At 39.0% G+C, this 72089-nt stretch overlaps 2 protein-coding genes across 3 annotated transcripts; one reads left to right on the top strand and one right to left on the bottom strand.

Moving 5' to 3' along the window:
- The first annotated feature begins 2693 nt into the window (after positions 1-2693).
- On the top strand, positions 2694-18502 carry Lrriq4 (leucine rich repeats and IQ motif containing 4). The gene is made up of 5 exons (XM_046422954.2): positions 2694-3930; positions 8767-8940; positions 10385-10523; positions 13022-13218; positions 17932-18502. Exons 1-5 carry the CDS (start codon positions 2908-2910, stop codon positions 18082-18084), a joined length of 1686 nt encoding a protein of 561 aa, XP_046278910.1. The 5' UTR covers positions 2694-2907; the 3' UTR covers positions 18085-18502.
- Positions 18503-19515: 1013 nt separating this feature from the next.
- Positions 19516-41281, bottom strand: Lrrc31 (leucine rich repeat containing 31). Of its 2 annotated transcripts, XM_046422963.2 has the most exons (9): positions 40599-41275; positions 40311-40454; positions 37374-37541; positions 34746-34913; positions 34347-34514; positions 33383-33550; positions 30361-30528; positions 26085-26252; positions 19516-20534 (listed from the first exon to the last, which is right to left on the bottom strand). In XM_046422963.2, the coding sequence occupies exons 2-9, from the start codon at positions 40432-40434 to the stop codon at positions 20200-20202; spliced, it is 1467 nt and encodes a 488-aa protein (XP_046278919.1). In that variant the 5' UTR covers positions 40435-40454; positions 40599-41275; the 3' UTR covers positions 19516-20199. The 2 variants fall into 2 exon arrangements, with proteins under 2 accessions (XP_046278919.1, XP_058428247.1); XM_058572264.1 differs by lacking the exon at positions 30361-30528 and having other exon boundaries at positions 40599-41281.
- Positions 41282-72089: the final 30808 nt, after the last annotated feature.

Raw genomic sequence — 72089 nt, forward strand, 5'->3', positions numbered from 1 at the left:
GATTCAGGGAATTCATACTTAACATATCCATCAGCTATCGTTTTTTTTTTTTTTTTTTCCTACCAGATGGCTCAACTGTGCTGCTATCAAGTGCTGGAACAGGGTAGACTTGTGGTTGAAATTTCTGACATTGAATTTTCTGAGGGGTATTTGGAGTGCTGGCTTCTGGTGTTATTCAGGCATGCATGTTTGGGTATTGAATATGCAGGTGGAAGAATTAGTGTTTTGTTACTTAAAAATTTTTGGCCCATGGATAAGAGTGAGTCATGAAAATTCTACATTTTTATTTTCTGATGAGATGGGAAAGTATGGTAGTGAAATACAGACCAATACCTTCTTGCTCATTATTAAAGGTAAGTTTGAAATAACAAATTCTTTAAAAATAAATAAACAAGATTTTTTTCCTGTGAATTGCCAGAGAGATGGTGTGAGTAGGGGAATGAAGAGTAGAAACACTCCAAAAAATGGGTAAAATGCCATTTTTGAGTCTATCTAAAGGAAATAAGTCCTGAGAAGCTGTTTAGATGAATAGTTTGGTGTTGGGCTGATGGGGGCACACTGCTGTACACAAGTGCTGACAATTCTGGCAAAGGGATATTCTGCTAAGGACTTTTTCATCTTTAGGCAACTGATCAGAGATTTTTTTTTTTAACCAGGGATTGAACCTAGGGGAACTTAACCATTGACACATCTGCAGCCCTTTTTATATTTTATTTTGAGATAGGGTCTCACTAAGCTGCTTAGTCCTTCCTAAGTTGCCGAGGCTGGCTTTTAACTTGCGATCCTCCTGACTCAGCCTCCTGAGCCGCTGGGATTTTAGACATATACCACTGACCCTGTCCTGATCAGAGATTTTCAAAAGGATGAAGTTACTGAATCCCAGCTTATCAGAACTCTGGGGATATTTTAAAGCCCATGATAAGGTTTTTTTTTTCCTCCTACCATTTTTCTCAAGCATAAAACATATCAAGGACCTAAAAATTCCAAACTCAACTCTTTTAAAAAAATTTTTTTAGTTGACGGACACAATACCTTTATTTTATTTATTTATCTTTATGTGGTGCTGAGGACTGAACCCAGGGCTTCACACATGCTAGGCAAGTGCTCTACCACTGAGCTACAACCCCAGCCCCCCAAACTCTACTTTTATGATTGGCTGAAACTTTGAGATTCTCTTCACCCACTGTTAAATATCTAACTCTCTTATAACAAGAAGTTCACTCCAGCTTATATGGAACTTCATTTCAAGGGATTTTATAGTTTCCCAGAAGTTTGTTTTAATCAAAGAAAAGGGTAGTGTTACTATAAGGTAGACAAGACTTTACCCACTAGGATCCCTTTCTGAACCTGAAAATTAATTTGACATAAAATAGGTAAGCAGAAGAAAATCATACAAACAATATAAATTTGACAAGGTATGAGAGCCCTTGTAAGAAAATGTAGACCCAAAGAAGTGGCAAAACCTGCATACTTTTAGATTATGTTGAACAAAGAAAGGCAATTCTGGAAAAGTAACAAAATTATGTGGGGAGGCTTAAGGAAGATTGGATTTTTTTTTTTTTGGTATCAGGGATTGAACCTAGGGGTGCTTAACCACTGATCACATCCCCAGACCATTTATTGATTGATGATTGATTGATTGATTGATTCATTCATTCATTTATTTTGAGATACGGTCTCACTAAGTTGCTAAGACTGGCCGTGAACTCCAGCCCCAGCCTTCCGAGTTGCTGGGATTATAGGCATGTGCCACCAAACCCATGGTGAATGCCTGGCTAGGAATTATTTTTAACAAGGTCTGTTTGTACAGAATTCTCTCAGCTATGACTCCCATTGAAGAGTGTTACCTTGCTCCTGATTTAGGGAGGCCATCTTTCACAGGGAAGTTTTTTATCTCTTGCTTTCTGAGAAAAACAGAAAGATTTTCCCATATAAAATGCTTATCAACTTTTACTAAAAAGGAAAAAAAAATTGCTGAGATTTGTATTGGTATTACATTGAAACTAGAGATTAAATTGGTGGATCTTTGACATTTCAATCTTATTGCATATTCTAATCCATGGGCATCCTTTATATCTTCATTTATTTAGGTTTTTAATTTCTTGTTTACAGCTTTGGTTCAAATCATTGCAATTTTAAAATATTGCTTAGGGTTTTAAGCCCATTCCTCCAGCCAGACTTAGAGATCTAAAACATGAAATCTACAGGTTCTCCACTTTTTAATCCAGCCTGTGACTTTCCCTACAGCCACTTAGTCAGCCAAAGTTTAATAGAGGACACCTATCTAGTGGGGAGAACTGATTCTAAACATGAGAACACTCCAGATTCTAACCTCCTATGCCAACCCACACAGGGCTGGTAAAAAGTTTGGCTAGCTTTCCTCCTCCCAGAAGTTCTTCTCTGCCTACCAGCCCCAAATGTGAAACATGCCAGGCATGAAAGGGCCCCATCACTGGCCTCTACTTACATAACAACAGCTGGTCCATGTCTAGAACTTCATTCTTTTAGCTGTCTTCAGCTTAGTGGCTTTAAGGAAAATAATAACATTTTAAAAATATGATTCCATTTCTATTTTTCCCTCAGTGTTATGGCAAAACAATGATATTTTGCAAACTTCTATAGCCTATCTATAAGCATTTTTAGAAACTGGTATTAGACACCACCACCCCCCCCTTTTTCCATGTGAGTCAGCCTGTTAGGAGAAAGAGGAGCCTATACTTTAATTCTTATCCTAACATGAAATACAAAAGTCTAAATTTTAGGTTGCATAATAATTTCAAGCACCAAATTTAATCAGTGAGATCTTAATTGTTTTCTTTCATAGAGATAGCAAATGACCGGAGATTTCTGATGTTTTTCTTTTCATAGTATTTTGGATTTTGAATATTTGAACTTTTCTCCAAAATAATGTCAAAGGATTTACTAAAATTACAAGAACATTCACCTAAAGTTCTTCTGAGAAATGATCCACCACAGGTCACAAATAGGACATTCTTCATTGACGCTTCAAATCAAAGCCTGACTGCCATTCCACTGGAGATCTTGGCATTAAAGGAATTAGAAGAAGTGCATTTGGAAAATAACCAGATTGAAGCAATACCCGAGGACATTCAGCAATTAAAGAATGTCAGGATCCTCTACCTGAATAAGAACAAACTGCACGACCTGTGCCTGGAGCTGGGGACGCTGAGCAACCTGGAGGGCCTGGACCTCAGTTACAACCCCCTCCTCTCCTCTTCCCTCCCAGTCATCAGCAGCCTCCGTTCCCTGCGGGAGCTCCGGCTCTACCAGACTGACCTGAGGGAGATTCCCATCCTGATCTGCAAAAGCCTTCGCCATCTGGAACTGCTGGGACTGGCTGGAAATCACCTGGAATCGCTACCGAAGGAAATAGTGAACCAGACCAAACTAAGGGAAATCTACCTGAGGAAAAACCAGTTCAAGGAGTTCCCGCAGGAACTCTGTGTCCTCTACGACCTGGAGATCATCGACCTGGATGAGAACAAACTAAATGCCATCCCAGAGGAAATCGGGAATCTGACGAGGTTGCAGAAGTTCTATGTGGCTTATAACAACCTGACCTTTTTGCCCGAGTCTCTGGGCCAGTGTAGGAAAATATCAGTGCTCGATTTATCGCACAACCTCCTCCATTCCCTCCCGCGTACCTTTAGTGAGCTCCTGGAGATGACGGAAATGGGGCTGAGTGGGAACCGCCTCGAGAAGGTGCCGCGCCTTATCTGCAAGTGGACCTCGCTGCACCTGCTCTACCTGCGCGACACGGGCCTGTGCGCGCTGCGGCGCTCCTTTAAGCGGCTGGACAACTTGCGCTTCCTGGATCTCAGCCAGAACCACCTGGACCACTTTCCGAAGCTGATCTGTGGGCTGAAGAATCTGGAAATCCTGGCGATGGATGATAATCAAATAGGGAAGGTACTGACTCCCTTTCCTGCTGTCACTATCTTCTTGGGGCTCTTCCTGCCCTAAGTTAGGGTGTTCTGTGTGTAAACAGAAAATCTGAACTGACTTTATGGGTGAAAATTCAGTGTGACCAAATATATCCTCCAGGGGAGGGGTACTTTGTACTGTTTTCCTCTAAATAGTAGTGGCGATCATAAATAGCAGCTAATATTTAATTAGAACCTGTATGTGCCAGTCACCAAGCTAAGTATTTTACACCTCTTATTTTGTTTAATCCTCACAATGACTTTTTTGTCTTTGGTGGTACATGAGGAAAATGACAGGCAGGGAGCTGAACTTGTCCAAAGCCACACAGCCTGAAAGTGATAGAGCCAAGAGGCCAACCCAGAGCTGCTGGCCTCCAGGGTCTATAATAAAGTACACTTCCTAATAGGGTTTCCATAAACAGCAGGTTTTTCTTATACATACATTTAGACCTAAATGTTCCTATTCATGGGAAACTGCACAGATTTGTTCCTAATCTCCCACATGTGTGCAGGCTTATGGTTCAAATTGGTCTTATAGCATTGTTGATAATCATGAAGTATGGGAGACAATCTGAATGTCCCTTAGTAGAGGACTGGGAAAAATCAACTGTGGTACATTTGTAACATAGAATGCTGTACCATAATCTAAGGACTGGAACTATATATGTGAAGGTGGATGGAACTCAAATTTTATATTAAGAACCACAGTGAATATTTTCTGGTTCTGAGCACTTTAGATCAGCAGTTCTTTTTTCTTTTTTTTTTAAGAGAGAGAGAGAGAGAAAATTTTTTAATATTTATTTTTTAGTTTTCAGCGGACACAACATCTTTGTTTGTATGTGGTGCTGAGGAGGATCGAACCCGGGCCGCACGCATGCCAGGCAAGCGCGCTACCACTTGAGCCACATCCTCAGCCTAGAACTCAAATTTTAGTATTGACTAAAAAGCCACAAAATTGTGGAACTTTATTATACCATTTGTACATTTTTAAATCACAAAAAAATCACACATGTATACATTCATATATATGTATACATATACATACAACACATTTTTATGGATATTTGTGTACATAATAAAAGTATGTAAATATAAATTGAAAGAAAAATGACTAAATTCTTGATGGTAGATGCCTCTTGGAAGAGAGAAGAAAGTCAACAAAATGGGGAAGGGTTAGGGTTAGGGTTAAGGAAGCAACTTTAAAATTAGAATTTCATTGTATTTATTAAAAGATTTGTGCAGTGGGCATGCACGTGTTTTTATCTTTATTATTTCTTAATATTTGAAAATTAAAAAGAATAGAGTTGCTATTTCAAGCAAAGGGCAACTGCAGAGAGAGAAAAGGGAGACTTTGGAAATCAAAATCTGGAACCAAGTAATAGCTCTGATTTTCCTGGCCATGGACACCAATCTCATATATTCACCATAAGTTATAAAAAATACTGGGCCTTATGGATTTATATTTTAAATATTTGTGGGGGGTAATGGGGATTGCACTCAGGGGCACTCAACCACTGAGTCACATCCCCAGCCTATTTTGTATTTTATTTAGAGACAGGGTCTTACTGAGTTGCTTAGTGCCTCCACGTTGCTCAGGCTGGCTTTAAACTCGAAATCCTCCTGTCTCAGCCTCCCAAACTGCTCGGATTACAGGCATACACTACCCTGCCCAGCTATATTTTAAATATTTTTGATTTGCAATTTCTAAAACTTTTTCCTAATTGCTATGGGGTTTTCTTTTCTTTTTAGGCTTCACGATTTTATTTTACAGAAAAGTATTCAACATATACTTATTGAGCACCCTATTCCTATGGGGTTTTAAAACTACATTTTGATGGTAATCTGAAATTTACCAAGAGAATTTAAGACTTACTCTCTACTAAGGTAACACCCCACCTTGGAGAATTTTCAAGGTTCCGTGGTACATGACAGCAAATTTCCCCCCACTATTCAACTGCTTATATAAGAAATCATTTTTAGTGGATAAGCCTTTTATTCTAGAGTTGAAGTGAAAGTACTTAAAACATAAAGTGCTTTGGGGAAAGAAAACACATTGACTTCATTCCTATCAAGTTATGAAGGATACCTAATCCTTTCTCGAGAAATTTTAAGAGTTTAGAGTCATACAGAGACTGCTTGTTGACAAAGATAAGCCTTATTCAATACCAAGAGTTACTGTAAATGAAACTGTACTGCAATGTAGACATGATAAATATTTTTATATTGAACACAAAAATCTCTATGTACCATTGCTTTTATCCTTAATTATTCTGATGGCATGTTTTGTGCTTTTGTCCCTCCTTCTAGTTTTCCTCTTAGGCTAATTCTACCTGTAACCTCCAGGGCCTTTCTCTCCTTAATGACAGGTGGCCTTCAAACCAGCTTCTTATCTCTCCCATCCCAAAATCTCAGCTGATGGGTTTTTGGCTCTTGAAGCCTGACCAATGGCTTCTGTTTGCCTAGGTGGACAAAAAATAGCTGATGTTCGATGCATGGACTTAATTTGTATTGTAGATTTATATTAAGGGAGAAAACCAAAACAATGGATTCAATATCAAATTGGCATAGCTCAATTACAGTGTCAGCAATCGTTCACCTCCATTGATGCGCTGTAGATTCACTCTATATCCAGATTTATTTCCATTATACTTTAATATGACTATGAGGAATCTAAATATTGGATCCTGAAAAAAATCTCTGAACATTCAATATGCTTTAAAAAGAAAAGCTAAACCTATGCATTAAGTAAACAGCAATAAGAGCAAAATCACTAGGTTAAAATAAAGTTATTAGATTGAAAAATCTTTTCCCATTGTTTTGAATTGCACTGAACACAGGTGCTTTCTTCTTCTTCTCCATCTTCTTGGTATTGAGGGTTGAACCCAGAGATGCTTTATCATTTAGCTACATCTGCAGTCCTTTTTATTTATTATTCATTTATTTATTTTGAATTTTATTTCAGTGTCTTGCTAAGTTGCTGAGGCCGGTCTGGAACTTGCTATTCTTCTGCCTTAGCCTCCTGGGTTGCTGGGATTACAGGCATGTGCTACCTTATGCCCAGCCTGCAGGTGCTTTGTATGGAAGGAAATGAAGTGCCTGATGAAGAATTTTTAAAAACCAAGGAGAAGAGCTTAAACATCAATTTCTCTGAAGATTGACTTATCTGATTTTTTAAAGTAAATAAATAGCTGTGTATGATGGCACATGATTGTTAATCCCAGTGGCCTGGGAGGCTGAGGCAAGAGGATGGCAAGTTTAAGGCCAGCCTCAAACTAGTGGTAATAATAATAATAATAATAATAATAACAACAACAACAACAACAACAATGATAAAATAAAAATACATTTTTAAAAAAGTAAATTTTTAAAATTGAAAACATTTTAAAAGTATTGGGAAAGTGAGACCATATTTTATGCACACACAAAAGAAAAATGTCTTCAGGATGATTCCAGGTGTGTGAGACTTTAACAGATAAGTTGTACATCTGGTGGGCTTTTCCCCCGCCAACTGTGAGTGACCGGTTCACCAGTGATCTTCCACCCAGCTGTCGAGGTGTGAGGGAGAGGGGACCTGCGCTGAGCTGAGGTCAAACCAGAAAGGAAAGCAGGGTAGCAGATTAGGGAATGGGTGGGAAGAATGCCCAGGGGCTGAGGCAGGGAACTAGGAGGAAGGATTTCCTGGTCAGGAATAAAACCAAATTCAGAAGTATGTGAGAAGCAGATGAGATGCACAGATGGGCTTTTTTCTTTCTATAAGAAAATCTGTAACACAATTAATAGGGTGATTATGTCATATATATTTTAAGAATGAGAATTTTTCCACGAGGTTCAAGAGAGCCAGAAAGAGACTGATTGGTGAACATGATAGTCATGCAGATTATGATTTGATGAAAGAAGGGAATCTGATGTTTAGAAGTATTGGCTGAAGGTAATGAGCTTGTCTTTCTAGGTGATGGGTAACTAGGAGCTGGGTGGCTAGTTATCACAGTGGTGGCACAGAGAACCTCCCTATAGGCTTCCAACCTCAAAAGTTTGGCCATCTTCGAGATGCCCACCCATTACCCATATGGGGCACAGGAGCTTTGGTATTCACTGGAAGGCAGAACATGACAAGTGAGGGTCATAATAGTCTCCACTAAATGCTCTAATTGGAAATGATATGAACACGTTTGCTTCCAACTGAAATTTCAACGGGGGTTTCAAAATTGCTCAATTAAAGCCTTTAGGGCCCCGATGTGGTGGCACACGCCTGTAAACCCAGTGATTCAAGAGGCTCAGGCAGGAGGATTACAAGTTGGAAGTCAGCAAGACCTTGTCTCAAAATAAAAAATAAATAAATAAAAGATATGGGGAGGTAGCTCAGCGAAAAAGCACCCCTGGGTTCAATCCTCGGTACCACAATAAATAAAGTCTTTACCATAAAGGATGAGAGTCACATTACTAAATTTGTCAGTTGTGGAAACTGAAGTTATTAAGAATTAATTATCACTGCAATATCGTACAACCACAGTACCTTTTCTTTTAAAGGTATCAGGCATTTACCATATGAGAGTTCATAAATTTGCAATAAAGCATGTTATAATCACTCTGATTTAAAGTAGTGCATAAAAGTGGGAACCAGAAAGGTGATAGGAAAAAAGATAGAATTTCAGAGTTATGATCTACAAGTAAATATACTGCATGTGTAAACTTTTCACAGTAAGAGATGCTGACTTGCCCTACTTTTCATTTAGCAATCTGCCTCAATATCAGAAGTGGCATTTATTTTCTGACTGTTAAAGATAATCTTAATTTTAAACTTATCTCTTTGGAATACTTCTAGTTGCCTTCGGAGTTGGGCTTACTTTCGAAACTGAAGATACTTGGACTATCAGGAAATGAGTTCTCTTCCTTCCCAGAGGAAATCTTTTCTTTGGTGTCTCTAGAGAAGTTATACATGGGGCAAGACCAGGGATCCAAGCTTACCCAAGTGCCAGAACACATTGGGAAATTACAGGTAAGTCCCAAATGAAGACAGAAGCAGGCCACTTACCCCTAAATACGGGGCCTAAGAAAACACAAGGTGCCCCAGAAGCTGGGTATGGGATCATCCATGTTAGATTTTCAGTTCTAAACAAGTAGTCATTTTTACACTTTGAGGTTTTGCTGTCACTGAACAACCCATACCACATGATGATCGCTGCTGGATATGTCATGCCATATTTCTTTCCATTGTGGGTTTGGTCATGTTCCAGTTGTAGAAATTAAGTTACACTTCTTTCAAATACATTTGCATGTTGGTAAGTAGCCCCCTTAAGACTGTACTATTTTCAAGCTAGAGTACTGTACTAATGGCACAACCAGGAGTCTGCATTCTGTTGGAAAGGATTCCCTCCAAGAGGTGGTGTGAGCTCCCTCCCTGCTTGGAGATGAGCAAATTATGTTGCACCAGGTTCCTGCTGATGATGGGTCCACAGTACTGTGCTGAATCCTACCAAAGTAACAAGATAGCTTCATTAAGAGGAGGCTTACTGGCATCTTTTTATATATTCATCCTTTAAGGGACTGGTGTTTTCCCCATGTTACTGAATTCTTAATAATGATAAAGTAGATAGCTGGATGCAGTGGTGCATGCCTGTAATCCAGTGATTTGAGAGACTGAGTCAGGAAGATTGCAAGTTTGAGGCCAGTCTCAGCAATTTATTTTGAGACAGTGAGACCCTGCCTCAAAAAAAAAAAAAAAAAGGAAAGGGCTAGGGATGTAGCTCAGTGATAAAGTAACTATGGATTCAATTCCCAGAATAGATAGATGATAGATAGGATAGATAGATGATAGATAGAAGTGTGGGCTACCATAAAACCCCCCAGTTATGGAACTGACCAACATGGCATGTATAACAGGTAATCCTCACTGTGACATAGAAGTCCTGTTCCTAATTCCCCATGCCTCTACCCTATGTTCATAGAACAACTTTTGTCTTCTAGCTCCTTGTACATGTTATACCACAATCATAGGGTGGAATGCAAACACTGAATTTTTAGCCAGGAAAGTTGGTAATACTTATTGAACCCAAACCCATTATCAGTGCATTTTGTCTACTTCTACTTAAGTCAATGTTAGGTTGATAGCTGAAGCAATTATAATTCTCTCATAACTTCTGTGGATAACTAGTTATTCAAAGGAAGGAAGTGATAAATGCAGTTAAATTGTCCACGCTATTTTTCTGTAAAGTTGTCGTAAGATAAATTTTCCATATTTTCTTTTCCCCAAATAAATGGAAACTAAATCTTTATTTAAAAATAATTTTAATAGTTGATGTTGGTCTTTCAAATTTGTGTTTCCTTTTATCCCAATGCATGATTTTCCATTGAGAGCTCATAGGCACTCAGAGGGGATTTTGGTTATTATAATTCATTTTTCAAGATAAGGATTATTGTGGTGTACTATCATGTTATTTCAGAGTCTTAAAGAATTGTATGTAGAGAACAATCATCTGGAGTTCCTGCCCATATCCTTGGGAACAATGCCTAACCTGGAAGTTCTTGATTGTCGGCACAATTTGCTTAAGCAACTCCCAAATGCCATTTGCCAAGCACAAGGTGAGAAACTTAGTAGACTCACACCTAGGAGAGTATGCAGTCAACAGTCCCATGATGAACATCTTCCTTGCCTTACTAAAGATCCATCTCAGTGCTTGGAGAACCGAGCCCTGTCCCACTACCTCCTTTCAGGGCTCACTAGTGAGTGGCGTGGGAGAGGCCAGGTGCCCTGATCATGAGATTAAGAGTTTTATACACACGTAGGTTGTAATTTGAGTTGGAAAGAGAAATTAATAGCAACTGCTGAAAAAATTAGCATAAGTACACCTACTATCAGCAGTAGTTTACTGAATACTTCCTATATGTCAGAATTTTGAGTGGGGGTCCTGCAATAAATTTTCATATAGGACACCAGTCACTTGAATAAAAGGAAAAGTATTGGCACAGAATGGTGAAATCAAGAATGGGACTTTTGCAACTATATGATTGACTTGGAAAATCACGTAACAAGCCAGGCACGGTCACACACAGCTGTAATTCCAGACACTCCTGAAAGCCTGAGGTAGGAGGATCACAAGTTCAAGGCCAGCCTCAGCAACTTAGTGAGATCCTCTCTCAAAAAATAAAATATAGATTCTGACCATTCATTATAGTATGGTTACCATTTTGATGAAGTTTTGTGTGCATGTATATGTAGATCTGCATGTGCCTTGATAGTTTCTGTACCAAAAAAAAAAAAGTACCCAAACATTTCCACTGGGCTAAATTGTTTTTTATCTGCATATGCATCCATCCATAGAACCATTTATCTGTCTACCTAGCCACTCATCCATCCATCTACTTAACAAGCTTTTGTTGAGTACCTACTAGGACCAGATGAAATTTTTTGGCCATATTTTGATGAATCTCCAGGTTTACTGACATGTTTTTAAACTGTGGCTATTCAATGAAAGGAGGTGAAGAAATATGAGAGTTGAATTTGTCACCTGCATACAAGACATTTCAAAAATCAAGGTCAGGTGTGGGATATAGTATGCCTTAGAGATGCTCCTGTTCTTGGTCCCTGGAGGAGTAAAACATTCTCAAAATTTTCAGTGTTAACTCTCTTCCTGTCCCTAGTATTTGTTTACACTAGCCTAAACACTTCTTGTTATGAAGAAGAGAATTTGGTTTGCCCCATTAAATCAGATGCCTCTTATACATGGCAGGAAACAAGTGTTTCAAAATAACTGGACTAACAAATGCATATTTTAATTTTGCCTGATTTTTATTATGCGTATGATTTGTATTATGTTCATGAAACATACAAATCAAAATTTCCCTGTATTTATCTTCTCTTCGATAAATCAAGTAGAGAAAAGTAGCTGAGTTTGTAAGCCATTTATCAAGGAGTATGATTTAAATAAAATTTTTCTCTTCTACCTCCTTTATACTGAGTATTATCAAACTTTTCATCTCTGCCTATAGGATTAATGAAATATTGCATTTTGGTGTTTCATTTGCATTTGTTTCCATTGCGTGATGTTGAGCATCTTTCCCAGGTTTACTAGTCATTTTTATTTCTCTTTCAGTGAAGAGTTTAAGATAATTCCTTGAAAAATATAGATCTGAATCATTATAGTATGTTATCATTTTGTAAAGTTTTATGTGCATGTATCTGTAGACCTGCATGTGCCTAGATACTTTCTGTAAGGACTCACAGAAATCTGATAACAGTGGTTTCTTGTGACAGTTAAGATGTGACAGGGTTGCTATGAAAGGGGGGAATCATTTTTATACTTTGTCTGCTGCTTTGGTATGCATACATTTTTATTTATATGAGGTTACTTTTATACCAGAAAGTATACAATTTTTCAAAAAAATAATTGCTTATTAACTTGAGAGTGGTAGGGAAATGACTATGTGAGTCAGATGCCCCACGTTCCACATCCATGTGTCCAACCCTGGAGTGATAATACGAAGTAGCAAGGCTTGTAGGCTACTGAAGTGTCCTGTCCAAAGGCACAAAGTGAGGTCTTCCAATATTCTGCTGATCTAACGAAACAAGTCTGAGGGCATTTTTTTCCAGTGAGCCGTCAGTTGGCAACTATTGCTATAAAATAAAAGCAAAACCAAACAAAGACGACATCCACTCTTAGAAGGATAAGAATATCCAATTGCTGAATTTCTACTTTCTCTATTATGAGGAAGAAGACACGTAGAGATGGGCTTTTTATTAGATGAAATGAAAATATTTGTCCGTTCTTGTACATCTGTGCTCTGATTTCTCTTACTAATGCAAAGGTGGATCCCTCAGATACTGGGCAGGTTTAGGAGCCAAGTTAATGTTGCTTGTTCTTAAGATAAAAATCACTATTTGACAAAGTTAATTGGGTAACTTCCCTTTAGTTACACCAGAGAGTCATTATTATTCCCTTTACATATACATATATTGTTATTATTATTTATTTATTTATTTATTGTGGTGCTGGGGATTGAACCAGGGCCTTGTGCATGCTAGGCTCTACCACTGAGCCACATCCCCAACCAAAATCCATTTGAAACAAAAATCTTTCTAGGCTTGAAAGAGTTGCTGCTAGAGGACAACTTTCTCACCCATCTCCCAGAGAATTTGGACCACCTGGTAAACCTTAAGGTTCTTACACTGATGGACAACCCCATGGAAGATCCCCCCGAAGAAGTGTGTGCTCAAGGAAATGAGGCCATATGGAACCACCTTAAGGAAAACAGAAGAAAGAAAATAATGGTCATAAAGGTAAAATCAGCACAGATTCTTGATAACACATTCTCAGTTGCTTTGGAGGGGGTCTAGTGTTAAACAAATTAGAGATTTTTCTATGGAGCCGTTTTTATACTTCTCTACCTTGTCCTTCTTGGGAAGAGACTCTTTTTTTAAATATTTATTTTTTAGTTGTAGTTGGACACAGTACCTTTGTTTTATTTATTATTTTAATGTGGTGCTGAGGATCGAACCCAGGGCCTCACATGTCCTAGGTGAGTGCTCTTCCACTGAGCCACAACCCCAGCCTCAGGGACTCTGAGGTACTTTCATATCCACATGGAATTTTTGAGAGAACTTTTAAATTTTGGCTCTCGTATTTTTGTCCTATATGTCTCCTCTCTCTTGTCAAATAAGAAACCAACACATAAGCAAAGGAAACCAAAACTCTAAATCCCAAGACAATCTAAAATTCTTGAACTATTTCACTTGAGTGAAAAAAGCTTGTATTAACAAAGGCAGAAAGTTGAAGTTGAAAAATTTAAAATGAAAGCATTTGTGGATCAGAAGCTCAGAGACCAGAGTTTTGCTGAGCCAGGGCCAGGATCAAAGGGCAAGGAGCCTTGGGATCCTGCTCTTGGCCATTAAGTCCATGAGACATAGAATGTGCCAGACAGACCAGGAGGTGTCCACTTCAGTCAGTGCTGGGGATTGAACCCAGAGGTACTTTACCACTGAGTACTTTACCCCAGCTCCTTTTGTTTTTTATGTTGAGACACGGTCTCACTAAGTTGCTCAGGATGGCCTCGAACTTGCAATCCTCCTGCCTCAGCCTCCCTAGTTGCTGGCTTGACAAGCCTGTCAATGTTCTTTATTCTTCAGCTGGTCAAGTCCCCATCATCTCATACCAGTGTCACTACATTAGTCCCCAAATTGTCATCCCTGCTTCCACATCCACTTACCCTATAATCTGCCTCCACTCAAGAGTCATACAAAGCCTGTTAAAATAGATTGGATAGCACTACTCTTTGCTGAAATCAACAATTCTTCTTTCACCTGGAGCAAGAATCAAAGTCTTTGGTCTGAAAGATTCTTTATCAATGACTCTCAACCCTATCAGACTTACTACCCTCCCTTTCATAAGAAATATTTGTGATATCTCCTTTTCTAAAATTTTAATAGAAAATATCACCTATCAAAACATTATTTCAATAAATCAAAATAATGCACAAATTACAACATAAAGAAATTTTATAATTGTGTTATAAATTATAAAGTAAATTAGAATTTTTTTTGTACTAGGAATTGAACCCAGGGCCGCTTCACCACTGAGCCACATCCCCAGCCCTTTTTAATATTTTATTTAGAGATAAGGTCTCACTGAGTTACTTAGAGCATCCATAAATTGCTAAGGCTGGCTTTGAACTCATGATCCTCCTGCCTCAGCCTCCCAAGTTGCTGAAATTACAGGCAAGGGCCACTGCACCCAGCGTAACCTGCATTTCTATTACATTTTCCCTCAGAGTTGATACTAAGGTTATACATGTATTTTATTTTATTCTTTTCTGGATTGTTTTTTTCCAGAAAAGATCACACATGCAAGGCAAACCCTTTACCACTAAGCTATGACCCAAGCTCCTACTTTTTCTTTTTGGTACTAAGGATTAAACCTAGGGGAAATTTACCACTAAGCTATATCTCCTATTTATTTATTTTAAAATTTGAGACAGGCCAGGATCAGTGGCATAATCTGTAATCCCAGCAGCTCAGGAGGCTGAGGCAGGAGGGATCACAAGTTCAAAGCCAGTCTCAGTAACTTAGTGAGAACCTGTCTCAAAATAAAAAATAAAAAGGGCTGCAGATGTGGCTCAGTGATTAAGCAGCCCTGGGTTCAATCTCCAGTATGGGGGGGGGGGAGTTGATACAGGGCCTAGCTAAGTTACTGAGAATCTCACTAAATTGCTGAGGCTAGCCTCTAACTTGCAATCCTCTTGTCTCAGCCTCTGAAGTTGATGGGATTACAAGTGTGTACCACCACGCTGGCTCCTTAACTCTTTTAGGTTGCCTTTTTGTCCAGCTAGGCAACAAAACATTTATATAAATTCTACTTTTAAACTAAATTTTTTTTTCTGTGAACATGTTTTTCAATATTTTAGGTCATTTTATTACAATTACTAATAGTATAAAATCATCTAAAAGAACATATTTGTTACAAATTTTTATAATTGTGAGACATATCCAAATGAGAGGGACTTTTTTGCACTTTGTTTAGATAATCATGCATAAATATTGTGAATTACTAGAAGGAGACAGGTTTTATCATGGATTCTACTCATGTAAATCTTTATTCACAAAAATGAGTTGTGAGAATGGAAGTTTTTTTGTATTATTTTGTTTTAAATAAGAATGCCTCACACATTTCTGAACTTCTTCCAGATTTATATATCTAAAAGGAGAACGCAGGTCTTAGCTGGCATATCAACTAGTCTTGCTTCTAATTTCTTTTTTTTTTCCTTCTATTTTTTGAAAGCAGAGTTGGAATTCCTCAGTCCTCGAGCCGTTTGTGGTCCCAGTGTCTACACTAGTGTTTTGTATTGTCCTTTCTCTTGAAACCCCAGATATTTTGAGTCCAGGGCAATACTTCATAGTAAGACCTAGAAGAATGCAAGGTGTGCCTGTTCTCTGGAAAGTGCCAGAAGGGCAGTGGTGAGGGGGATCAGCAGTTGTATTTCCAGGCTGATCTTAGGAAGGGGCAGTAGGGAAGTGGAAGCTTGGGAGATGGATTGCTTTCAAGCTACTCCTGCCTGCACACCTTCCGGAAGGTGGTGATCCAGACTACAGTTCACATGAGAGACTGCTTAACCTAAACAAAAAATACTGTATGTTTCCAAAGTGCCTCTAGAGGGCGCACCGTTCCCTAAAGAATCACCTCTTTGTTTTCATTCCCATCTTTCTCTTCAACTTAAACCAGATCCTGAGTGTTCTTCCAGGAACCAAGTATCGCCCTGCCTCAGAGCCTTTCCTCTGCCCAGAGATGCCTTCTCCAGATATAGGCAAGATTCTGGTCCTCACTTCAGTGTCTTCTCCAAAGTCCTCTGACCAGAAAGAACCCTTCCTGATCTACCTTATATAAGACAGCATAGCCCTACCACCTGATTCATTTAATCAGTAAATATTTATCAAATTTCTACCATATCCCAGGCACTATCCTAGGCACTGGAAATACATCAGTGGACAACACAAATATTTCTGTCCTCGAATTGCTTTAAATCCTAGTGTGAGGGGAATAAAAGCATGAAAAAAATAAAACAAAGTTTTATACTATATAAAAAATGATAAGTGCTGTTAGGGGAAAAATAAGTTGAAACTTAGGGGAACTGAGATTGCCAGAACTGGTGTGTATGTGAACAGAGAGAGTGTTGATTTCCAGGAGATGATCAGGGGTAGGTCTCATGGAAAAGATGGCTGCCATAGTCAACCAGGGCTGCCATAACAGGGTATTGTACTCAAATGGCAGAAGTGTGGTGGGAAGCACAAGGTCTCTGATGTCTCTTAAAAGGACCCTAATCCCATCCTAAGGGCCCCACCTTCATGCTGTCATCTAAGCTTAACTCCCCTAACCCCCCTCCAAATAGCACCACATTGGCAGGTTAAGGCTTCAAGATGTGAATTGGAGGAACACAGTTCACTCCATAGCAATGACAATCAAGCATTTGAGGATCAGCCTTCTGACTATTGGAAAGTTGGTTTGAGGCATAGAGAGTACAGAGGCCCCAAGGTCATGGGAGGGAGCAAATCTGATAGGGCCTTGAAGCCATTGGAAGGGCTTTGACTTTAATTTTGGAGAGAAATCGGGGGCCACAGGAAATTCTGATAAGAATCTATAATGAGAGGAGAGGTTTTCCTGAGTGAATGGAACAGAGTAGGACCGAGGGAATAGGATCCGGCTCCAGTGGGAGCTGGTTTTAGGTAGGAGCCCAGTTTGATGGCAACTAGTGTCATACGCTGATTCCCCAGGCTTCTATTTCTATGCACGTCATTCTCCACAGTTCTTGTCACCATCTGTCAAAATATATATACATGCGTTTATTGTTTCTTCTGCCCACTGAAATGTGAGTTTCAGAAACTCAGGGACACTAATATTTAATTGCTGTTTCCCAAATGTGTAGAACAGTCTCTTTTTTTTTTTTTTTTGCTTGACTGATTGGCTGATTGAGAAAGATAGAATATAAGGTTTAGAATTCAAGCCACCTCCCACTCTCTGCATCTTTAAGACCACACACCAGAACAAAGAAATTAAACATCTCCAGTGTATCATTGTCTTAATCTATTTTTGTTGTTGTTGCTATAACAGAATACCTGAGACCAGGTGAGTCATAGAAAATAAATAAAGGTTTATTTGGCTCATGGTTCTCAAGGCCAGGAAGTCCAAGAGCAATGGTATCTGAAAAGGAGGTCACAATATGGCAGAAGGTGAAAGTGCAGTTGTGCACATTCCAAAGGAGGTGAAACACACGTGGAGGCCTTGCTTTGTAACTGTTGTCTCTTTCTGTCATTAACCCAGTCCTATGAGAACAAGGACTGTGTGTTAAGCCGGCATGGCCCAATAGCTTTTAAAGATTCCACCACTTCTCAATGCCATTACATTGGGAATCGTATCCGTGTGAGTTCCAGAGGAGACAGACCAAATTAAAACCGCAGCAATCATGACATCAGCAGATGCTGAGTTTGGGTTTACTTTGTTTGCAGATCCAGGCATGGTGGCGTGGGACCTTGGTACGGAAAGGATTTGGGAAATATGAAGAACTAATCAAAGCACGAAAGAAAGGAAAGACGTCTCCAAAAGATAAGAAAGGAAAGAAGGTGGAAAAAGGAAAACCCGTAAAGGAAAAAAAGAAATAATTTTTATAAATTAATGAATTGAGGTAATGATTAATGGATTAAGGCGGCAAAATGACCAGGAATCAGATGCCTTCCATGATCAAACTTATAGAATTGTGGTTATTTGTAATAATAAACGATTCCTACTTTTGCTGAATTATTTATGGACAAAAGAATATACCTGGGAATGGCTTTAAAATAATATGGGGGAGGAGGAAGAGAACAGAGATTGACCATAAACCAACAACTGTAAAGCAAGTGGTTGGTACTAGGAGTTTATTTTAATATTATGTCTGCTTAAAATTTTATTTTGAAAAAATTATAGATTCACAGGAAGTTCCAAAGAATGGTACAGGTAGGTCCAAGCACCCTTCACCCTCCCTCAATGCTAACATCTTACATAATTGTAATACAATAATAAAACTATAATGACATTGGTACAATCAACAGAACTATTTCAGATTTCTTCAGTTTGCACATGTCCTGGTGTGTGTGTGTGTGTGTGTGTGTGTGTGTGTGTTTCAATGCACTTTTGAAACATGAGCTTTCTATAAACCATCACAATCAAGACACAGAATTGTTCTTTACAAGTCTCCCTTGTGCTATTCTTTTGTAGTCATACCTACCACTACGCACCTCAATCCCTAAACTGTTCTCCATCTCTAAAATCCCATTATTTCAAGAATGTCATATAAATGGAATCACAGAATTTGTAATTAAGATTGACTTTTTTCTACTTAGCATAATCACTAGTAGTTCATCCAAAATATTGCATGTATCAAGTTTATTCCTCTTTGTTTCTGAATATATTACATAGTCCCACAGTTTGTTTAAGCATTCATTCACTGAAAGATATTGGGTTCTTTCCAGTTTGGGGCTATTACAAATCAAGCTGCTATGAACATTCATACACAGATATTTGCATGAGCATAGATGTTTATGAGATTCATGGCACTGCACAGGGAAGAAAATATCACATTAACCAAAATATGCCCTTCTACAGCCCTCAAAACCACTCATCCTGATGACTCTTTTGAAGTAGTACTGATTTAAAATTTACATGTTTTCTAAGCAATGATTGCAATCCTAATTATATTGTAGCTAGAGAAAAGCAAGACACAATGTGATTTGATGGTATCAGAACAGAAATGTGTATGCAAACATCTCTGCTCTGCAATGGCTTTGATGCAGTAGTATAAGAAAAACAAAAACAAAAGTATGGGGGTGAAGTATAAGGAATTGAACCCAGGGGTACTTAACTACTAAGATACTTCTCCATCCCTTTTCATTTTTATTTTGAGACAGGGTATTGCTTAGTTGATTAGGGCCTCAATAAATTGCTAAGGCTGGACTCAAACATGGAATCCTCCTGCCTCAGCCTCCTGAGTTGTTGGATTACAAGTCTGTGTGCCACCACACCTGATTTCAAGAAAAAAATTTTTCAAAAATTGCTTAGAGCAACACAAAAGCTTTTATTAATGAATTAGTAATAAGAAATACCCAGAGGTGATAAGTTAACAATTTGTTCTAACTATAAAATATTTTACTTTATTTTAACGAGATGTGATTTTCATGCAGGATTTTGAATTTTTGGCTACCTTTTAACCAAGATTTATATATCAACGGCCATTATTAGTGTACATAGTTTATATCTGAGAGAAAAATGCAACACAACAAGTTTTATGTTATAATAGCAAAGATAACATAGCACTTTTACACAGCTAGTTTCTTTTACATTAGATTCACATTTATGTGCATTTAGGTACACGCACACACACACACACCTTTATATTTAGAACATGAATAGGAAAACAAGAAAGAAAAAATTTCAGAGTAAGAAGAAAGCAAACACTCTATAAGAATATCAACATGTTTGGTAGGCTTTCTAAACAGTAAGTGAACTAATTATATATCCAAAACAAAATCTGTTGGAAAATGTCATCCTTTTTTCATAAGACAGAGAATAAAGACATGCTGGAATTGAATTATTAGCTACATATATTTACAAAGCTCTTGTAACATAAGTCCCAGTAAACAACCACAAGTTGATACTCAGTTGATGACACTGGAATTTGCTCATACTCTTTTCCTGCTCTAGAGAATTGTTCCTAGCTAAGTAAGACCTAAGAAACCAGTTTACCGAAACCCACCATGGTCAAAGTGAATGCCTCTTCTTTTGGGATCTTGGTCAAAGGATCCTAGTTCTTCCTCCTGTGAGGCTGGGAGGGTCCATCTTTTCATTCCTATCTCAGTGATTTCAGGGAGTTTGGTTACAGCACGTAACAGATATCTAAACCAATGTCCACAGTCCCGAAAGTGTGATGGCCGAAGGCTAATATCCAGCTCTGTTAACTCTTTGAGGAACCACAAATTTTGGCAGAAGATGGCCCATCCTGCATCACAGATGCCATCATTATAGCTCAGGTCAAGCTTCTGCAGTTTGGTCAGGTGTCCCATCCGTATAACTGATGCTGCAAAACAAAATGAGTATTGCCCCCAACACTAAGAAACAAGAATACTTTCTACCCTTGTTGTTTCCTATTTCACATAACACGGCATCCCTGGGATTAGTAATGACAATATTAGTAATTAGTAATTATTTGTTTTTAACTAACAGCTTTTATTCAGGCATCTGAACAAAATTTCCCCTGTACATGCCATTTAAAGTTTGAAAATGGATTTTTTTTTTTCATTTTTCCAGATCTCAACCCAAAGAATTTCATTTTTGTCCAGTTCCTGCTCTCTGCCTCCCTGGAGACCCAGCTCTCCTTCAGACTTAAACGTCTGGAGGGATGATTCATTGGCATGAACTCAGGACCACTTGTAAATAGTCTTCTTGTTGTTTAATACTGTTTAGTTATTTTCTAGTCATTCATTCCATCATTCTTCATTCAATAATTATTTAACCAAGCACTTTCAGTGTGCAAAACATACTTGGATAATTTCACTTTAGAGATCACTAGTACACAGGACAATTTCCCCCTTTGAATAGTACATACCATAATAGATGCTATAAAGGCACTTAATAAATAATAGTTATGATAAAACTAAGAGAAGATAACAACTTCTGCAAGAACAGGTGGGAGAGATACCCAAGGCAAATAGCACATTCTTTCCTCTTCAGCCCAGGTACGAGTCCCAGAATCTTGGAGTGTCAAGGGATCCTGAAAGTCTCCCCATTCAACTTCCAGAGCAATGACCAGAGAGGAATCCCTTTGACAGCCCTCTATGGGTGACCACCATGACTCCACCTGAACCATCCTTTGAAGTTCATTGGAAAGCCACTTTAGCAGGGAGAATCCCTTCTTGGGCCCCCTTTCTGCTCCCAGTGACTTTCACCCATCAGTTCTGCTGGCCAGCTGGAAAACTCAGCTCCTCCTTCTCATGCCAGTCCTGCAGTGTTAGACAACAGTCAGGTCTGCCTCAAATTCCACTTTGAGGACTAACCATGCCCGGGTCTTTCAATCACTTCTCACCCATCATGGATCCCAGATCTAGTAGGACACTCCAACCCCATCTCTTTCACTCGCCAACAGGGGGCGCTGGAGAGCTCAGTCGTCTGAACACTCAAGAGTTGCTGTCTGTCCCTAGGTGTCGGTTTCAGTGTGTGTGTCACCTTAATGTCTTGTCTCACAACATTACTCACAGTATTCTCAAGATCTGACCTGTGTTAAAGACAGAGTGCATGTTTTCCCCCACTCTTTAGAAAAGTTTGTAGCAGAGTGTAGTGGTGTGTGCTTATAGCTGAGGAGTTCAAGGCCAGCCTAAGCAACAGCCTAAGCAACTCATCTGATGGCGGGGGTGGGGGTGGGGGGTTGAATTATGGAAATTATCAAATATACAACAATTAGAGAGGAGAGTGTGGCTGCCATGTCCCAGCGTTCGGCCTCAACAGTTGTCTTCATTACACTAATTTTGCCTCATATAATCCTCTTTCCTCTACCCCCCCCCCTTTTTTTTAAAGTATTTTTAAAGCAAATCTCACTCATTTTTCTATCCTTTTTGGATTTTCCATATGTGAGCACCCTATTTACAGTATTATTTTTTAATATTTTATATTTATTATATCTTTAAAGATCTGGGTAGTGGAATTGTGGGTCATGTAAATATTTGCTTTGTAGTCTACTCTATGGGGGAAAAATGTTTGTTTATAAAGGAAATTAACACCAGCTACCGGTGATTAACAAATCCTTAATGTTTCTGTTAGAAAGAAAGCAATATAAAAGTGGCAATGGCTAAACCCACATTTAGTAATATTGCTACTAAAAATTGAAAGAAGAAAAAAATATCCCTGACAAATGTAAAAGTATAAATTTTATGTAGGGGAAAAAAACTAGCGGCAAAAAATAAGAAAAACATACAATGACTGAAGGTATAATTGATAAAATTTTATGTCGACCTAAATAAAATGAATTAAAGAAATAAATTTTAATTGTAAACTTTAAATAAAATAACTAACTTATGTATATTTAATGGTTTCAAGCTTGGCATGGTGGCACATGTCTGTTATGTCAACAACTCAGGAGCCTGAGACAAGAGTATCACAAGTTCAAGGCCAGCCTCACCAACTCTGTGAGACCCTGTCTCAAAATAAAAAAAATAAACAAAGGTCAAGGCTGGGGTTGTGGCTCAGTGGTGAAGCGCTTGCTATCATGTGTGAGGCACTGGGTTTGATCCTCAGCACCACATAAAAATAAATAAATAAAAGGTATTGTGTCCATCTACAAGAAAAAAAAATATTTAAAAAAATAAACAAAGGGCTGAACTACATTAGGTAGAGCACTCCTGGGTTTAATCCTCAGTACCAAAAAATATTTTTAAAAATTTAAAAAATTAAATAAAAGGGCTAAGGATATAGCTCAGTTCCATCCCCAGTACCAAAAATAAATAAATATAAATAAACAAATATATATAACTATATATAGGTAACAAATATACATATAATTATATATATATACATAGCAAATACACATAGTTATCTCTCTTGATATACATCTTCTGAATTGGATACCATTAAAAATACATATATTTAAAATATATTAAAACATATATTTAAAATAATATAAAATATATATTTTAAATATATATGTTTTAATGGTATCCAATTCAGAAAATAGACTTTTAAAAAGCTGATTCTTTCAGAAGATTGGTAACATTGTAGGGGCTGGGGTTTATAGTTCAGCAGTACATTTGCCTAGCACATGTGAGACACTGGGTTCAATCCTCAGTACCACATAAAAAAATAAGTAAATAAAATAAAGGTATTGTGTCCAACCAGAACTAAAAAAAAATTTCAAAATTTTAAAAAATCTATTGTATTTCTACACATTAGCAATTGTTAATTTGGATTCAAAAATTAAATAGTACCTTTTATAATAGCACCATAAAAATTAAATACTCAGATAAAAATTTAATAAAATATGTGCAGGATCTGTACAGCAAATTATAAAACACCAATGAAAGAACCAAAGAGTACCTTAATAGGGAGATATAATATGTTAATGGATTGGAATATTCAGTATTGTCAAAATGTCATTTCTCCTTGAATTGATCAATGGAGTTCAAATCAAATTTCCACGAGGATTAAAAAATGATATTGACAGTATGATTCCAATTTTATATGATGATGGCATGGAATTAGAAAAACCAAAATACTTTTGAAAAAGAACAAAGTCAGAACACTCATACTGCCTGACTTCAAGATGTAAAGTAAATCAAGACAGTGTGATATTGGTAAAATAATATAGACATAGATCAATGGAGCAGAAAAGAAAGGTCAGAAATAGACCCTCACAAATAGGGCTAGTTGAATTTTTACAAAAATACAAAGTAAATGCAATGGAGAAAGGAGAGGTTTTTTTTTCAATTAACAGTGTTCAAATAATTAGAAAGTCATATGAAATAAACACTAATTTCTATTCATACCTCACACCTCATATAAAATTAACTCAAATGAATAACAGGTAAAATGTAAATATAAAACTTTTAGAAATACCGGAAAAAAATCCTTGAGAGTTTTGTATTTTCAAAAAGTTCTAAGTTGAAACACAGAACAAGCTCTATCCAACAAATTAACAAAAATATAAATAGACCTACTCCAAAACTGAAGGTTTTGCTCTGCAAAAGAATAGTTAAAGAGAATGAAAAGCAGATCAGAGAAAATACTTGCCAATGACGTATTTGGTAAAGGACTTAATGTCCAGGAAATCAAGACAGATCTCAACAGTCATTAATAAGAAAACAAATGATCCAACTCTTTAAATTAGGCAAAATATTTAGAGCAGACACTTCACCAAAGAAGATGTACAGTTGACAAATAAGCACACAAAAAGATTTTCACATCATCGATAAAAATCACAATGTTTTGTCCCAATCTTCTAATCACAATCATTTTTGTTATAACATTTGTTTTGAGAATGCAACTTTCTTCCAACTAGATTGAAATCTCAGGGAACAGTTTGAGCATAATGCAAATTCCTTCTTTGTTTTGCACAATGACCAACAGGAAACACCAGGTGAACGTATAAAACCATTCCAGCTGCTCATGGGAATAAATCTGTACACACGAACACACCTCAGGGGAACAACAGTGCTCACTCAACCACATCTGGTGTTGGAACTTACTATTCTACCTCAGGTGATTCTCCTTCCACAGACAAACTTTAGATCTTTTCAAAGTGCCATATTTACTGTAATATTTCTGTATTTCTTAGCCAATTTAACACAGAAAACAACTCTGCTGGTATTTCTACTAGTTCCTATGTGTCACTGATGAAGTTTCAAGTGCTGTGCCTCTAACCATAAACCCTGTGGTTATTACTGAGTGATTTTTGCATAGCACGTGATTTTTAGGCACAGGTGTCCTCTCATAGCAGAACAGATGGTAAACACTGAGAACATAGATACAGCTACCTCATTTCCATGGGTGCTCATGGCTTCAGAGATCTGAAAGTTGGTGGCTGAATAAAATGGGGGTGTGAGGACAAGGAAATATAGGAGACAGAGACTCTCCAATTCATCATTTCCCAAGGGGAAGTGGACCTGCCTAGTGATTTCAGGTATTACATTGCCTAGAATCTCACAGTACAAAAAGTTATTCAATTTTCCTTATAGCTTTCTAAATTGACGTGGAGAAAGTGCTAGATTTATTTATCTATTTATTTGCAAAGAGAGAATTAAACTCTTCTCACAGTCTTCAGCAGGCATCACTTTAATCTGTATGAGAATTAACACATTTCAGTGCGAAAATTGTGTTCTAACTTCCTTTATATTTTTGGTTTATTTTATTCATTTATTTATTTTGTTCTGGAGTGAAACCTGGGGTGGGAAAGGGGAGCTCTATCACTGAGCTCCATCCCCAGCCTTTTTAATTTTTTGAGGGTCTAATTTGCCCAGAACAGCCTCTACAATTCCTCCTGCCTCAGCCTCCTGAGTAGCTGAGAATACAGGCATGTGCTACCATGCTTGGCCAGTTTTTTATTTAAATAAAAGCAAGAGTCAATTCAGAGGTAAAATTAAGTAATAGTGCAAATACCGTGTGGCTAGGGCAAACCTTATGTAGGAGTAAAATGATGGACGTGTGAACACTGAAGACTCAACATATGGGAGGGTGTGGAGCAAAAGCTATCTACCTGACAGGAACCTCCTCACCTATCTGTATCCATCTCCTCTTAGGAAACACTTTTATGTAATTTCCTTTTATTTATTTTTAAAATATTTTTTTAGTTGTAGATGGACACAATACCTTTATTTTATTTATGTATTTTTATGTGGTGCTGAGGATCAAACCCCAGTGATCGAACCTCACATGTGCCAGGCAAGTGCTCTACTACTGAGCCACAACCTCAACCCCTGCCATTTGCTTTTAGAATTGTCCCTCATTTTAACCAGACCTCTCCTAGACAGATTTTGGGGAAAGGGGAAGCTTACCCAGACCTTAGCCCCAGGCCTCCTGACTTCTCCCTCTCCCCCATTCCCGTGCTCTGCATGCCAAGACTGCCTTGGAATGATCTGATACAAACCCAGGAGTTCCACGTCCTCTGTCACCAGGGAACAGCTGCTCAGCCTCAGCACTTGAAGAGATGTTGATAGCTTTAGTGTTTCCAGAAGCAGTTTCAGGTTGCCACCAACACACTTATTCCAAGAAAGGTTGACTGTTTCCAGAGCGGGGAGGTGAATAGAGGCTTCGACTAAAAGTGATAATGATAAGAATAACTTAGATATCGTAAGCCTTGAACTTGAGGAGCATAGACCAGGACAACATATTAATATACTCAGGGTGGAGAAAGTTGTAGAGATTGTTTTCTCCGGCCTGAAATTCATGGCGTCAATTTATATTGATGATTTTTAGTTGGGAAAACATTGGAAACTTCAGAACAGTAAAACGTGATTAAATGGAATTCACTATTGGCTGGGGGTTTTTCTCTCTTTTTCTTCATATTTGGGAAGGAGAAAAAGGCAAAGTGCTTGGAGAGCTAATCAAGATTTTCAGAGCATGCCCTGGTTGGTTACATGTTCCACTGTACAGTCACTGCTGAAAGTCAGAGATGGGGATAAGCCTCCCGAAGGCTTTGGAACAAAAAGATATATTTGTGTTTACTTCACTGCAATTACTGAGGCAAGGAAAAGAACCCATGTATTCTGGAAAGTTTTTAAAGAAAATGAAAACATTTTCTGCTTGATTCTCAGTTGACCTTAGAGTTAAAATTAACCAGAACAACTTATTCCCAAGCATAGTAATTAAAAACACTTTTTGTGCTCTGTTTTCTTTCTAAAGAACAATATAGCTAGGTGCTATGGTGCATGCCTGTAATCCCAGTGACTAGTGAGTTTTAGGCATGAGGATCACAAGTTGGAGGCCAGTCTTAGCAATTCAGTGAGGCCCTGAACAATTTACTGAGACCCTGTCTCAAAATAAAAAAATTAAAAGGACTGGGGTGGTAACTCAGTGGTAAAGTACCCCTAGGTTTAATCCCTGTATCAAAATAAAAAGAACAAAGAATAATATGTGTTCAAGAGAAAATATCTATTATTATATAGTATATTGTAAGAAAATCTCTCTCACTTATGATACAAAGATGTACAATAAAGAAAAATCAAACTTTTCTTAAAGAAGCAATGTAGAGTACTACTTGGGAGTCTGAGGCAGGAGGATTTCAAATTTGAGGCCAGCCCAGGGTAATTTAGAAGACCTTGTCTTAAAGCAAAAACTAAAAAAGGCTGGGGGTGCAGCTCAGCTGTAGAGTGCAGGCTGAGCCTGTGCAAGGTCCTGGAATCAATCCCCACTACCATAAAATTTAAAAAATGAATAAACAAAAAATGATATAGAGTATATCCATCAATCAGGTTAATTTAAATTGAGTGGATAGAGTTATGTCAGATGATATAATTTAGTGTAATTTCTACTTGATCATGATTCATTGTGCACCTAGAATTAGAAAGTCATGTATCTTAGGACAGCTTGATTTCTTCAAGATTTTTTCTTTTTCTTAAAAAAAAAAATTCAACTTTTCCCTACTGGAATTATATTTATGAAATATGATGTTGACCCCAAATTTACTCTTTTTTGGAACTTATCTAAATTAGTCCAAGCAGTGGAGTATGTCATTTGTATATGTAATGTGCCTACCTAACCATTTGATGAATTACAGACCCCTTTAAGAAGTTTGTTATTTATTTACTAATTTAACTAATGTTAACTAACTTAACTAAGTGTAGATAGTACCTAAAATGTGCTTCAGGTATGCAATAAAGAATCAACACAATCTCTCCCCTCAAGGAGATTATAATCTAGAAGAAATATAGACATTAAACAACCACACAAATAAATACATAATTATAAATTCTGATGAAGGTTATAAACAGGTTCCTAATTTAGATAACAAGAGACATTTTTATGTGTTCTGTTTTCTTGGGACCTGAAAATTGAGTCAAAACTTCCCAGGAAGGAGTAGGGATTGGAGGTAGGGTGTGGCAGAGAACAGGATGGTCTTGCGTGACATAAAGGAACAGAAAGAATCCAATTGAGGTTGGATTCAGAGAGCAAAGAAAAGAATAGTCAAGGTACTGAAGCTAGATCCCTAGGGCCATTTAAACCACATTGAGGAATGGGGGTATCACCTGAAGTGCGACAGGAAGGACACTGAATTTTTTAAACAGGGCAGTGATCCAACACTATTTGTTTTAAAAATGAAATTTATAGACTCTCTCCCCATAATAACATCAACAACTGACATTTATTGAACATTTACTATGTTGCCAGGAGCTTTCTAAGAACTTTACATGCATGAACCCACTTAATTCTGACAACCTCGTGAGGCTGTACTATTATTTCATCTTATATTTTACAGATGAGGAAAGTGAAACATGGAACAATAATATTAAGTACCTGAGGTCCCACAGGTCTCAGTAGCCACAGTCAGGATTTGATTTCAGGCAGACTGAATTCCAGGCGTTTTGGTGGCGGGGGGGTGGGGGAGGGGGGCAGGAAATGTACCAAACACTCCCCCAACACAGAATAATTGTGATCAATTTTAGGGAGCTCATAGGTAGGCCCCCTCGAGCATACTGATGGACTCTCTGTGACCCCAGATAAAGAATGCCAGGTCTGATAGGAACATGACCTGGGATTTCTCCCTATCCAGACACATGGCAAAGAGATGAAAGATTACTGCTTGGGAGCAGTAATGACAAGGACCAGGTCTACATGGGTGAATGCATCGGAAGTCAGCAGTGCCCTTCGAATTTGGAGTGAGTGATATGTATTTATTTTTATTAACAGAATGCATTTCATTAGTAATAGCTCTTGTCTGGTCCACAGTACAATACACTTTTCATGAAGTGTCAACTGGCATAGCACTTGAGAAAAGGTCAGAGGGGAGGACTCTGTTTTCATCACTACTCGGGAAATACCCAGATCCAATGGCTTTAGTCACATGCACATGTGCAAAAAAGAGGTAACATAGCAAGCCTGAGACTCCTACCCGAAAAAGGCCTGCTACTGACCATGCCCTTTGCTGGCATGTGGGAGCTTGGAATTGGGGAATGTTCTTACCGTTCCCTGATAAGGCTAGATCACTGTACCTAATCAGTTTGTACTTATAATATGATTTATGCTGAACACCAGCTTTCCTTCTGTGAGTCTGGAATTTTGGAATGTGCCAGGCAGAGGTGGCCTATATGATTGAGCCTCAATAAAAACCCTGAACTTTTAGTAAGTTCAGGCAAGCTCCACTGGGAGAAGATATGTCACACATGTCATCATAATTCACTGCTGGAGAAATTAAATGTGCCTTGTATGGCTTCTCTGAGAAAGGACTCTTGGAATCTTGTGCTTGGTTTCCTCTGGACTTTGTCCCTGGTACCTTTCCCTTTGTCGGTTTCGCTTTGTGTCCTTTCACTGTAATAAATCTTGGCCATGAGTGCAATGGCATGCTGAGACCTGAGTCCTCCTAGTGAGTCACTGAACCTGGAGCTGCAGTTGGGGGCCTCCAGCACCAATAGTGCAAAGTGCTAAAAAAAAAAAAAAAAAAAAGTGCTGGTTGCCCAGGTGGTGTATTTTGAAAAACGCTACAAAGTCCCTTTTGCCTCAAAATATCTCCTTCTACTTGCTGACCATACTCTTGCTCCTAAGTAGGCAGAAATTTCAGATCCAGTAGGCCCTTGATCTAGGTTGGTATATCCAAGAACTTGAGGCATACCCAGATTCCTGAGAGAGAACAGCAAGAGCTGTGGGGATCTAGGTGCCGTGGTGCACACCCACAATCTCAGCAATTCGGGAGGCTGAGGCAAGAGGATCACAAGTTCAAGGGCAGCCTGGGTAACTTAGAAAAACCCTGTCTCCTAATAAAAAATAAAAAGGGGGTTCGGGGATGTAGCTCAGTGGTAGAGCACCCTGGGTTCAATCCTCAGTTCTGAAAAAAAAAAAAAAACTGTGGGGGAAGTGAACTCAGTCAGCAAGACTCACACACCTTCCATCAATGTACTGCAGTCTCAATTCAGATGGAAACTTCTGGAAAATTTTAAGTTATCATGGGTGTAGACCCTCCAGAGTTGGTTATATACAAGGTAAATTTAAAATATAAAATCTGCAGTTTCCAGAATCATTTGCCTTGAGAAGATCACTTGTAAGAGGGCATATTTCCTAAGAAGACAAACTATAGTCATAAACCTCATGACTACGTACCTCATTGTACCTGTGGCTTGAGCTTTGGAATGAAATTTGTGCGTAGAGAAAGAGAGCGTGGACCCTCCCCTGTTATTGCGTGGTGCCTGCAGGGATCTGGGTAATTCTCTCACCGAGAGCTGTGAAAGTCTCACTTTCCAAAGCACAGTTGTTCATGAGTAACGACCTCAATGCGGGTAAAAATCGGAGCCTGCTGAGTAGGTTCTCAGAAGAGCTGCCCATGTTTTTGTTGGCCGATAAGTCCAGTTCTTGAAGATTTGAGAGTAAAGGGATAACCTGGGCTGTTAAAATACCAACAGTGACATGTTTTAGGCACCATCTCACAGACAGCCATCCAGTGTTGGGTTGTCACAATCCTCTTAACTGAACAGTCAACCAACTCTCCCCAATGTGACTCTGTCCTTTACACACCTCCCAAACCAGCCTCTTCCCAGGGAGCCACTTGGGCTTTTCTGCTTCAAAGCCTCTCCCCAGACCAGAAGTTAAGAACAAAGACTTTGGAGACAAGAAAGAACTGGGCTCCAGTCCTGGATCCTACTACTAAAGAGCAGTGTGATTTGGAACAAGTTACCTACTCTGAACCTTTGTTTTCTCAACCATAAAATACATCCTTCACAGGATCATTAGGAAGATAGGAATTGGTCTATGTAAAGTACTTGGTACAGTACCTGACACATATTAAAGTTTGATATCATTCTTTTCTTAGAAAGTAAGTACCAGGCCAGGTGTGGTGGCACACACCTGTAATCCCTTAACTCGGAAGGCTGAGGTAGGAGGACTGTGAGTTCGAACCTAGCCTCAGCAATTTACCAAGGCCCTAAGCAATTCAGCAAGATCTCATCTCAAAATAAAAAGTAAAAAGGGCTGAGGATGTGGCTCAGTAATAAAATGCCCCTGGAGTCAATCCCTGGTACCAAAAAAAAAAAAAGTAGGGGAGTTGGGGTGAATATAAGTATTAGGAAGCCGGAAGGCAATGAAACCAAGCAATCAGGGCACCTGTCAGTAACAGCACCAGAGTGGTTTCTGTTACCTCTAGTTCACTATCCTTGTGCTGCATTTCCTGCCCCCAGGCCTTTGCCGCCCCCCACCGCCCCCACCCCACCCCCTGCTCTACCAAGATGGGAATTGCAGTATCCTGAGATCTCCATGAGGCTGGCTCATTTCCTCAGATCCTTCCAGGGCCACCCAAGCTAATGTAAGCCCGTGGTCACTTCACATCACCCTATTTTTTATTTGACAGCACCCACTGTTGCATGATATTTTCTTGTTTAGTATTTGTTTTCTGTCTCCCTCATTGAAGGAAATTTCTAAGTATGGGGGACTACCTCGACCCCAGGATGGGGATCAGTACCCAGAACATCAGAGGTACAAAAGCTTGTGCAAAGGAAGGGAAGACAAGCCGGGCAGGGAGTTTTCATCCCAACAGGTGGAACTGCTTCCTCCTCTTCCAGCATCTTGAATACCCCCACCCCACCATGTAATCCGGATAGGGATTGTTTTATTCCTGCCCCTACCATACTAAAGCTCTTTGACTGTCTGAGTTTCCTGTAGACCATGGCATGGTGCCTCGCACAATTAGATTAATCAACAGTTATGGACTAAATGATCTATAATTCTATTTCTTTGGAATTATCTGTAACAATCAGATAAATGAATGTTCAGTGATTTAGGGTCATAAAGCATTTCCAGCCTTTAAAAATTAAGCAGAAGGTGGACAATACCATTTGCTCCAGTTATTATATAATAGTTGGCTTTCTGAGGCTGTTCATGCATATTAGTGGTTGTGACCTGGATAAGGAAGGATTATCCCTCAGTTATACTGGTGGTAGCCATGGAGATCCTCTAGCACTTTAATCTTTCTCTTATCCACCTTATTTAATAAGATAAGATGTGATACTCATGTTATTTGGTTCCACCAAGGGAATCCAGAGGCCTGAAAACTCAGCATGTCTCCTTAGGTGTGACTCTCAGCTCTGATAGGTCAAGGGGATGGTAACACCACATAATGCTCCATGTAGGGCTCAAAAGGAATTTTCTTTTTTTACTTCAGAAACCTTCATAAAAACCTTTAAATTTTCTCATTTCCCCAAATCAAGGGATAAGGACCTGAGAAATAATTTAGCAGTTCTACAAGATAAATGTTAAACCTGAAAACCTATTTTACTATTTTTCTCCCCAAATTATACTAATTTTTTTACAATTATATGTATTCATGCTTGCCATTCATCTATTCATTTATTCATATATTCAATATGCATATATTGGGGACCAGCTATATGCAGGTGCCTGTGCTTGAGCAATGTGCAGGTGCTTAATGAGACACATACTGACCCTGGAGTTGCCCATGGTCCAGAGAGAGCAAGAGCAAAAGCCCCCAGGCCAGTGCATGCCTGGTGTGTCTGGAGGTGAGGAAGGACAGCATGGCCAGGGTGGAGTAAATGAGAAGGGGTAGAGAACTCAAGCAGAGTGGGGGCGGGAACAGGGAGACTGTTTGGATCTTGTAATAATCTAGGCATGCGATGGCAGGGGCCTGAGCTAGTAGAGGTCTATAAGGTAAGCTGTGCTCAGATTCCAAATGTGTGCTCAAGGTTTATTGTGGCCATGGATGAAAATAAAACCCTTAATCTCAAGGCTATGCTTGCTATGTTTGCTGTGGGAAATTGCATTCACATATAACATGTTGCAACAACAGACCTATGTTTATGGTAGGGAAATAAGTGAACCTATCTTGAGCCGTTATGTTTACCCATCACGTACCACTACCTGGCTCTTTTTCTGTAGTTTCACTTGTTTGAGTGGCTTGACTTTACTGGGCAAGTTTGAACATCATTTTGGCATTCTCTCTACATACCTGTTTGTAATCAGCTTCGTGACACTAAAAGATTCATTGCTAAGCAGAAACATAAATTCAAAATTTTCTCCAAGTGCCAAATCTATCATTTACAGCCGTGCATAGGAGGAATCTAGACTCAATAGCATTTACTGAGCATTCAGTATATGCTAAACACTGTGTTGAGATAGTTCCAGAACTTTGATAATTTGATCCTTCCAATAACTTCATAAAAAACTAAATTTAAATGTACATCTCAAATTTTCCAAGTTCCAAAAAGTCTCTCCTTTACAGAATATACTTACTCAGTGACATTATGTCGTCCACTGTTAGTGAGCACTGGTGAAGATCTAGGACTTCCAGATGCTTTAGCATGACCAGTGGGGCTGATGCATCTTCAAAACCTCCACCCAGCTCCTTATTGCAGGAAAGATCTAATTTCCTCAGCTCACCCAAGTATTTAAAAGCGGCATCTAAAAAGAGTCAAAATGTCATTTTAATATATTTTAAGGTGGTAGGAAGGTATGTGACAAGGAAGGCAGAAGTGCTGCAGGAAGAGAGGCTGACTGAGCACACTGTGTTGATGAAAGCCAAAAGGAGGTATACCAGTAAGTACACTTCTGCCAGCTGGTGCTGTGTGGATTTGAGATGATTCCACACACATGCTCCCTGACATCTGCATGGACGGCCAGTGGTTCTGACCTGAATCCTACAACTATATGCCCCCAACTGTACTTGAGCAATGGAGTTTCTGTGGACTCTTGGATTTATCAAGTTGCCAGGAGAAGGATATTACAGGCTCTGAAAAAACACAGTGTCATGCTCTATGACCTGGAGACTTCGCACAGGGTAATGTTTTAACCATAGACACCATTGAAGCCATTATTTTTATCAGTACCAATTCCTTCCTACCACTGAGCATAAAATAATGCTGAAGTTTTTCAAAGACACGGAAAACCTGCCAGCTATAGTATCACAAAAACTTTCACTTTTCCACTCTCTTATCTCATGCCTAAAATATCCTGCCTTTTCAGAATCAGCCATTTCAAAAGCTTATTTTTGTAATCATGATATGTTTACTGTAAAATATTAATAAAATAAATAAAACATGAAGAATATGTAAATTACCCATCCGTAATTGTATTCCCCAATATATCTACTGCTTACATTTTGTTTTATTTCCTAAGAGCTTTTAAGTATGTATTTGTGTATCATCTATACTAATAGTTTATGATAATTTTATATTTTATAGATATGTTGTTAACGCACCCAATATTTTGACACTCTTTTGCGATAATCCACATGAATGTAACTTCAGTACTTTCAGAGTTGAGGCACTTTGTAATCCCTGAGCAATACTGTTGAGACTACCACCGATGTTTCTGTTAATGGAAAGATCAAGTACTTCAAGACTTTGCAGCTTGGGTAGCAACCGACCTGGAAGAAAGGAAATCCAAACAAGAAGAGCAACACTGTAAAAACATAGCATGTGAAAGTCCAGGGAAAGAAGGAGAGAGAATGAAGTTTCCAGAGACCTGAGGATAGAGTTAGCCTCCTTTAAAATACAGGGTAAGAGAAAGCCCAGCAAATGTAGATTCCCAAGCTACCAATCATGGACATCTTCCCATTCTTTTTTCCCTGGGAAAAATTCTTCCAAATCCCACTTACCCACAAATGCCCCATCTTCTGATGTGAGGGCACAATCCATTAGTTCAAGGACATGTATCTTGCTCCCTTTTTGGAACTTCTGGAGAATCAGAGGCAAGTTTCCTCCCACTTTACTATTCCAGGACAAATTTAGCTCTTCAAGTTCAGGTATCATTTCAAGCGCTTCTCCTGTTACAGAATGGCCAGAAAATCCAGTTGATCATTACACAGAAAAGCAAGAAATTCATTTCAAAATTGGTACAACCATTATTTCTGGAGTATGAAAACTGGGCCAGGCGCTATGCTAGTTGACACAGAAGTGAGGGAAGAAAAGGACCCAGTTCCTGTCTCCTTACCGAAAAGTGAGTTTTTATATTTGCAGGCATAGCTATTCTAGTCTCTCCAAAATTATGAAGCCATGATTGGAAGCTAGAAAAAAAATGGTTGTTGTTAAAAAAAATCCACCTATCAATAGGATGGTTCTACTGGGTTGTTTTTTTTGGTAGTAAATATCTGAACCAGTCCATCTGCTTGATCTCATCGGTCCTCTCTGGGATCTGTTTGGGGTGTAAGTGAGGCAAAGCTGTGAACTGGCTACCATGGGGTAAAGCTCACCTCAACATCAAGAATACCATGTGCAGCTAAACAGCCACTACAGAGAGGAACTAATAATAGAACACCAGGTGTTAGCAGCTACGACAACCACATAGCCTCTGAGGGGAGTGAAGTACATAGAGAGAGGGGTGAAACTTGTCCATTTCCTGTCTAAAGCCATTTCATGCAGAAAAGCATCTGAAGTCTAGAATGGAGGCTGGGCAAGATGAGGGAAATCACTGGAGAGACTAGCTGTAGAAATTATTTTTACTGCCTGAGGAATAGAACACACACATGCAAAAGTACTTCCTCAATGTTCAGTATAAATCTTTACACCAATCAGTTAAGGGTTCTGAAAAGTCCCCTGAATACAAAAGCCTCTCTTCCACTGTCTGCAATTGGGCTAGGACTTCTACTATGGTTTATTCATTCCATGGGTTAAGGTTTGGGGAGTCCAGGAGTCCTGGGTTGAAATGCATGTTCTCCATTAGTTACAACATCTTAACCAGGAATGAACAAGTGTCATTTGTGGGTCATTGCCAGTCAATTTGAGGTGACTTTCTACAGTCCCACAGTATCCCCAGGATCCAAGAGAAAGAGTGAAGATTAATTAGTTATGTCTACAATGAACATGACAGTGGAAGGCATTAAGCAATTATAAGAAAGGTAACAGTTTTGAAATGCCTCCTGATTGATGGATGTTATCATATCAATAAACCACTTGTTCTCCTTGTACTCCAGCTGCCATTAAGGCTCAGTGAGGACAGAGTATGGATGATAAATAAGCCCTCCTTCATGGGAGACGATTTAGGAGTTCTTCCAGAGACAACAGCTCTGGGACAGGGAGGAAGGTACAAAACTTCAGTGACAAGGGTGCTGAGTCTCTCCAAGACCAGGTAAGTGTGGAAAGGACCTCAAGGCAGAAATTCCACTTCTTGGATTCCTACAGACAAAGCATTGTGAAAGCTCAGGTAAATAAAGAAACCAAACTGATTTCACACATGGTTAATGATATGTTAAATTTGAGACTCTGCTACATTATAACCAGCTGCTAACTGGTGGGCTATATTGATCATGTACACCCCCAGAGAGGTATTTTGAATGAGAGAATAGGGAAAAAAAAGGAACTATCAGTTAGTGAGCACCTACTATATACAAGGCATGTAGTAGGCACTTTACAGAAATTAATTAGTTCTTCCACAGTTTTTGAGGCAGATATTAGCCTCATTTATCAGATTAACAGGCTGAGTTTCAGAAAGGTCAAATTACTTGTTAAATTATTATGTTTAAACAGTTAGTTGAAAATCAAAGCTAAGATTTAACCCAGGATCTGGCCAACTCCAGGATGTTTCGTGTTTCTCCTTGGCCACAGGAAAGTGGCCAGAGACATCAGGAGCCTCCACTTACCATGGACTAACCCCAGGAGACAGTTGGCATACATTGTGTTAACAGAACTCTTTAAAGAGATGTAAGTGATCAAAGTAAGAAACTTCAGACTGAAAAAGAATATAAAGCATTCATGACATCTAACAAGCCAGCTAGCCTTTTAGCCAAAAAGTTGGGTAAGTAGTATGACTTTGTACAGATTTTATCCTATGTTCAGTATATCAACTGATTTATTTGAGGTTCTAGTTCTAGTTAAACCATCATTTTTAGTTAAAATCTTGTCTTGATCAATTTTTTTGTTAAATGGGGGTAGGAAAATAGGGGAGGTATTATTCCGGGATTTGAAAAGAACTTAAATATTATCTACTCCAACTCCTGTCTTTTTTAGATGAGGTAACTGAGACCTAGAGCAAGCTAGTGCTACAAGAGCCTTACTTAAACTCCATGAAAGCAGTTATCTGGTCAGCCCTGTTCCTTCCCTTATCCACAGAGCTTAGCATAACACCAAGTATAGGGTCACATAGCTCTTCAGCAGTTGTACAAGTGCCCAACACAGCATTGCATTATATGGTGCTCTTGACCATGATCACCGGGATAGTCTGTAATATAGATTGTTTGCCCTTGAGAGTTTGAGGTGTAAAGGTGCTTCCAGGAAATCATTCATAGTACCCAGTGCTCGGACATCCTCAGTGGTAAGTCTGCAACTAGCCAGCCTCAGGACTTTTAACTTGCTGGTAACATGCATTTGTTGAGTGATTGAGGGGAGGTTCCCACCAACAAAATCATTCCAGGAAATATCCAGTTCTTCCAAGTCTGGGAGAAAAGGCAGCAAAGCAACTAGAAGTAAACAGAGAAAAATATTGATTTGTACATGTAAATTTTAGTAAGCAGAATTCAAATCTTACTTGCACAAGATCTAGTTTTGCACTATAAGAGGTTGGGGGGAGGTGTAAGACATATTGACTTTCAGCCAAACAGGGATTTTTCAAGCTGTACAATTGGAGAAATTATGACATTTAAATTTCCTATTTCTTGGGATGCTTTCTATCTGTGCTAAATAACTGTACCCTGAAAATATGGTGATATCTTCATAAGATCCTTTATTGGGGTTGAACCCAATAGTAGTAATGATAATTCTACTGCTGCTGCTGGGAACACTGTGACTGTGATATGTATTCTAGTCTCTTTATTTTGCAAAAACCCCTGACACCCATCACCCATCACCCTATTGGATCCTCAGAGCTAGGAAATGCTCTAAAGGCCAGGACTGCTGAGATTGGCTGTGCCTGTCATCTTTTCTTTTTTTATCTTGATTACCTGGCCATCACTACTTGATACTTCAGTTGACCAAGAAGTGGAGGTTTGAACAGGCTTACAGCTTGATAGGAGCCTTCTCCAAATCTCTGCCACTGCTCATTAAAAGTGAATTTACTTTCTGTGGAAAAGATTCTCGAAGGGCATCTAGCTCCTGAAGCAATAAAACTTGAGAATGGAAATGCTAGAGTAGAAGAGATAAAGTATCTCTGCTTGCTTGCTTTTAAATCTGTCTTGAACTTTAAAATAGTGGTCACATTCAAGCAGCCTATTGAGCTTCTGTGGTTACAGGCACAGGAATTCCAGTCCTTCCAAAATTCTGAAACCATGTGACAAATAAAAAGTTTCCACTAGCATGCAAAGCACTTTAGCAACTGCATCTTATTTGCCATAATCAAAATATTATAAAAAGGATTAAACTATTGAATACATTAGGAAGAAAAAAAGGAAAAAAACTCAGTGACATGCTTTTTTTTCTTTTTTAAAGATTTGTCCTTTCTTCATATATATAAACCTTTATCTTCTTTCTTTATTTTTTTAATGGGGTGCTGAGGATTGACCCCAGTGCCTCACATATGGTAGGCAAGCACTCTACCACTAAGCCCCAACCCCAGCCCCAACCACGTGCTTTTTTTTTTTTTTAACATCAAACATTGATTTAGCAGATGATTGTGTCCCATAACCTTTTACTCCAATTTTGATTTTAACAAAGGAAATCAAGCCTCCTTCCTGTTAGTAATCTCATTAAGAAAATGCAATACCCGTACACAACATACAAGCCAGCGGCCAGCCAAACTTCAGCTTGCATCAGAATCCCCCGTGAGGCTTGTTAAAATACAGAATCCTGGGGCCCAGTCTGAAAGGCTGATTCATTAGATTTGAGCTGGATTCTGGTGATCGCATTTCCATGCCCTCTGCAAGTGGATTCTGACCCCATAAGCATGAGGAACCACAGTTTCCTCTTAAAGAGACCTGTCCAAATGTTAAATAAAATAGTGCTCTAGTCTGAATGTTCACAGACTCCCAAAATGCATATGTTGAAATTTAATCCCCAGTATAATAGCACTAAGGGGCGGGGCCTATAGGAGGTGATTAAGTAATGAAGGTGGAGCCCTTATGCATGGGGTTAATGCCCTTATAAAAGAGGTTCAAGGGAAGTTTTTTGGCCCTTTCTATCATGTGAGGGCATAGTTAGGAGGTCCCATCTATGAAGTCTTGATCTTGGACTTCCCAGGCTCCAAAACTGTGAGAAGTAGGTTTCTGTTTTATGAATTAACCCAGTCTACAGCCCGAATAGATCAGAACAAATGGTTAAGGACCCCTCACTCAAAACGGATTCTGTTTATCTCTCTGTTGGCAGACATGTACAATCTAATTAAAGGCTTGTTTTAAGATATCTAAGAAAAAGAGAGTTAAAAAAAAAGGTGGTGTGGGGAGGAGGGATTTTCACAAAATGGAAGGTATATGTGTGTTTATAAAAAGGTGTAAGCAATAATTACCCAGAGTTATACTTTTCATCCCACAATAATGAACATCCCACAATAATGAATAATACTTCTTTAAATTCCGATCAGGGCTCAGTTTTATGGATGATTTTTATGAGTTTATATCAAATGCAAGAACAGATGTATTTCAAGGATAAAGACGTAATTACTAGGTAGGTAAATTTGCTTAGGAAAAAAACAAATGAATCAATCTAAAATCAGCTCAAATCTTTGAAGAATGATGAAGGGTTGAAGAAGGGTCAGCTAATTTTTTTTCCAGTATTGGGGATCGAACAGAAGAGGTCTCTACCACTGAGCTACATTCCTAGCCCTATCTATCTTTTCATTTATACATACCAGGGATTGAACTCAGGGGCATTAGCCACTGAGCCACATTCCCATCCCTTTTTAAAAATTTTTAATTTTGAGACAGGATCTCTCAAAGTTGCTGAGACTGGCTTTGAACTCGTCATCCTCCTGCCTCAGCCTCCCAAGTCACTGGGATTATGGGCATGCATCACTGTGCCCAACTCAGCCCTTTTTATTTTGAGACAGGATCTCACTAAATTGCTGAGGCTGTCCTCAAAGTTAGGATCCTCTTGCCTCAGCCTCTTGAGCAGCCGGGATTACTTGCATGTGCCACCGAATTAACATCATAAATAAATAAATAGTGTTGCAGCAGTTCTTTCTGACATTATCTCACACTGCTCAGCAAACTTTGGCCTACCAAAGTCACTGAATGTGTTTTGCCTGCTCATCTCAACAGAAAAGCCTGTATTCCTCTGTACAAGGTCAGCTGCATACAGACCCATTTTGAGCACATCTGCGGTTGTTAATCCACAACTATTCAAATCTAGACACTTGTTGACGATCTTTTTGCCCAGCGTCTGCAGGAACTGATCATTTTTCTCCATCCTGGATCCCAATTCCATTTCTGAACTGAGAGTGTTAGCTATATAAAAATAGAGAAATTGTCTTTTAATAACAGATAGCATTAAAGAGGCTTAATGACCATATAAAACAAGTGAAAAAGAAACCCTGATAACAACCCTGAATCATTCCCTAGGAAACCCACCTCAAAAGGGGACACACTTACCAGGCACAAAACTTGACCCTGTTCCTGCTTCCACGTGCTCAGACACCAACCCTCCAGGAGCCTGAGCCACTCAGTAGATTTTCTTTCCTGACCTGCCCTGGACTTCTCAGTGTGAAGACAGAATTGCATTCCTGGGCAACTGAGAGACGCTTGCTGCCTCAAGAACACACATACCTTTGGCAAATACAACTGACAGGCAGGAAGCTCAGATATTTGCCTCCAAAAATTAAACAGGTACAGAAGCATTGAAATCACTGTCAATGAGATTCAGGTGGTCAGTGGGAGTGAGGAAACCATGTGCTGATCAGCCCCTAGATAGTTTCAATTGGCACACAGAAATCCAGAGACAACAGTGTCCTGGAGAGCTTTGGTATTTTCTCAATTCCTGCCAGAGAATGACTTCAAAAAGCCTCATTTGTCTTTCTTCCTCTTTGGGACTACTTACACCTCAACAAGTTCTCTGTAATAGCATTATGCTAACATGATATCATAATAACAAAAGGTACTTCATTAAGCACCTATTATATACCAGTTCTCCTCTATTTACCTGTGCCAGCACGTAAAATAAACATAAAGTACATCATTCTTTTGTAAGAATAAATAAAGATGCAGGTACTGAGAGTGACTTTAAAGTGGTTTTGTTAGGTGAAAATGTATACTTTTATTTTTAGTTATTTATTTTCGATACTAGGAATTTAACCCAGGGACGCTTTACCACTGAGCCACATCCTCAGCCCTTTTTATGTTTTATTTTGAGACAGTGTCTCACTAAATTGCATAGGGCCTCACTGAGTTGCTGAGGCTGGCTTTGATCCTCCTGCCTCAGCCTCCCAAGTCACTGGGATTACAGGTGTGCACCACCATGCCCAGCTAAAAAGTATAATTTTAAATATATAAAATGAGCATATTGAAATCCCAAAGGAAATCCTAAGTTCTGAATGTACGGTAATATTTTACTAACCCTGACAAAAAAAAGTATAAAACTACATAGTTAAGAAGAATAGTCAATACCAGTAAAAATTAAAAGATAGTAGGCTATGGTAGTAACAAGTTTAGACTAAAAGATTAAAAGGTTCATAAAACTCCACTTCTCATCCACTATGTATCTTGTGACTTTCTGCTTTTGGTAAGAAACAGGTGCACACATGATGGCTGGTCTTGCCAGGTTCTACCAGTAGGAGGCAGCACCATCCCCATTTTACCTCTTCACACTTGTCTGAAATTTCTGTCATGGCACATTGGATACAAGGTATTTTATTTTGGATAGCATTGCCAGATTTGGGAAATACAAAAACAAGATGCTTGGTTAAATTCAAAATAAAGAATTATTTTTAGTATGTCCCACATTACATGTATTTTATCTAGCACTTCTAGTTTTGAGTGGGGCAGAGCAGAGAGCTGTGGGAAAGGGGGCAGGGAAGGATTGCCTCTTACCTGCTCACAAGTACAGGACATCTTGCCTAAACTTAATGATAAGAGTCACAAACTATTCATAGGTTTAGAAACTTAGACTACTAATTAATAGTCAGAAGCAGAGCCAGAATTTGAACTCAGCATATTTTGCTCCAAAGCAAATATAGGTGTGTGTGACTTTTGCATTTTAAAATATTTCTCTGTGTTGCATCTTATTGTCTTCTCTCTTTATAAAATCTCCAACTTACAAGTTCCAGCCCCACCAACTTTCTCTGTCTTCTCTTTTCTACTCAAGTCACTGTTCTGTCAACCGTTTCCTTTACTTTACTTTTACTTTACCTTTACTGTCAAATGTTTGGAAAGAGTGGTTTACAGATTAAAACAAAAACTAAAATAAAGTCTTTTAAGAGATGTCTAGGCGTCTCCTAAGTTAGTACTCATACGTAGGTGTTTTGATCAAGACATAGAGTGTTGGTTTATTTTAGTAGTTAAGGAACTGTAGAACCAAAATTCAATTATTTGTTCATTCAACAAATATTTATTAAGTACCTCTCAGGTAAAAGGCACTGCTGAGTCCCCTAATCATCTGCTCTGTAGATGATTGACAAGTCCACAGCAGCACAGACAGAACACGGGCTTCAAATCATGAGCCCATTAAGTGAACAACTCACTTCACTTCTCTGAGTCTTGGTTTACTCCTCTACAGAATGGAGGTATTTCCTGCCTGGCTCATTTCTCTAGAGCATAGTGACTTAAACTTACTGAAGCCTTCCATGATTAGGGGACTCAGCAGTGCCTAGACATCTCTTAAAAGACTTTATTTTAGTTTTTGTTTTAATCTGTAAACACTTTCTGCAAATGATCTCTTATATCATGCTCAGTGTGTAAAACAAATAAGCCACAGCTGTAGAATTGAGCTGGGGGAAGATCCAGCCCTTCATGGAGGACAGAGCAGTGGTCACAAGAGTAGCTCTGTGGAATGATTTGGGCCCTCTTACTGGCTGCTTTAGCTCTGAACAAAATCTCTTGGTTCTCCAGTTAATTCTGTGAGCTCACCAGTATCTTCTCATTGAGTTCCTTTCCAACTTAAATATCAGGGTTGGTTTCTGTTGTTTACTATCCAGAAGAGCAATACTTTCATAAATCATTATGAAATGCTGGTCACATGAGTGGTACTGCTCAGGGAACCAAGGTAACAAGGTCCTGTGTTCAGAGAATTACCTGTTACCCGAGGAGACAGACAAGAAATTGCAGATGAGAAGCGCAATAGAGGCACACCGAGGGTGTATGCAGCATGCCTCAGTGACAATAAGAACCTCAAAGATAGTGGTCCCAGGCATGGTAGGTGACTTTTGAAAAGCTTCTAAGAGAAAGTGGTATTTGAATTGCACTGAAAATGAGTGACAGTCAGGTGTGTGGGTATTTTGGGGGAGGATAGTGACACAAGAGAAGGTTTTTCTGGGCCCAGGGAACCACTTGGGGGAAACATGGCCAGTTCAGGAAATTGTAAGCAAGTCAGAATGTCAGGAGAACAGGATGAATATGGGCTGTGGTAGGAGTTCAGGGGTAGTCAGAGGTCATGAAGAGATATCCATCTGCTCTACATGAAGTCCATGCTTGGGAGGGAAGATTTTCTCTTCAAGGCAACAGAGACTTAGTGAAGGGTTTTAAGCAGATGAGAGACCGTCATACCTCTGGTGTACAAAGAGACCTCAGGCTGGGTGTGGTAGTGCAAGCCTATAATCCTAGGGGCTCAGGAGGCTTAGGCAGGAGGATCACAAGTTCAAAGCCAGCCTCAGCAAAGTAGCAAAGCCTATGCAACTTAGTGAGACCCCGTCTCTAAATAAAAATATAAAAGGGGCTGGGGATGTGGCTCAGTGGTTAAGCACCCCTGGGTTCAATCCCTGGTACAAAAAAAAAAAAGAAAAAAGGAAGAAAGAAAGAGTGAACCTTCAGTGGTAGTGTGGAGGAAGGTTGGCAACAGAGCAATCTTGAAGCAGAGAAGCTAGTGAGGAGGCTGTGGAGGTGGTGCAGGCAAACAACCATGAGAGCCAGACCACAGCCACAGAGAGGAGGAAACAGGACTGAGGGCCTCTCAAGGCAGCATTAACAAGACTCCAGGGGCCCCTGGATTTGGGGAGAAATGGAAATGGAGAAGACAAACATGGACTTGGGGTGGGGGGGGCAGTGTTGCCCAGCAGGGGTGACCAGCTGCTCGGTTTTGCACGGTTAACTTAAGCACTATTACAGGAATTCATTAACCACTTTCCTGAAGCTCCAGATCACACTTTGAAACAAATATGAACAACTTTCTAATATAGATGGTCTCCTTGTAAAAGTAGACAGTAACTTTCTCTTAACAAAAAATGCTTTAAATATATTTAATTTACGTACTGGTGAAACAGCATTATGTTTAGTATTTGATGCCAAACAATCCAGGGGATTAGGTATAAATGAAACAATACTGTCCATCTTGCTAACGGTTGGTGATCACAGGGACTCCTTCTACTGTTTGCTTCATTTTTATATATGTTTGCATAAAATGTTTTAAAAATACATTGAATATATTGATGACATTGAATATGACACATAACCTTGGAGAGAGATTTGGCAGTTTTTATTCTCAGAACCCTTTAATTTGTAATCCCTATTCTGGCAATTTATACCAAAAAAAAGAAGAAGAAGAAGAAAAAAAAGAAGAAAGAAAAAATTGCTGAAATACAGTGAAGCAGGTAATAGGAAAGAGTATTTGCAAGAGGGTGAAAGGAAGAAACTAATTATAGCATGTAATGGAATATTATGCATCTATGAAAATTATACATATACACATTGTGTAGCAAAATGGGATTGAGCAGTATAAGAATATGTTCTGGGGCTGGGTTAGTGACTCAGTGGTAGAGTGCTTGCCTAGCATGTGTGAGACACTGGACTTGATCCTCAGCACCATATAAAAATAAAATAAAAATACAAAAAATATCAAGAAAAGATGCATCTATTGCATTTACATATATATATGTAGATAGATAGATAGATAGATACATACATACATACATACATACATACAAAAGAATATTTTCTGAGCCTGGTGTGGTGGGACATTCCTGTAATCCCAGTAGCTTGGGAGGCTGAGGCAGGAGGATCACAGGTTCCAAGCCAGCCTCAGCAATTTAACAAGTATGTAAGCAACCCAGTGAGAGCCTGTCTCAAAAAATAAAAAGGGCTGGGGATGTGGCTCAGTGACTAAGCACCCCTGGGTTCAATACCTGTTACCAGAGTAGGGGAAAAAACAGAATATGTTCTGAAAGTAAGATCAAGGTCCCATGTAAGCTCAGGAGAGATTTATAAACTATTACTGAAGCAGCAACTCCTTCCTAAGATGTTTCTTTTTATCTCTGTTAATAGCTACAACCTGCTAGTTTCTGCTTCTGCAATCATGTTTGCTCAGCATCTATGGCAGGAACCAGAGCTGCGTGGAGAAAGGGGGAGACATCATGATTACATCCATAAGAAAGTCCTGAAACCCAAAAGTCTGTGCTATAGAAAAGATACTGAGAACAAAGGACTGTGCTCAGCTTTGGGAGAGGACCCCGCTGAGCCCTCACCAGTGCTGACCAAACCTTTCTCTTCTATAGCTCCAAGTGCCACTTGTCTCTTTCCAGGGCCATAATTTTCCATATTTTCAGTAACATTACAACTGTGCAAGAGATGCCTGTCTGGCTCTAGCTGCCTCTTGGACTTGTCTCCCACATCTCTGTCTTCAGCATCCCTGACCTCCTGGCTCGCTCTCACACCCTCTGGGCTCACTTTCACCTGGGCCTTTCCACCTGGGGCTCCCTGTGCCTAGAAAGCATTTCCCATGCATGTGCATATGTCTGGTTTCATTCATTCATTCCACATGGCTAATTTTATTCAGATCTGTGCTTAAATGTTACCAAATGAGACTCCCTTTCTCTAGACCCAACTAAAATAGTACCCCATCCCAACATCATTCTCTGCCTTCTTAGCTTGCTCCCCCCCCCATCACTTAACACCTGGAATTATATCTGCACTGGGGTTACTGTTTATATAATGTACTCTTTTCATGGCTGTATTTCTAGCAGTGGCTGGCATACAGTAGGCACTATGTTGACTGGCTTACTGACTGCACATAAATGCATGCATATGCAAAAAGACTGAAGGCAATTTTAAAGAAAGGACAGAGCTGGATACAACTGTGCGTGTACCCCTAGTCCTGGCCAAGGTGGGAGGACCATTTGAACCCAGCTGTCGGAGACCAGCCTGGGCAACATAGCAAGACCTCATCTCAAAATAAATAAATAAATAATAAATAAATAAATAAAACAAACCACATGGAAAGAAACAAATGATCTTTTCTGTTATAATGAAAGAAAATTGGGGATTGCCTCTAAACCTTTTATAATATTGTATTGCTTTTTGTAACCTAAAAGTAAAAACTTTGGAAAAGCCAAACTATTGAAAACATGAAAGTAACATAAATGTTTAGCATAGAGATTCATCAGTTTTGGTTTAACACACAGGTTTCTTTACAGGAAAACATTATTCTAAAAAATAAATAGTAGCAGCTAATGGTTTACCAGTATCTGAGGTGGCCATCCTGTGGGACCCATTGCTGGGCTGGGGAACAGTTGTTTCTGCTTTCAGCTTTGGACCTGAGTCTTGAGCACCCAGGAAATTTACTGGCAAATGAAACCTGGGACTTAGTTTCTCTAAGGAATTTTTCCTCCTTTTTTGACTCATGGTCAAGTGGAAGGGGGTCTTTCTCAGTAGAACAGCTTCCTGATGCCTTTCTGTTTTCTAGGATTGCTTAGAAGAAAACAATACTCTGTCAAAACATCCTCCTTTACATGAGTTTCCCGTGTCCTTTTCCAAACTGTTTATTGTTGGTAATGATTAACATAAAAATGAATGAGGTAATCCAGGATCAGGATCGGGAACCAACAGATGGTAAGGGATACAAAACCAAAGCAAATTTGAGTTTTTAAATTTGTCCCATGTTATTGTGTGAGATACAAGTCATTAAACACTACTTTGGCAAATGTAACAACTGTGCCAATAGATTTTAAGCTACAGAAGCCAATTAGTGCTACCTTGTAAGAGATGTTAATAAAGGAGGACCTTAGGGTGCCTCTCAGCAGGACTGGCTGTTTGCAAAGCTAGAGGAAATTGCCTTCAGCAACCCAGCCTCTTCTCCTCGCATATAGCTCCTTTTAAATCTTACCATTTCCATACTTTCTCTACCACCAACCCATTGGCAGTAAAGAATTCCTTCATTCCATGAATACTTTTTTTTTTTAAAGAGAGAGTGAGAAAGAGAGGGGGAGAGAGAGAGAGAGAATTTTTAATATTTATTTTTCAGTTTTCGGCAGACACAACATCTTTGTATGTGGTGCTGAGGATCGAACCTGGGCCGCACGCATGCCAGGCGAGCACGCTACCACTTGAGCCACATCCCCAGCCCACCATGAATACTTTTAAAGAAATAACTGTGGGCCGGTTACTATTTCTAGATTCGAGAGGTTCAAGGACAAACAAGACCCAGCTCTTGTCATTGATGTAGTCATAACCAGTTGGGAAGATGGACCTATGTGCCGAGGACCATAATCATGTGGGACAGGGCTGCAGGGAGGACAGGCAGAAGGAGTCAAGGACCTCCGGGGTGAGTGAAACCTGCCTCAGAGATCAGACTGAGCAAGAGTGACATTGCCTGGGTTTTGAAGAACTGAGAGGTAACTAGAAAGTGCAGAGCAATTAAAAAGCAGGCTGGAGTGGAGAGGGAGGAGGATGTTGGGTAATTTTGAAGTTATGGGACTTAAACCTAAAAAGAAGAAAAATGTTATTCTAAAAAAAACTATCAAATCAGCTTGTATTATTTCCATTTCTGTAGAAATTTGTTTAGGTGTTTGTATTGAAGTAGAAAAAACATAGGTGAATAACAACATGACCATAGATGAATATTTGCTGATAATATATACATATATCTATGATGAGAGAGAGAGAGAGAGAGAGAGAGAGAAATTCATGATAGAGAAAGCAAAGCAAAAGCAAATTGAAAGGAGATATATATATATTCTGAAAATAAAATAACCAACCAAAACAAACAAAAAACCGGGAAGAGAGGGAAGGTCATGCCAGGCACACGAAACAGCAAGCTCAAAAGCTGCCAGGCATGAAGTTCTAGAAGAGCCTTCCTTGGCTTTAGGCATGAATCCTGGTTTGCCTGGAGCTGGGGAACAAGGAAGAATGGAGGTTAGGGGTGGAGTCTGGTGTGATTAGAGGCAAAAAGGATTCCTGGGGTCCGTTCTATCACTTTTCTGGACATACAGTTTATGGACATTACAGTTTATGGGAGGGTTAAGGGCTTAAACTAAAGGAATACAACTGTAAGTGGAATTGAAATTGGTTCTCTTTCTATAAAATGGTTCTTTCTGTGATTATGTTTCCAGAACGGCTCTTGAAACATTATGTACAGAAAATCTTAAAAAAACTGACCTTGCAGAACCCATCATAGCCTGTGGGATGGAATGTTCTTGTACATCTGGAGTGCTGCTTTAGGATCACACCTGGACATCCCATTACCTTTTTTTTTTTTTTTAAATTTTCTTTTCATATCAGAGCAGGGTCCAGTCCTGGTTTACCCAGAAACAGAGAGCAATGCAAGCAGATGATTGCTTCAATTACACTGGCCTCCCCACAGGTCGTTAAATGGGGTTAAGTGGGAAAGAGACAGGAAGGACCCCCTACTGGGATTCTCTCATAAACCTGGCAGAGCCTGCAGAACTGGTTGTCTCACCCTGATCCCAAGTTTCCCCATAAGCCCATTTCATTGTACTGGTCTTCTAACCCCCACCCAAGACTTACCTCCAGGGTCGTTTGCACCCAATTTCACCTTCTGGAGATTTATGCAAGGCCATTCTCTCTCAGAAGCCTGCTCAGTGACCGGCTTCACTACCTGCCCCCCACCCCACCCCACAGTGCACAGACTCCAACTCCCCAAGTCTTAAGAAAACACTGCTGGAGGTGCTCCAGGATGTGGTAATTTGCCCAAACAAAACTCCACCCAGTTCTGCGGCCTGCTGAGTTATCTATGCAGGTTAATAGCACACTAGGGAGCAGGGGAGCCAGGGCAAGCAAGAGACCCATGCAGGACCCAACAAACAGAAGAGAAAACCAAAGGAAGGAGAGAAATGCAAGAAGGAATCCAGAAAGGAGCCCTTACGGGGAAGGGAGACTTGGGAGCTAAGAGGGCAAAGCTCCAGCACTTGCTTACTATATCCTCATTTAAGTAGCAGGTTGTCATGAGCAGCTTTGAAAAAAAAAATTTTTTTTCTTCAAAATACATTTGGGAAAATTCCTCTTTACATGATAAAGTTTAATAAACCCTCAGGAATCCCATATTCAAGCTTTAAAAATGGGCTTAACCAAATCTTCTGCATCTCCCTTGCCTCAGCCTGGACTTGACTATATGAAGATAAACCCGGAAATGGGATTTGGGAAGGGCTTCAGATCACAGTGCAGGCTTCACACTACAGCAGCTGAAAACTGTGTCTTCTCCTGGGACCAAAGGCATTCACTTAAGAGCCCCTTGGGAAAATTAATTTCAATTCAGCCCAGTGACATTAATTGAGCAGTTACTTTAGATATTTATTGTATTCTTGGTAAGCTAGGTTATTGCCAAAAAAACCCAAGAGTAATTCATATTTGATGGGTTATTTCTCTTACATGTAAGCTGTTTGTATTCTGCTACTTTTGCAGAACTGAGGAATACCCTTGTTTTCCATTCTTAGGTTTGGGCTTAACATTTTTAATTTTTTTGAGAAATGCTTTTCAAAAGCCTTAAATTTTTTGATTCAGTATTTCAGAGTGAATCCTATTTTCAATGTTGCTTGTCAAAGTGAGCTGCATTTTTCCCCCTTTCTCTACAAAATCTGCTTTTTAGAAAGGAACGGAAATCTTGTTTCATGTTGCAATTTGGATAAATCTAGAGAACATTATGGCAAGAGAAGTAACTCATTCACTGCAAGACAATACAGGACAATACTGCTACACAAAGTATCTAAAGTGTCAAACATGCAAACAGCAACTAGAATGGTGGTTGCTAGGGACAAGGTAGCCGGGTGGTGGTAGGGAATGGGTAGTTATTTAATGTGTATGGAGTTTTGCAAAATGAAAAGACAAAAAAGTTCTGGAGATTCGATGCACAACATTTACAGAACTGTATGCTTAAAAATGGCTAATATGATAAATTTTATGTTATGTGTTTTTTACTCAATTAAAATTTTTAACAGTATATTTTTAAAAAGTGACCCAGAACTAGAACTCTCAATGTAAAGAAGTTTTAGGAATACCTTAATCAATTTCTGCTTTCATTTTCCTTCTTATGTATTCATAAGTGTGGTAAGAATTTTTAAAACCCACACCTATATATATCTATATAAATTTTAAATAATTAAAAGTTAAAATCCTAAGTAATTAAAAAAAACTTCACTTAATTCTAAAGCACTTTAAGAATATACAGTATCCTGAGTTTTATGCCTGATGGGCTTAGTTCATCCCTATCAGAATTCTAACCTTGAAAAGATATTGTTAGACATATTTCTAGAAGTTTAGTAAATACTACTATTCGCAATTAATGTAAATAGAAAAAGATTTATTAAAGGAATGGCAAAATGTCTATTGAGCGGATCTCAGAGGTAAACATGTGTTCACCCCTGTTCTTTTTGAAACCCCATTGGAAACAATAGTTAAAGATTATTTTTTGTTTTGTTTAGTCATAATTCTAGCCAGGCATAGTGGCACATGCCTATAATCCCAGAGGCTCAGGAGGCTGTGGCAGGAGGAGTTGGAGTTCAAAGCCAGTAATTTAGCAAGGCCCTAAGCAACTCAGCGAGACCCTGTCTCTAAGTAAAATACCAAATAGGGCTGGGATGTGGCTCAGTGATGAAACCCCTCCTGGTTTAATCCCTGGTACCCCCCCAAAAAAAAATTAATCATAACTCTATTAGGGTAAAGAGAACTGGATATATGTCAATACAATTTTGGACTGAATGAGAGAATGACTGAATTTAAAGGTAAGTGCCTGGTAGGATTGAGAGAACAAAATTTTCAACTATAGAATTCCAAAAGTCTTAGTGATTGAATATGCCAGGTAATTCTGAAGAAAGAAATGGGATATGGGTAGGACCGCATAAAAATGGATTAGTTTGTAAGACATTAAAATGTTAGATACCATTTCTCATCCCAGGGTAGCCAGATAACCACCTCTTCTCCACCCTGTCAAAGGGTAGAAAGTTTGCTGGTGCAGGGGCCCATCCTGTAATCCCAGCTACTTAGAAGGCTGAGGCAGAGGGATTACAAATTCAAAGCCTGCTTGGGCAATTTAGCAGGACCCTGTCTCGAAATAAAAAAATAAAAAGGGCTGGAGATATAGCTAAGTGTTTGAGTGCCCCCAGGTGCAATTCCCAATACCACAAAGAAAAGAAACTAAGAAAGAAAGTTTATTTTCAGGACAGGTTGAAACACAGAGGATCTAAACTCAGATACTGGTCATATTTTGAGTACCTTATCCAAAAAAGAAGTTAAGTTTATATCTTGAGCTATCACACCTTTCCCTATCTCCTTCTGTTCCTCTAAGAACACATTGGCCACCAAGCCTAACCACCCTCTTCCACCACTCAACAAAGGCACAGTGGAAGACACCTACCTGTGGAAACTGGCTAGCCCAAGAGAAAAGACCTACATATTAGCCATTGAGATCCCTCAACTAAATGACTCTATCCCTGCTCAAGCACACTACACAGAAGCCTAAGGACTGATCACTCCCAAATATATGACACATAATTCTATATGTGCATGGAGGACCAAGGTTCTCAAGATAAGTTGAGGAAAGACTCTGGCATGAAAAGGAGAAGCAGAAACAATAAGAAAAAGGAAACTTGGAGAAACTAAAGACAACATATGGAGAAGAAAAGACACTTTAGAGTCTTTTAAGACTTTCTAAAGACTTTCTCTACTTGGAGAGTTAAGAGATGATGTAGAGCTTATAAATCAAGAACCAGAAGATATAAGAAAAGAAACATCCAGAGAACAAAAGAACTTTTAGAAATTAAAAATATTTGATAGCAGTTTCCAGGCAAATGCAAGTGGTGATAGTGTAATTTTGAATCTCCAGTCCTCCAAAATGCACAACTATTACCAACTATGAAAGAGACAAGGCGTCCCCTGAATCCCTAAATATAAGGGGAGGAATGACTGACTGTCTGACAGCAGTAAGGCCCCCATGGAACGCATGGAATTGGCAGGTGGACAGGAGGAGGTACAAAGTAAAGAGCCAACAAGCCTATAATAAAATGGTCTTTACCCCAAAATTAAAATGTCCTCACTCAGCATTTAAACCTTTTGAGTCTTTTTGAGAACAGCTGCCAGATTTGGGAAGGAGGGTTTTTTTTTGGGTGAATGCAAAGGAAAAAGTTAGATGGTGTGGGATCCTCTGCACCCTATTAAACCTCAAGACCAACTGACTAATCTCCTTTCCAGGACAAAATGCCTCACGGAGGAGAATCTGCTGGCAGCCAAGTCTAAACTGAACAGCCAGAGACCTAAGGGCACAGGAAAGAGGACATCCAGATAAAAATAGGGAAAGAGAACAGAAAGGGTAGTTTCAGAAAGTACAAGTACACTGCTTATCTCCTTATAAGAGCCATGGGAAAACCACTGAGCTGGGGAAGTGATCTTGGCCTACACTTTTCTCCTATGGTCCACCACAGGGGCCTCTGCTTGGGGCTCCTGGGTATATTCTCCTGACACAGCAGCTGCCTTGTCAAAAGCAAGTGACTCAGAGAGAAAAAGGACAAGGGTGTGATGCCGGTTATGACCTAGTCACGCACCGTCAATTCCACCAGTCCTGTTGGTTAGAAGTGAGTCACTAAATCCAGTGACCAACAAGATAAGAGAAATAGCCTTTACCTTTCTCAGGAAGGAGTATCCAAAGATTTTCTGAACACCTTAAAACTGTTTTAAAATATAAAAAGGATTATTGAGGAAATAAAAGATATAAATAGAAGATAGTCAAAGATAAACCGACATTTTTTTCCTTTTCTTCTTTTAAAATTCTCTACTGGGAGAGTTAAGAGATGATGTAGAGCTTCATGGAGATTCAAAATTACACTATCACCACTTGCATTAAAAATTTGTTCTTTTTAGTTACACATGACACTAGAATATATTTTGACATACCATATATACAGGGAGTATAACTTCCTATTTTTGTGGTTGTACATGATGTGGAGTTATGCTGGTAGTGTATTCATATATGAACATAGGAAAGTTATGTCCCGTTCATTCTACTGTCTTTCCCATTCCCACCCCCTTCCCTTTCACTCCACCCTGTCCAATCTGTTGAACTTTCCCTCCCCACCTCCATGCCTCGTTAGTCAACATCAGAGATGGCCTTTGATTTGGGGGGATTGGCTTATTTGACTTAGCATTGGCTTATTTGACTATCCATTTACCAGCTAATGCCATGATTTCATTCTTCTTTATGGCTCAGTAATGTTCCATTGTGTATATATACCAGATTTTCTTTATCCATTCATCTGTTGAAGGGCACCTAGGTTAGTTCCATAACTTACCTATTGTGAATTGAACTGTTATAAATATTGATGTGGCCACATCACTATAGCATGTTGATTTGAAGTCCTTTGGGTGTATGGAATGGGATAACTGGGTCAAATGGTGGTTTCATTCCATGTTTTCTGAGGAATCTCCATACTGCTTTCCATAGTGGTTGCACCAATTTGCAGTCCCACCAGCAATGTATGAGAGTACCTTTCTCCCCACATCCTCACCAACTTTATCATTACTTGTTTGTCGACAGGGTCAAATGAATCATTGTTTTGAACTCCATAGTCTTGGACAGCTAGCCTGCCCTTTTGGATATCTCTCAACAAAATGGTGCTGGAAGACACGTCCATTTGCAGGTGGCTCCTATTAATGGCGCAGAATCCATGCCTGGCCTGGGATTTATGTGTTCAATAGCTTTGAATTCAGATGCCTGCTGCCCTGGGGTGAAAGAAACATGGAGCATTCAATGGCCTTGAGGCACTAGCTGTCCAGAACAAGAAGAAGATATTACACAAATAGATGAGCCCCCATTAGCCCATTCCTGCGGACTTTGTTTACCTTGAAGAACTCTTCCTGACAATAAATCCTTTTGTTGTCATAACAAAAATCCTTACATAATAAAGGATTCTCGTTTTTTTTTTTTTTTTTTTATTTATTAGGGATCAGATCCATCAGGTCTGACCACCTGTCAGGCCCCCTGCTTTTGAAACTACTTTTCTGTGTCTTTTGTCTTTTATTTCTTATTAATTACTTCAGACTTTTAATTTCTCAGCCGGTTCATTCCTCTGTTTGGTTTACTGATCCCTCGCTGTGCAGGATGCAGAGAGACTTGTATTCTTGATAATTGCCATTCTGACTGGAATGAGATGAAATTTCCGTATAGTTTTAATTTTCATTTCTCTTTTGCTAGTGATCTTGAACATTTTTTTCATATATTTGTTGATCGATTGTATTTCTTCTGTGAAGTGTCTATAGTGTCTATTCAGTTCCTTTGCCCATTTATTGATTGGGTTATTTGGTTGTTGTTTTTTTTTTGGTGTTAAGTTTTTTGAGTTCTTTATAAATCCTGGAGATTAACACTCTGAGGTACAGGTGGCAAAATTTCTCCCTCATTCTGTAGGCCCTCTCTTCACATTCTTGTTTCCTTTGCTGTGAAGAAGCTTTTTAGTTTGACACCATCCCATTTGTTGAGTCTTGATTTTACTTCTTGCGTTTTAGGATTCATGTTGAGGAATTTCCTAAATTGACATGATGGAGAGTTGGGCCTACATTTTCTTCTAGTAGGGGCAGTGTCTCTAGTCTAATGCCCAGGTCCTTGATCCATTTAGAGTTGAGACAAACCAACATTTACATAATGTGATTCCCTGACACAGAAATCCAAAGGAAATACTAAAACCTTTAATTCTTGAAAACATTTATAAAATAAAATAAAACTTAAATTTACCTAGTAAAATGACACAGTACATCTTTAGGAAAATCTATTTGGAATGCATAACAGCAAGATGTATTGTAATAAAACTAATAAGTTTGAAAGAGAAAAAGAAAGAACAGAAAGACTAAGTTATTTATAGGGTAAAGTCATCAGATTTTCTAACAACAGTTTATTATTTGTTTCCAGAGAGAGGAATAGCTTATTTCATTTTATTGTTAGTTTTTGGTACTAGGGATTGAACTCCAGAGAATTTTACCATTGAGCTACATCCCCAGCCCCTCTTTATTTTTTTATTTTGAGACAGGTTTCACTAAGTTGCCCAGGATGGTCTCAAACCTGCAATCCTCCTGCCTCAGCCTCCTGAGTCACCGGGATTACAGGTGTGTGCAACTGTGCCCAGTTTGGAATACCATATTTTAAATATTTGGGGGTGGAGGGATAAACCAATTACTCTATAGTTAGCCATACTGAACTCTACAGACATACTTTAAGAAACATTTTAGAACTCAGGAAATACCATTGCCAAGAATTTTTCATGGAGAATCTAATCTAAAGAATGATCTTCAAGTAATAAAAGTAATTGAAGAGAAAGAAAAATTGACTAGTGTTGATCTATAGATTTTTCTTTCTCTTCAATTACTTTTATTACTTGAAGATCATTCTTTAGATTAGATATACTTATCTGTAGAGCTAAGAATCACTGTTGTGGGCTGGGATTGTGGCTCAGTGGTAGAGTGCTTGCCCAGCACATATGAAGCACTCAGTCGATCCTCAGCACCACATATAAATAAATTAATTAAATAAAGGTATTGTGTCCATCTACAACTAAAAAAAAAACAAATAAATATTTAAAAAAAAGGAATCGGGGTTGTAACTCAGTGGTAGAGCACTTGCCTTGCATGTGTGAGGCACTGGGTTCGATTCCTGGTACCACATAAAAATAAATAAAGTCATTGTGTCCATTTATAACTAAAAAAATATTTTAAAAAAAGAATCGTTGTTGTATTTAATGGAGACCAAGTGTTTAATAGCTTTGTGATTTGATACTGTGGATATTAAATTATGAAAATGCTAAAAAGAAATAGCTATTATAAAACGGGCATGGTGGTACACGTCTGTAATCCCAGCAGCTTGGTAGGCTGAGTTAGGAGGATTGCAAGTTCAAAGCCAGCCTCAGCAACTTAGTGAGGCCCTAAGCAACTCAGCGAGACCCTGTCTGTAAATAAAATACAAAAAAAGGCTGGGGATGTAGCTCAGTAGTTTAGTGCCCCAGGGTTCCAGTATGAAAGGAAGGAAGAAAGAAGGAAGGAAGGAAGGAAGGAAAGAAAGAGCAAGTGAGCTATATGGTATAGAGATTATAGATTAATCAAGTATAATTTCTGTATTATAGAAACAATAATAAATAAATAACTACAACAAAATAAAAACCTGTTGTACTTCAAGAGACAAAACAAAAACAAAGAAATTATATGAGAAAAGTTTCCAGAACTTTAAAGTATGCATTTCTACATTGAAATAGCCTCTTGAATGGCCATCAGAAGAATAGAGGTGGGGTCATGCACCTATCAACCCTATGTCAAAGTACTTCTTGAAATTTCAAAACAATGAAGAGAAATAGAAGATGATAAAAGCCGCTATAGAAGAAAAATTCAATTACATAAAAAATCTTAGGACTCAAAATACCACTGGGCTTTCAATATCAACCTTAAAAGCCAAAAAGACCTCCAAAACTCTAGGAAGAATTATTTCCAATACAGAATATTGTCTTCCCAGGCAAACTGTCTTGTGGAAAGGTCAGGAGAAGGTATTTTCAAACATGCTAAGTCTTAAGAAGTTTCTGTCTCATAAGCCCTCTCAGGTAGCCTCCTTGAAAATGAGGGAGCCAACAAAGATAAAGAAAAACATGGGTTCCAATAAGAAAGGAGGATTCCAAGATGGCTATCCAGGGAAATCCTGAAATGACAGGAACCAGGTCTACAGTCAACCAGTCCATGAAAGTCAAAAACAGTGACTTCAACAGGGCTCGTTCAAAGAAAGAGAAGAGGAGGAAGGAATAATATCTGAGTCATCTGGCCCTAGTGGAAGGAGTTTTGAAGCTCTGCCAGAATTCATGGATGAATTGGTAATAAGTACAATAGGAAGCACATTTAAAATGTAATAACTTCCAAACAATTACAAGTAATAAGGCACTGAGACCTGTGTTGGTGGAAGCCAGGATGTGGGCAGGCAACTGGGGAGGGCCCAGCGGTGCCCCCAGAAAAAGGAGAAGGAGGGGGGCCAGCATGGAGAGCCAGCACCTGGAGCTGCAGGCTAAGTGCAGCACCCAGGGTGCAAGAAGATGAAGTTACAGTTGTGTTGAGTTTGCATTTCTCCTGGAAAACAAGGCTTGAATGCAAAGCCAGCATCAAACAGATCTAGAATGAAAAGCCAAAACAAGTTGTTTAACAACACGGTTTCAGGCCCAGGGTGATACAACTGGTGGAATTCAAAGGGAGATGCCTTCCTTGTGGTTTTTCTTGAGTATTGTTGAGAATGTTCGGTCAACCGGAGCTGTACAGGAGTTTTGATATTGCTGTCTGCCTTTGGCCGAAGGACGGTTTACTCCTTCAATACTTCACTCAGGTGAAAAATCAGGAACTGGCTGGGGTAAGCATTCTGACACTTTTCAAGCTTAGATCTTCCTTTTTCTGATGATGATTTGTTACAATCTCTGGTTCCATCTACAAGTGGATGTAAGACACTTGACAAAGTCAGAAAAGCCTGTGAAGAGTTTGTCTCCAAATCCAAGGATGGTTTCTTTTGCTAGAGTGACCTGCTTCTGATTAAAAAAGGAAAGGACCATGGTGGGAGACATTGCTGGTTATCTCCCAATATCTGCCTTCCTCTTCTTCCCTAATAAAAGACTTTTAAGCTGGACCCATGGCTGACTGAAACAAGATTTACCTTTTTCAGCATCTCATTTGAAGGAGGAGGAGGAAGAAGAAGAGAAGAAGGAGAAAATAATAAACAAGCTTGGCAATGTGGGATCAATATACAAAATTCAATTTTATTTCTGTACATTTAGCAATCCCTGACTTTTTCTACCTAATTTTTGACACAGAATTTCACTAAGTTGTCCAGGCTGACCTCCAACTTGCCATCCTCCTGCTTCAGCCTCCCCAGTCACTCAGGCTCAGCTCAAAAGACCTAATGTTTTTTAAGTTGCTATTTTCCCCCAACTGATCTACAGATTCACTACAATCACTATCATAATCCCAGCTGGCTTCTTTGTAGAATCTAAGAAACTGGTCCTAAAATTCACATAGATACTAGAGACCCTAAGTAGCCCAAACAATCTTGAAAAAGAACAAACATCGGAGGATTCACTCTTTCTGAGTTCAAAACTAACTACAAAGCAACAGTAATCAAGGCAGTGTGATATTGGCATAAGGATAGACATAGAGATTAATGGAATAGACTTGAGAGTGTAGAAATAAGCCCCCACAGTTATGGTCAGTTGATTTTCAACAAGGGTGCCAAGACCATTCACTGTGGAAAGAATGGTTCTTTCAACAAGTGGTGCTGAGACACTAGATCCACACGCAAAAGAATGCGGTTGGACTCTCACCTCACATCATCAAAAACTAACTCAAAATGCATCAACGACTTGAATGTAAGTTTCAAAAAATCCTTAGAAGAAACATCAGGTTAAATCTTTGTGACTTGGATTTGTCATTTCTTAGATACCATACAGAGAAAACATAGGCAGCCAGGAGAAAAAAAAATAGATCAATGAGGCTCCATCCAAATTTAAAACTTTTGTTCTTTAAAAGACACTATCAAGAAAGTGAAATGACAACTCACAGGGAGAAAATGTTTGTAAATCATCTATCCGAAAAGGGTTTATACCTAGAATATAGGAAGAATGATGGGGACAAATAAAAGACAACCCAGTTTTCAAAGGAGTAAATGATCTGAATAGATATTTCTCCAAAGAATATATACAAATGACCAATGAAAACATAAATGATGCTCAAATCATCGGCCATTAGAGAAATGCAAATCAAAACTCCAATGAGATGTCACTTCCTAACCAGTAGATGGCTAGAATTGAGAAGTTAGGATGCAGAAAACCCAGAACCATCAGAAGCTGCTGAGGGAATATAACTCAGTGCAGTTACTTTGGAAAGAGTCTGCAGTTTCTCAAAAAGTTAAACAAGGAGTTACCATTTGATCTGAAGATTTTACTCCAGGTATATATCTAAAGAAATGAAAGCACAGCTACCAGAACTAATCTGTGCGCAAATGTCCATAGCAACATTATTCACATGGCCCAAAGATGAAAACAACCCAAATTCCCATCAACTGATGCATGGATAGACAAAATGTTATTTTACAAATGGAATGTCATTCAGTTATAATAGTGGAGTATAGATATATAGAGCATAGGTGGAGCTTAAGAAGATTGTGCTGATGAGAGAGGTCAGACACAGAAGGCCACATATATTAAATAGCCAGATTTGGCAAGTAGAGAGAGACAGGAAGTCAATCAGTGGTTGTTTTAGGAATGTGGAAATAAGGTTGTGATCACTAAAGGATATGCGGTTTCTTTGTGGGGACAGGGACTGAAAATATCCTAAAATTGATTGTGGTGATGGTTGCCCATCTCTGTGAATATATTAAAAATCATTGAATTGTCCACATTATATCTGGGGAATTGTATCTCGATAAAGCTATTACTTTAAAAAATAAAGTAATCATTACCAAAAAAAACCCAAAATGTGGAAAAACATAAATGTGGGTTGGTGATATGGCTCAGTGGTAGAAAACTTGCCTAGTATGTGCAAAGCCTTGGGTTCAATTCCCAGCACTGCAATTAAAAATAAGTAAAAACGCATCAATATGTTTTGTCTATTTTATGGTTAAGCTATAAATAACTTTTATGTAGCCATAACAATATGAATGTTAGGTATCAATTAAAAAAAAAAAACACCAACTCTGTAACCACACTGTAAGGCTGAGAAAAAGGAAAATAGAGTTGAAACAAGTAAATCCATATGTGGTTTACAGAGAAGATAATAGTTAACCTCTAAAAATGAAATAACAGGGGCTGAGTGTGCAGCTCAGTGGTAGAGCATCTGCCTAGCCTGTGCAAGGCCCTTGGTTCAATCCCCAGCAAAATCAAACAAACAAAATAAAAATGAAATAACCATGTAAGTGTATTATTTAGAAGTGCAAAGCAAACAGCAGACAAATGAACAAAAGAATTGAAATAAGTTGTCTGAACAAAACTCTTATCATAATTAGGTTTTCTGAACCTGACAGAAACACTTTAGATTTTTTAAAAACATTTTTTCTTATTAAGTCTTGGAAGAAGAAAGAAATGAGAAACCACAGTGATAACTCAAAGACCAAAAAGCTGTTCTGACTTTTTGTAACCTTTTGAAGAACAATGAAAATATACATCAGTGTTGTCATTTTCAATCTAAGGATAACATTTTATGAACTAACATTTTCATACAAGGAAAAAATGCTAAGTTCAAAAAATTATTTTGTCTAGAAATTACAGTGAAGGTCTTTAAATACATTAAAAGATTTAAACAAACAGAGTTTTTCATAAAAGAAATAGAGGAAGCAAACAGTTATTTAGTACTACCAGGAGCTTGCTTCAACTAAGGCCTTTCATAGTATGCCACCTTTAAATTCCTTTTTGTCTTAGTTATTCCTTTTTAATCGAAGCTGGCCAAAAGGAGACACAAACAATTTTGTTCCCTGTTTTCTCTGTTATCCCCTGCTGACCTCATTGATGGAGGGACCTGGGGCCCCTTGCTAGAAGATTGGCTCAGGCTGCCTTTGAAGTCTAGCATAATTCCAACAGCTGAAGTCATCCTTCATAATGGATTCAGCATGGTCCAACTGCTGAGCTTCCCAGGAGATTCTTTGAAATAGCTATAGAATTCAGAACAAAATGGTTTGGGGGGAAACATGGATAAAAAAGAAAAAAATTATTGGTGGAATGTTAAGACATGCATGGTATACCTGTGCCCATGTGCTCCAGTAAAGATGGCTGGGAAATCGGGCATTTGCAGCTTCCATAGTTGGAAGTGGCTCTTCTTCTGTATGTGGAGGAGTCTCCAAATATTGAAAAGACTTCATTGTGTGAAGTCATTCAACATAATGTGACTATCTATTTCATTCACAGGATTTCATTCTCTGTTTTTTATTCTTATACTGATGAAGATGTTAAGACATACATGTATATCTGTTTTTCAAGGGGAAAGTGAAAAAATTTTTCACTCTCTCAATTGTTCTGATTTTGCATATGAAAAAGGTCTGTATAAAATAAAATATATTTTGTAAAACCCCCAAAGTTTCACCACTTTTCATGTGTTTACTTGTTTATTTAATTTATGGTAATCCTAGGAGAGTACTTGTGACACATCTTAAATGCAACCATTAAGTCAAGAGTCTTGAAGCATCCTTTTAAAGGCGGATATTTTGCAGATCACTAACAGATAAGGGAAACTAACTACTAGATAATAAAAAGAGGTTTATAAGCTCTTAGAGACTTATTAGAGGCCATGGCATTAGTAAACAGATGTCAAAATTTAACCCAAATTAGTGGCTATAAAAAATAAATAACATGAAATACTAATGGTGATGGAGTGGTGGGGAGCATGGGAGGAATGGAGGAACTTTAAATAGGGCAAAGGGAAGGAAAGGAAGAGAAGGGTCATGGGGGGTAGGAAAGATGGTGGAATGAGTTAGACATCATTACCCTAAGTACATGTATGAAGACACGAATGGTGTGAATATACTTTACATACAACCAGAGATATGAAAAATTGTGCTCTATATGTGTAATATGAATTGTAATGCATTCTCCTGTCATATATAACAAATTAGAATAAAAATATATTAAAAAAAAGAAATAACATGAAATAGGAGGATTTGCTTGTAACCATCAAATACACCACTTTGCCTTTCTCCAACAAACAATTAAATCACATTTTCTAACGTAGCCTGCAAAGTGAATGCCCATATTCCACAAAAGAAAAGAGGCAAATCAAGGCTGCCTTTGTGCACCAGAAGCCACAACCATTTCTGAGATGGGCCATCAATCTCAGATCACATAGTGAATGAAGTTGGCCACAGAAAGCTCCTTGCCAGTACCAAGCTCCTTGGTATTGCTTGACAGCAGAGTTGGAAGCAAGGAAACTTCCAGCCTTGAAATATGGTGTTGCAATACATTTGATGTCCAAGATGTTTCGGATTACAGTTGTATTGGTATCTTTTGCATAGATAAGCTTTTCTCTTTCAAAAAGTGACAAAGTAGAATTTTTTTCAAAAGCGACAGAACACTTTCCATTATGATCTGGTAGAAATTAATGTGACTTTGTGTGCTTTGCCTCATGGTGGTGCCATACCTAAAGCCAAGATTACAGTATAGCACACTGTCCAGGAAAATGACACCACTAGAATGTAGAGCTGGCAATCGATCAAGAGAGAAAGAATTAGATTATGAGCTCACTCTTCATACTCAGTGGTTAGAAATAACATGAAGCAAGAAGGTTTTCTTTTTTTTTAATATTTATTTTTTAGTTTTCGGCAGACACAACATCTTTGTTTGTATGTGGTGCTGAGGATCGAACCTGGGCCGCACACATGCCAGGCGAGCGCGCTACCGCTTGAGCCACATCCCTAGCCCAAGAAGGTTTTCTTGTTGTACTGGTAGGGCACATTTGTGACCTGACATATTCCCAACCCAACTTGTTCCAGAAACATACTTTCAAAGAAAAGAGAAAGACTGGATCTCACATATCCCTGAAAATGTCATTAATGATAATTTGTGTAAAAAGTCAATGTAGTATTTTCTCTTCAGTTTGGATTTCTTTGTTGCATAGAACAAATCCTTGCTGTATTCTAAGAATTTTGATGAAAATGATTAACTACAGAAAGAAGTCTGCTGAATTGTAAAGAGAGATACAATTTTACTTACAAAGGAAAGTGCTTAATTTTATCTTAAATGTATACAGCCATTCAGATAGTTAAAGAATAGGAACCTGTTCCCAAAGCTCTTTGAGACTAACAAGATTTTTCCAGGACATTCTTTAAGAAATGAACATCCATTTTGGCCAAAATTTTAAAGTAATTTAATCCAATTATTAACTTAATGACTTAACTGGGTAATTAGTGGTTTTCTTCAAAGTGTAGTGACAATGCTTAACAAATAAGGCCCACCATAATTTTTCAGTTGGCTTGAATATTTTAGCTTCTGGTACAGGCAACAAGTATTTATAATGAATCCTTATAATTCCTGAGCATGCTATGTCTCAGACCTTAGATATCCGGGTTGAGTGTCTTTCATATGATAAATATATAATTAACCCAACTTAATTACTGACAACGAATAAGTGCTGATACAGGGCCTTGACTTTCTTTGGTTCATGCCAAGGAAGTGTGTAGCTATAAATGTAGCAGGTTTCCTGCCCTTAAAAAGGGATGGGGGATATAGCTCAGAGGTAGAGCACCCCTGGGTTCAATCTCCAGTATCTAACACACACACATACACATACACGAGCTAATCATAGCATCACTAACTGTGGGAACTTACACAAATTATTAAATCTTCCTAAGTCTTATCAGATTCATTATCTGTCAAATGTTGTGCAGGGCAGCCACAGGCTAGGAGAATAAAGTGAAAAAGTATCTGAAAATAACTAGAACAATTCTTAGCACATCAAGGTATTTAGTAATACTTGTTTTCCTTCCCTAAGATTACATAAACGTCTGATAACAGGACACTAGATGTCATAGAAGGAGGCATGTTAAGAAGAAAGGAAGACATTCTAGCTGCAGGACATATTTTGATCAAAGTCCCAAAGCAAGAAACACACCAGGATTACTTATGGACACTGGGCAAGCCAGTCTCACTGGCACTTTGGCTACCACTTTGGCTCAGGTAGGTACACTGAACCAGAGAATTCTCCCCAAAATGGTTAAGAAATGAATTAGGCCATTGGTTGGGCTGCCATGCCAGTATCAGTGGAAATGTCACCTTCTTGGGAGGTTTAATTTGTTTCTTTTCAAATAAGTAATGAGGTAGTAGAAAATCGAGGCCCACAGAGTGTTTGCTACTGTCTATAGTGACAAAGGTTCCCTACTGCCCTTCAATTCATATGTTGAAGCCCTTACCCCTAACGTAACTATATTAGAGATGGGGTCTTTAAGGAGGTAATTAAGGTTAAATGGGGTCATAAAGGTGGGGTCTTAATCCAATAGGATTGATGTCCTTATAAAAAGAGGATGAGAGACCAGAGATCTCTGCTTGGGTGTTCAGGTGAGGACACAGGGAGAAGGTAGCCATTGGGAAGCCAGATAGTAGGGTGATTGAATGCTCATGGGAAGATCTAGAAATGCCTGGGAGTAGGGCAGGGAATGATGATTTTTTTTTCTTTGCCATGGGCTCCTCCCCTTTCTACTTTAAGACCTCTTTGAAGGTAATGAGAAGTCAGAGACCAGTCTTGGGTGCAGGATCTGTAGCCAATGCGATACTATAAATCTTTCTTGGCCTTCTCTAAAACCCCAAGACTTAGAACCCTGGCATCAGCATGCACTCACAGATCCCTTATTACACAGTAATTTACCAGAAGGCTGCAAAGATAAGCCTGCCAATGGGCTCTTCCACTCCCATTTGGGGATGTTGATCCTCAGTTGTCTCTTCCAGCAGATTTGTCTCTTTATTGGCAATAAACAGAAAACACTATTTGAGCTCAAAGTGTCTCCAGATGGGTATAGGTGCTTACAAGGGATTCCTATCCTGGATATCACCTCCCCTGTGCCCAGCACCTGGAGAAATCAAGATTCACAAAATCCTGAGGCCCTAAGATCTATAATACATATTTCATAGTGCTTTTATTCCTGACAGAGGAAAAGACAATGGAAAGAAAAGGAGAGTGTCCCTAGATAAAGTGCAGGGTTTTAAAAACTACAGTGAGAGCTGGAAGACTTAGATATATCTAAGGAATCATATCATGTTTTAACTCCCTTAATTTCAGCTCTCTACTTATAGACTTTCCCTACTGTAATGATGACAAAATTAAAAGGACTTTTCCCAGCCTTCCTTGAAGCTAGGTTCTGGATGTGATTTAGATCTGCTGAGCCCTGGCAATTGTGCAAGGCTTGAATTTGCAACTGAGATACATGGGGAAAGAATTGAGTTCTGTGATGTCCAACTTCCTGGCGTGTGTGGTTTCCAGCCTGCAGCTGTGGCAGCCACTTTCAGTTTCAACAGGCAGTGTCTTCATCATGCTGGGCAGTCGCTTCCATGATGGGTGGCCAAGTCATGCGACGTGGCTTTGGGAGGACTTCCTAGAAATACAACTTAGAATTTATTTCTCCGTAAGCTATTTAATACCTGCAATGGATCCCTTTCCACCTAATCTAGCCAAAGAGAATCCTGGTCTCTGCCAAAGAACCCTGCCAGATGTCCTGGGATGGCAGAGGGTGGGGGTAGTTGCTGGAGGAGTTGAAGAGTCATGGGAGGTTTATGTTTCATGAGCCTGGCGACTGTGTCCCCACTTTTTCCTGTTCAGCCTTGCTTGCCTTTTCTTCAGATTCACTCCGCAGACTAGGAATCTCAGCCTGGAACATTCTTTAGTTGCTAACACCTACTTGTTCTTAAATCAACCCTCCCATTCAGTCTTGAACCTCAGGATGCCCATGTTTTGTGCTCTCTTAACATGTTCAAATTCCCTCATAATTTCAGTCAAGGCAATAATTAGCTAACAGTTTATAGCATTTAAAATAGAGATCTACTCAGCCAGATGGGAAATTTCGTGATAGCAGAGACTTTGCCTTATATAGCTCTAGTGTATTCCCAGTGTCAATAAATAGAGTTTATTGTACAAGGTCAGTGCTCAATAATTAGAGTTTGAAGACATGCACTCCATCTGCCTTCCTCCAACCTGGTGCCTCGAACTGAATACTTACTTCCATGATCTTTGTGGCAAAAGAAGATGAGCTGGAGAATCGGACCTGGCTCTCAAATGCTTCTGCTTGGGAATAACATGCATCATTTTCATGAACATTTCATTGGTCAAAGAAAGTCACAAGGTCATCTAAATTCAAAAGAGTGATCCAGGACAGAAAAAAGAACTGAAAATACTGGTGCATGGTTGTAGTGCCTGTTGCAGCCTCCCATCCAGGAAGCTGACCTAAACATTAAGGTTGGAGGAGGGGGAAGGCCTGATTATTCTGTAACTGGTGGCTTGAGTTTTATTTCCTAAAGCAAGTGCATTATATTCTTTGCTCTAAAGCATGTTTTTGGTACGTCACTTTTACTGTCTTGTTCTATACTGGCTAATATGCATTCTTATCTTGGCAGTTCTAAGCTCAGGGATTTACCAGAAATTTCCCTGTGAAAATGAGCTGTAGAGCAATAGCAGAATCTGCTTACCCAAGCGGGCTGACCATTTATTCATTGCCTTCACAAGGCACATGGATTTAGTTCCTTTGTTACATATGAACTATGGCTGTGCCCTGTTTTCATTCAGTTGCCTTGAAATTCAGTTGCTTTGGAGCTTTGCAGAATGGAACTTGCATCAACAATCAATTGTACATTTACTGAACGTCTGTTTCCTATAATGCCTTTGACAGGTATTGATAGATGCAAAGAAATATAATTGATGGCTTTTGTCCTTAAGGAAATAAACTTCCAACTGAGGAAACAAGTTGTAAATTCCCCCAATACTACCAAAATTCATCGCTATGTTTTTTTGTTTTTTTTTTAATGTACTGGTCTTCAGGCAATAAAAGAATCAGAGGTAAGAAAGCTGCACATAGTGAGGGTCTGGGGGATGTGAAAGGTGAGCTGGGCTCAGGGGAAGGAGAAATTGGGTCACCATGCTGCATTATTTTCTAAGCCTGGGCTTCTTCAGTGAGAGCCTGAGAGAGAATAAAGGAGGGACAAGATCAGCAACAGGACAGAGGAGGGAGCACCTTAATGGCCATGGAATAGGTGTGGCTGGAGCAGCTGAGGCACGTAGGCCACCTCGCCCAGTGCTGGCCTCCCTCCCTTGGGTCATCTCAGTGCTGACTTCAAGTCTTCTCCAGATTATATTCTCTTCTGGGATTTCAGAAACTCTACCTCTTCCTGGAAGTCCAACCAGCGTGTCTGTTTCACATCCTCTCGGCCAACGTTTTACTCTGACTATTGGTGTGCTGACCAGCTACGTGCAGATGTAACTGGACAGCACACTGGGCTGACCCTCTGCCCTGAGCATCTCTTCCACCACCTTGAGCGACACACATCCCCCTGTGGGTGCCCACCTGGAAGTGCAAAGAAGTTGGCACCCCTGAGGTAAACCTTGACCAATGGGAAACTTAGGGGCTCACAAAAGATACATGTTTCTTTCTTTCAAGCCTTGTACTGCCAATTGTGAGGACATTTTACACATTTTCTCAGAGGGTCCCAGAAGGAATGAACCACTGTGCCGGTAGGAGTTACCCCTTTTCCTTTCCATCATTTCAGTTTTTCCAAAAAAAATCACAAGTCCACAAGCCCAAATTAGGGCACATCTCCCCAAAGAAAATGTTTAAGCTTTCTTTCTTTCCTTCTTTCTTTCCTTCCTTCTTTCTTTCTTTCCTTTTACTTTCTTCATTAGGCACTTACCCTTTGTTTCAGAGTTAAGTTTTGAGGGGAAAAAGGTTAATTCTTTGCACCTTACTCTTACAATAGACTCTTTTGGAGATCTTTCCATATTAGCACATACTTATTTACCTTATTTTTAAGATAAATATCAACTCCATGCAGTCAGTTCTTTGTTGCTGTGATAAATATTTCAATGGACATCTGTGCATATGTCTTCATCCTCATTTCCCCCTCAAGCTACCCTAACCTTTATTTTGATGTTATTTCTGCTGACCAAAATGCTGGGAGAAGTATCCTAACCTTCACTTTACTAGGACAGGCCAAGATGGATAGTCTTCTTGCAGTAAAGCTGAGTGGTGGAGATGCGCATGCCATATGGGTGTGCCCAGATATCTGAGTGTTTAACCAATGGAAAATTTGAAGGAATAGTCCATTTGGGAGACTGCTGTCACTTCTGACACTGATTATAGGTTCAAGGGTCCCCTGAGCTCCCCTTCTTCTGACATTTGCAAGTTTAGGAGTGTCTAATACCACCTTTAGTTTTGATAATTTATTAGAAAAACTTACAGAACTCGCTAAAACCTATTATCTATGATTACAGTTTAATACAGCTAAAGAATACAGAATAAAATCAGGCAATGAAAGAAGCACAGGGAAGAACTCAAGGAATTACCAAAGGTAAAGCTTCTGTTTTCCTCTCCTTGTGGAGTCAGAACACTTACTCTCCACCCAACCCCAACCCTGGTGTGGGAGGATTGAAGAGGTACTCTATCACTGAGCTATATCCCCAGCCTTTTTAATTTTTTTTAAAAAATGTTTGAGACAGGTTCTCACTAAGTTGCCCATGCTATTCTCAAACTTGCAATCCTGCCCCAGCCTGCTGATTCATTGAGATTACAGGTGCACACCACCACACCTGTCTAGGACACACACCTTCTTGGCATTGATGTGCAGCAATATGCATTGAGTTTGAGGTAACCTGAACACTCCCAAGGAAGTTACTTGAGCCTGGGTGTTCAGTCTTTATTGGAATTCGGTTGAGTAGAAATTATTGACTGCTGTAGTTTTCAGCTCAACTGACACCCAAGACCCAAAGCCCCCACCCCACATCACATTGTAGGTGGAGCTCAGAGGCCATATCCTTCATTACATTGTTACTGTCTGGCCAGTCCAAGGACCTCAGGCAAACAAAGATATGCCTATCAGGAAGCTGAGGCTCCCAGAAGCAGAAGACGAAAGACCCGGCCTCTTTTGAGGCAAGTTTAAATTTTTTACTGCACGATACCCAACTCAAAAATTATTCCACTAGATTTTTATAGGGAATTGTCTAATTATTATCATCCAATTTTTCCCTCAAAAAGTTGTTTAATCAAAAGGGAAGTATCTACTAATATGCTGATAGTAAGAAGTGTCTCTCCTGAATAGTCACAAGTGTCCTTAACAGCAGTTGGCTCAACACATGGCAAAGAGACCATAGCAGTACCCCCATCAAAGGATCCTCCAACCTCCCTCCCTCCCCAAACCTATCTCCTGTGGAAAACAGCAAGCTGTATCAGGTCATATATTTTCCCCTTGGTCTTGAATCTCTGTTTATTTTAAGGGAAAATTAAACCCCTATGTTTCAGAATCACTTATACTTAACTCGTTTAAAAATTTCACAATAGAAATTCTTTGCTCTCTTCTCTAAATCTTGCAAGGGACAGGGAGAAGAATAAAGACAATTTGAATAGCAGGTATTCAACTTTTCTGTCCCCTCCCCCTTTTTTTGCAGTACTGTGATTGAACCAGGGTAACTCTACCATGAGCTACACCCCTGGCCCTTTTTATTATTTTGTTTGTTTTAAGACAAAGTCTTGCTAAGTCACTGAAGCTGTCCTCAAACTTGAGATCCTTTTGCCTTATCTTCTTGAATAGCTGGGATTGCAGGCATGCACCATCATGCCTGGCCATTTCAAACTTTTAATACAACCACAATCTAGTTTGGGGCCATGAATAATAATGTCAGTGTTAATAATCTCACATGGATCTTGTTCTTCCAGACCTAACATACTCAGATCACACCATCCTCACAAGCTCTTGGGGCTATATCAGACCAAAGAGCATTTATCGTATTGATTACACCCATGTTCCCATCTAATATCAACTTAAGGACTTATCTCTGCAAAAGGAGTGTAAAATCCTCAAGTAGGAGGGTACTTACTCTGTACACATTTCCCAGCTGAGCATACTTTTAAGCACTAGTGTTTCAGTCAGGTTTTTTTGGGAGGTAAGGTGAGAGGAGAAGGGGATAGTACTGAGGTTTGAACTCAGGGTCACTTTACCACTGTGCTACATTCCCAGCCCTTTTTATTTTTTGAGACAAGTTCTCACTAAGTTACTAGGGGTCTTGTTAAATTGCTGAGGTTAGCCTCAAATTTCAAATCCTCTTGTCTCAGCCTCCTGAACAACTGGGATTACAGACATGCACCAGCTTAGTCAACTTTTTAGTCATTGTGACCAAAAGACCTGACAAGAAAAAAAAAAAAAAAAAGACCTGACAAGAATAACATAGAGAAGGAAATTTTTATTTTGGCTCATAGTTTCAGAGATTTAGTCCATGGTCCTCCAATTCTATAGTGTGGGCCCAAGGTGAGGTAGAACATCATGGTGGAAAGACATGTTAGAGAAAAGCAGCTTAGAACATTACAACAGGAAGGAAGGGAGAGAGAAAGAGAGATAAAGACAGAGAGAGAGAGAGAGAGAGAGAGAGAGAGAGAGAGAGAGAGATATGGAGCTTTGCTTACCAGGGACAAAAGCATGCCCCAGTGACCTACCTCCTGTCACACCCTACCTGCCTATAGTTACTACCCAGTTAATCCATATCACTGGGTTAATCCACTGATTAGGTTAAGGTTGTCATAATCCAATTGTTTCACCTCTGAAAATTCTTGCATTGACTTACACATGAGCTTTTGGGAGATACCTCATATCTAAATCATAACAGCTAGCCAAGCACACAATAGGTGTTCAAGAAGCCCATGATGATAATGAGACAATTTATATTTTTGTAGGTTCTTTTTAAATATATTATTTATTTGAGCCCCATAATGCATATTAATTTTTGTTCTAAATTTGGAAAATGTGCTCCCCCCCAACCCCTATTCTTTAGTTCTAAAATCCTGTACCACTAGCTCTAGTGAAGCCCACAGGAATTGTATTCTACACCTATTAATTACATATCTCTGTATGACACCAACAAGATGAAATTAAACATGATTAAATGGAAAAAAATTTGAAAGAACTCCTGAGATGTGGGAAAGGAGGGATTTTGCTCTGGTTTTTAATATGGACTATATCCGTCTCCTGCCCTCCACAATTGAGGAAAGTATGCAGTTAATCTACAATCAAAACCTACTGACTTTTTTTGTTCCTTAAATACACTTTATGTAACTTGTACATTAAATAAATTTAGACCTTGTCCAGAAGCTCAATCATTACCAGTTCCCAAATTCTGCAGCTAGAAGTTGTATATTACACACAATATTTGGTTTCTGCTACACAATAATGTTTAATTAATCCACTGGTTTGGTTATGATGGAAGACCATATTTTGCCCTCAAAGGACCTTTAATAACTTACTGTCTTTGTCCAGGAAAACAGTGGAAATTTAGGAAAACCGAGGACACAGTGCCATTCAAAAAAAAAAAATGTGGTCAGGGGACTGTTCTCTTTATTGCTAAAGTAACTGCAAGTGTTTTATTTAGTGGGTCAATTTTCAGTGTAGTCTAGCCATAATAAAAATTCTAAAAAAAAATCTAGCATCGATACATTCTTTAAGACTTTGGGGAAAATCATTAATTAGATACACAAAGTATCCTTGTGATTTTGGGTCACAGGCATTTTTTTCCAGCTGAACATTTCTGAGGCTCTAGCAACTTTATCTGGTAATTATTTTGCAAAATATCTGTGAAACTGGTTGACTGTGAACAATTTTTAAAAACAGAACAGATTTTTCAGCAAGATGCTGTGACTTTATATGTAGTTCTAAAAGACATGAGCTCATCAAGGTCTTTCCCAGAGAGGAGATGTTGTGCAGACAAAACAGTTTCACAGAAGTCCTTGAATAAGAACAATTTTCCTAACAATGCTAAGATGCTATTTGGCTGGTTCACTGTCATCCTTGTGGTAGAGTTTTGCAGAGGCTGGGTGACATGTGCTGTCACAACAAATTGAATGAAGAAACAGATCTGAAAATCTGCCTGTCTTCTTGTAAACCAGATGTCACAGAGATTAGCACAAATGGAAAATAATGCCACCTTTCTCTCTCGATTTTTAAAAATATATATTTTTTTCACACAAATGTTACTTATGTTAACATGTAGTGGATTTATTATTGT

The sequence above is a fragment of the Marmota monax genome, unplaced genomic scaffold, assembly GCF_021218885.2.
Source record: "Marmota monax isolate L192 unplaced genomic scaffold, Marmota_monax_Labrador192_F-V1.1 WCK01_AAM20220418_F8-fsc00110, whole genome shotgun sequence".
Lineage (NCBI taxonomy): Eukaryota > Metazoa > Chordata > Mammalia > Rodentia > Sciuridae > Marmota > Marmota monax.

Coding starts and splice junctions, on each gene's coding strand:
- Lrrc31 (XM_046422963.2), bottom strand. CDS start 40,434: ATGGAATTGGGATCCAGGATGGAGAAAAATGATCAGTTCCTGCAGACG. Junction 37,542..40,310: donor CGCAGATGTGCTCAAAATGG/GTCTGTATGCAG, acceptor GTTTACTTCTAG/TTGCTTTGCTGCCTTTTCTC. Junction 34,914..37,373: donor TGAGGATGTCCGAGCACTGG/GTACTATGAATG, acceptor ATTCTGTAACAG/GAGAAGCGCTTGAAATGATA.
- Lrriq4 (XM_046422954.2), top strand. CDS start 2,908: ATGTCAAAGGATTTACTAAAATTACAAGAACATTCACCTAAAGTTCTT. Junction 8,941..10,384: donor AACACATTGGGAAATTACAG/GTAAGTCCCAAA, acceptor ATGTTATTTCAG/AGTCTTAAAGAATTGTATGT. Junction 10,524..13,021: donor TGCCATTTGCCAAGCACAAG/GTGAGAAACTTA, acceptor AAATCTTTCTAG/GCTTGAAAGAGTTGCTGCTA.